General features: G+C 47.5%; 2 protein-coding genes and 1 pseudogene across 2 annotated transcripts in view; 2 read left to right on the top strand and 1 right to left on the bottom strand.

The window, feature by feature from the left end:
* The window catches only part of LOC117004143 (fer-1-like protein 4), a 40,063-nt gene extending 11,896 nt beyond the window's left edge, over nt 1–28,167 (top strand). Inside the window, exons 14-45 of the mRNA XM_033074652.1 lie at nt 237–423; nt 631–995; nt 1,303–1,411; nt 2,160–2,358; nt 3,055–3,175; nt 3,792–3,892; nt 4,450–4,537; nt 5,826–5,942; nt 7,000–7,152; nt 7,388–7,565; nt 9,551–9,675; nt 9,896–10,030; nt 11,139–11,312; nt 11,596–11,712; nt 12,007–12,168; nt 12,503–12,662; nt 13,423–13,526; nt 13,916–14,047; nt 14,648–14,696; nt 15,841–15,947; nt 17,078–17,209; nt 17,919–18,029; nt 18,470–18,597; nt 19,064–19,234; nt 20,004–20,158; nt 22,081–22,256; nt 23,228–23,313; nt 24,253–24,351; nt 24,618–24,859; nt 26,284–26,555; nt 27,353–27,453; nt 27,987–28,167. Coding sequence (XP_032930543.1) covers nt 237–423; nt 631–995; nt 1,303–1,411; nt 2,160–2,358; nt 3,055–3,175; nt 3,792–3,892; nt 4,450–4,537; nt 5,826–5,942; nt 7,000–7,152; nt 7,388–7,565; nt 9,551–9,675; nt 9,896–10,030; nt 11,139–11,312; nt 11,596–11,712; nt 12,007–12,168; nt 12,503–12,662; nt 13,423–13,526; nt 13,916–14,047; nt 14,648–14,696; nt 15,841–15,947; nt 17,078–17,209; nt 17,919–18,029; nt 18,470–18,597; nt 19,064–19,234; nt 20,004–20,158; nt 22,081–22,256; nt 23,228–23,313; nt 24,253–24,351; nt 24,618–24,859; nt 26,284–26,555; nt 27,353–27,453; nt 27,987–28,167 — 4,737 coding nt within the window. The remainder of the gene's footprint in view (nt 1–236; nt 424–630; nt 996–1,302; nt 1,412–2,159; nt 2,359–3,054; nt 3,176–3,791; nt 3,893–4,449; nt 4,538–5,825; nt 5,943–6,999; nt 7,153–7,387; nt 7,566–9,550; nt 9,676–9,895; nt 10,031–11,138; nt 11,313–11,595; nt 11,713–12,006; nt 12,169–12,502; nt 12,663–13,422; nt 13,527–13,915; nt 14,048–14,647; nt 14,697–15,840; nt 15,948–17,077; nt 17,210–17,918; nt 18,030–18,469; nt 18,598–19,063; nt 19,235–20,003; nt 20,159–22,080; nt 22,257–23,227; nt 23,314–24,252; nt 24,352–24,617; nt 24,860–26,283; nt 26,556–27,352; nt 27,454–27,986) is intronic.
* Nucleotides 28,168–32,020: 3,853 nt separating this feature from the next.
* LOC117004481 lies at nt 32,021–34,242 on the top strand (annotated as a pseudogene).
* A 274-nt stretch (nt 34,243–34,516) lies between these two features.
* On the bottom strand, nt 34,517–58,974 carry ERGIC3 (ERGIC and golgi 3). Its single transcript, XM_033074799.2, has 13 exons — nt 58,830–58,974; nt 58,660–58,730; nt 58,138–58,225; nt 57,900–58,019; nt 56,552–56,645; nt 55,250–55,415; nt 51,884–51,941; nt 44,526–44,557; nt 42,844–42,940; nt 41,108–41,172; nt 40,180–40,316; nt 39,269–39,324; nt 34,517–36,785 (listed from the first exon to the last, which is right to left on the bottom strand). The coding sequence occupies exons 1-13, from the start codon at nt 58,915–58,917 to the stop codon at nt 36,706–36,708; spliced, it is 1,152 nt and encodes a 383-aa protein (XP_032930690.1). The 5' UTR covers nt 58,918–58,974; the 3' UTR covers nt 34,517–36,705.
* Nucleotides 58,975–69,668: the final 10,694 nt, after the last annotated feature.

Below are 69,668 nucleotides of genomic sequence, written 5' to 3'. Positions count from 1 at the left end.
TTGCATTCTCTGGATTGTGCAGGTCATGCCAGGGCCTTAGGACAGCCCCCCACTAATGAAACAGAGAGGAATTGCAGGAACGGGGCTAGGAGTAGAGACACTGCTCCCCCCAGAGCCTGCCCAGCACTGTCTGCAGGTGGTACAAGAGTACATGCCGTCACCAGACAAGCTCCAAGGTATCCCTTTCTCTGGGCACCAGTTGGGACTGTGTGGCTTTCACACCTTCTCCTTCCCAGGGGGAAACATCAGTGGAGACCAACACCACTGAGCCTGAGTGGAATGAACAGATCAGCTTCATTGAGATGTTCCCCCCTCTGTCAAGGAAGATAAAAGTCCAGGTGCTGGATGATGCCAATGTTGGTGATGTGGCTATTGCTACACACTACATTGACCTGCAGGAGATCTCAGACCCTGACAGGAATGGTGAGACTTGGCATGGCTGCCTCGGGGCAGGATATCCTGGGCAGCCCTGTGCCATGCATGTTCTGCTTGGCATGCTGGTCTCCTGGGGGTGGGAGCAGGAGTGGCTGAAGTAGGCTGACTTTCTGGTGTCCTGGGGAGTCCTCTTGGTGGAAGTCTCTCTGCAGCAGCACCCTGGAGCATAATGAAACCCTATCCCTGTCTCTGCAGGCTTTAACCCCACATTTGGCCCAGCCTGGGTGAACCTGTATGGGTCCCCCCAGAACTCAGCTCTGCGGGATGTCCACAAAGACCTCAATGAAGGCATGGGTGAGGGCATCTTCTACCGTGGGCGCATCCTCATGGCCATCACAGTGGAGATCTTCAGCAACCCCAGTGCGGCAGAGAGGAAGCTTGGGGACAGGACGCGAGGTACCCTGAGAAAACTGAAGCTGAAGAAAAAAAGTAAAAAATCCAAGAAGAAAACTAAAGAACTGAGCCAGCTTCAGGGAGAGGAGGAGGCTGGTATCTCTCAGGAGACCGAGCAGCCCAGGGAGGTCACTGTAGAGGTGGAAGAGATTCATCCACTCCCTGAGGTGAGTTCTCCTGTGCTGACAAAGGTGCCAGTCTTTGGCATGCACGGTTGTGAAGGGAAAGAGGCAAGGCAGGAGGCAGCTGTGTTGGTGCAATAGCTATCCCTTAGCCTGCAACCTGCTCAGTGGCTTCACACAAGCATCAGCCAATCCATGGCTCTGCACTAGCACCTCTGGTAGCCCAGTGGTGATCTCACAGCATCCTGCTGAGGTCCTGTGGAAGGGCTGGCAGGCATCAGTTATGCCCTGGTGCTCAGGCAGTGTTTTGGCACACGAGGCTTTTAGGCTTATTTTCTGTCTCCTCGCTCAGAATGTGTTGGGGAGAAAGGATGAATTCCTTCTCTTTGCTGCCTTCTTTGAAGCCACTATGATGGACTCCTCTCTCAGCTCAAAACCTGTCAGCTTTGAAGTCTCTATAGGTGAGTATTCCCCAGGGCCCCACGTCCATAAACCATGGGAGCAGTGTGAATCTCCCTCTGACAGCCAAGTCAGTTCTTGACACTGCCTTGTCAAGTCAGGTCGGGAACTTGGGAAGGGATGAGGAATGAGTTGTGTGTGCTCAGTGCTTTACTTACCTGAAAAACCTGTATCTCTTCTATGGGATTGGAGATTTGCACCATTTGTGTGAATTGTTTTGGGAAAGTTTTGGGAAACTCTTCTAGTAAGTGGGGGGTACAAAGAAGTAGAAGGATTTGGTAACAAGAAAGGGAAACAAAGGAGGGAAAGCTGGGCTACTGGGGTTGGCCATGTGGCTCTGAGGGGTTGTGACAGTAAGTGATGGGTAAACAAGGGCCTGAGAGTGGGTCAGTCCTGCTAAACTAGGTGGGTGGAGATGCTTGATGCTGAGATACTACTTGAGGAGCTGATGCTGGCCCTAGTGTAGGGATGGTAAATGGTAGTCAGCAGGCACTTGGTGGAACTGGCAGAACTGGAGAAGGCATACACAAGGACCTCCTTGCAATTGCCCAGCTCCCTCTCAGACCTCCTGGCTGTCCATGTGATGTGCTGATGGTTGGACACAATTGCTCCCAAGGCAGTAAATGCCCCTGTGTTTCTCTTGGCAGGAAGACTGCCAAGACTCTGGTTTTGCCAGCTAGAAAACTTATTTTCTAAAAAAAACCCGAGTTATCACACTTACCTGTTTATAATTTAATGCTCACCTTCAAGGAAATTATGGCAAATCTGAAGAGGTTGTGACCAAAGCATGCCAAAAAGTGGAAAAAGGAGAAGTGAAAGAAGAAAGACAGCCTTTACTGGATGCTGGTTCAGGTGATGAGCTGGATACTGAAATCCTGACTCCAGCTTTAGCAACACTGAACAAATCACTGACAAAGAGCCAGAGACCAGAGCCCATGAAGTATGACAAGTAAGTCTTCTATATCTTTCTATCTCACCTTTCCTGGAGCTGTCACAGCTTCCCAGATTGGTTGTTCCAGATGTTATTAGAGGTCTACTCAGCAATGCATCACAGGTTTCTCTTCTCTGCAACCCTGCAGCTTGCCATGGCCTAGCTGGTTGGGATTTCCCACTAGCTCTACAAGCCCTATGGTGTCTGCTTGATGTGTTCAAATGGCCAAGGACAGGGCCCCAAGGAAACTGAGACCTATCAATAACAACCGTCCCTTTTCTGCTTCACAAGCAGCATCCTAAGGGCTTGTTTCCAGTGAGGAAGGAGAGGAATAGCTCTTCTAATGATGTTTTGCTCTGTGAATGCTGCCTAGTTTGTCCCACAGGCTTGGCAGTGTTGTGATCTTTGTGTTGTGAGGCCTGTGCCTGCTGCTACTTAGTCACATAGCAGTGAGAAATCTTGACAGCATCCTATGCTCCTGTCAGTCTCATTCATCTGAGCATGCATTACAGTCTCTACTAGAAACCCTGTGTGCTAACTTGGCATGGCAAAGCAGCTTGCACCTATGTCCATGGTGCAGAGCTCAAAGCAGCCAATTAATTCCCTATGAGGGAGAGCCTCTGCTCCCTTGCTGTGTGTGCAAGCACATGTGTTATGATATGGCATATGCTTTCTGTAGCAGTAGCCATAACCTCCTCTGCCTGCTGCCCTTAGGTCATACAGCTGCCTGCCCATGACACATGAAAAACCCTGCGTGTATGTATGGAGCTACTGGGAGGATCACGCCTGGAGACTCTGCATTTCCAACCGGATTGTCAAACTGGCAGAGCGCCTGGTAGCCTGTTCAGGGAGTTTGTCTGTGGCATGCTCCTTCTTCGTGTGCTTTCCTTGTTGCATCTGTGCAAGATGTTTACTGTCCTCACCACCCATGCAAGCCCATGTCTCTCACCTGGCTTAGTCTCACCTGCCCTTTAGGCAGGTTGGGTGGGTCACATGGATTCCTGCTGTGCAACTGCCTGGTGGTGGTTCCTGGAGGAGTGAGTGATGTGATGTGATATGATGTCTGTGACAAGTTCCTCTGCTGCCAGTCCTGAGCTGTGTGAGCCCCGGGCAGATGATTTGGCAAGCAGACTCTCAGCCTTAAGTTATCATGAAGGGGATGCAGTCTCTCCTCAGGACTTTGCTTTTCCTTTTTTTGGCTTGTCGCAAAGCTTGCGACAGTGTATGTTAGTGACTGCTCAAGGACTGAAACACAAGGTGTTGTAACAACAAATGTTAAGGTTATCCTCAGGCTCTGTAGAGTCCCTGGCAGCATAGTGCTGATCTGCAACACTCATGAATCGCAGGTCTGCAGAAAGGCATAAGCCATTTGTGGCAAATGCATCCTTGCAAGGTTTTACTCTGACGTCTCACCAGGTGCAAGCTTTGTGAATATTGTGATTTCGCTACAGGAGCAGGGGTTGGATGATGTGGAGAAGCTCTTGAGAAGACCAAAGGCTAAAGCAGAAGAGCGGCTCAGAGAGGTGCTGGAGGAATTTGTAGCTGGATGCAGGTTAGCATGACCCTGATTCCCTGAAGTTTCTCGTTTTCAGGTTAGGAGGTTGTAGTATGTTCTACCTGGGCTGTGCACAGCCTTCTCTTTTGTCCTTTTGAGGCGGATATGCAGAAGAAAATGAGGATGACTTGGGAAAAGGACCCTCCTTGTAGCTTTTCAAGTTTGGAGAGGAGTCCTGTTCTAAGAATCAGAGGGGTCACAGATGGCAGCCTCAATGATTCTGGGCCCCACGTATTTCCTAAATGTGAAGGACATTTCCTTCACTCTTTTGAATCATGCAGTCAAAAGACCAGTTTCAATCCCCGTGACAGTCCTGTGGGGACCAATATGCATTCAGTCCACAGTGCAACTATAAAAAGGGAGCCTCAGGTGCTGAGACTCCCCAGGGTACCTTCTGAACCAACAAGCTTGCAGAAGAGAGGGCTTTGCAGAAAGGGAGCCTCCTGATGCATCTGGATTGGTACCAGGGATTTGGAGCTTGTGTCCCTGCTGTGAACTGGCTGAATATGCTGAGTGCACAGGATACAGAGCCTGTGCTGCTTTTCTCATCGTAGGCAATATTCACTCAGTGCAGAGAGAAAAACAATGGCTCATCCAAATAACCTGGACAGATGTCGGACAAAATACCTGATGCGCAACATTGTAAGTTGTGGGGCTTGGTGGTAGAACTGGAACTGTAAGGGCTTCGTGGTGGTTGGTGGGAGCCTGTGCAATCCCTGCTCTGGGAAAACTTCTGGAGGACCAGCAGAAACTGATGCTAAGAAGGAAACCTGGAGCTAAGACTCATTGTAGCAGTCATAGGCTTTTGCTACAGCATCTCCCAATGCTCAGAGTAATACAATTTTGGGCACAGGGAACAGAGACAGGGTCTGGCCATGGCTGCCCCCAGTTTTGTGCAGATGCTGTGCCCTGGTGCCTTCCTTCATCTCCACTGGGGCATTATGTGGTTGAGTGCATACATGTTGCTGCCTGGTAGGTTGCTGGAGGCCTTTTGGTGCACCATGTTCCTGAGGCAGTTTTGTGGTGGCTCACTGAGATCCTGCTACTCCTGCAAAATGTACCTTGGCTGGGTACATATCCAGCAGGTCTTAAGGGCAACACTTGGGCACTTATTATCCTGCACACAAGACTAGCTAGCTGAATGAGAGCACAATGACATACTCTCCAGCACAGCAGAGCACAGTTGTAGAGTCACAGCCCCTGTCAGACTACAAAGCTTTGAAAGGCTGACCAAAATGCAATGACAGCAGCAGGAAATAAAATTTAGGCATATCTGGGTCCCAGTTCCCTTCCCTCTGCTTTCTCGCATGTCATCACCTGAGCTATGGTGAAGGTACTCTGCTAAGCCTGAGGCACTCTGGAAGAGAGAACCCACCCAAGAGATGAGTTTTCTGGCCTTGCCAGTCCGTATGGGTGTACTCCCTTAATTTCTTCTGGATTTCATTATTAGTTTTGATTTATCTCAAACTCTCCTCAGATGTGTATATATCTCTGATATGTACTAATGCTGGTGAAAGTCAAACCATGTGTTGCAGTTTCCTACATCTTCATATTCCCATACTACTGTGGGAAAGTCTCCCACAGGCACTATCTGAAGCCTTAGACCACCAGCTTCTGAAATGCTTGTTCTTTAGACATCTTTCTGCCCCAGATTTTAAAGCTCATAGACTTCTGTTACCAGATGATATTGGCTGGGCTGATGAGTTACTGGAGTCTCCAGTTCTTGGCACCCTTTGCTAAATGGCTTGTGACAGGTTCATGGAGGTTTGCTCTCAGCAGCTGAGCAGTGAGCCATGGTGGAGGTCGGGGTGTAATGGGGCAGGATGGATGTGGTCAGCACACAGTAGGCTCCCTGCAGATCCCCGATGTGGGATGACAGTGGGGTATGACTGTATGACACAGTTGTGTGACAGTTGTGCTTTCTGTTCAGATCCTGTGTGCAAAGCAGGGGCTCCGTGTGAGACGGCACCTGACTCGAGACAATGTCAAAGAGAAGGTGAAGGAGACAAGGAGGATCCTGGCAAAGATACGCTTCATGGCTAAAGAGGTACAGCGACTCTTAGGGACCCCCGTTCCGAGCTGGAGAGGGTAGGCAAGGAGAGGATACTGAGCTGGCTTCTGGGTCTCTCACCAGTCTGAGATGAAGCTTTTTCTCTGCTGTCTTTCCTCATTATGTAAAATTCCAAGTTCCAGCTACCGGCAGTTATCATGTTTCTGTAATAGCTCTAATGAGGGATGAGGCCAAGCAGCTTTGCTGTTGGTGGTAGAGCAGGGATCCAAGCAACTCTGTAGTGGGTAGGAGGCAGAGCTGGACCAGCCCCAGGCCAAGGCCTTGTCTGCAGCAGACAATTTTGCCTGGGAAAACAGCCTTACCAGTGCTGCCAGCACTTCCACCAGGCACTGACTCTAGATACTTTCTACAGATTTAAACTTGCATTGGCATAAGGTTCTTATCCATAGTGGAGACACTCCACATTCAGAGTTGCATTGTTCATATTTTAAGTGACTGAAAAAAATCACTATGTTGCTGTAGCGTCAATCAGAACGCTATGTTTGCTGACATAAGGTGGACAGATGCTGTTGAAGTTTCACTAAGTGAAATCAAATGACTTTTGCGTCTTTAGCTATGTGAGAGTAGAGTGATGTATAATTGTAGTGATGGCGTTTGTCCTCCCAAGTCACCGTTTCTGTGATGGAGTCCTTCTGTTCTGGGGATGATTGAAGACCTGCCTGCCTACAGGAAGAGGGGAATAAATTTTTTGGTTTACTTTGCTTGTGTGGTGGGGCAGCTTTTCTTTCCCTATTAAACTGTTTTTATCTCAATCCATGAGTTCTTTCACTTTTACAATCCTCTTTCCCATGACACCAAGAGACAGTGAGTAAGGGGCTGCATGGGGCTGAGTTGCCAGCTGAGGCTAAACCACAATAGCTCCAGAGCCATATTGCAGGGCTGACTTTCAGAAGCATGTGGCCAATGTTAGGTCCGTTATTTCTGGATCTCTAAATCACCATTGCTCAGCAGTACCTCCTGTGAGGAGATGAAGCTTCCTTCATGTCAATGGAAGGAGGATGATGCATGCTGTTCCTCCCTTCCCTCCCTCCAGCCCCAGTGCACTCTCCCTGATGTACTCATCTGGATGCTCAGCAACAACAGGCGTATGGCATATGCCAGAATTCCTGCACAAAACATCCTCTACTCAGTGGTTGAAGAGGAGAAAGGCAAAGACTGTGCAAAGATCCAGACTGTCTTTATGAAGGTAGGGTTTATACCAAAACAGTGTGCTCTAGCTTGTTTAATGCCGTTTTCCCCTCCTTGCTTTTAGCCCTCCTTCCTGAAATCCTGGAGTTCACAAGGAAAACACAGTTCTCGCTCCACCACTGCCTTTTGCCTCTGCTGATGTGGTGCTGTCCTGTGCTCTTTGGTCAGTCCTAGGCTGATAGTGATCATCTTGGTCTGTGATGTGAAACCTGCTAAACTTTCTGTGCTTTCAGGTCCCTGGCTTGCACACTGGTGAGATCTTTGCCAAACTGGAAATCTACATGTGGCTTGGGGTAACCAAATATGCAAAAAACTGTTTGGCAGAGCTACCTGAGGAGTTCCTTTCTGGGAGTGAGCAGGAGATAGCCCAGGTCTCAGCATACAGCCCTCCCAGCTGGCTCAGCAGGGATGGTGAGTGCAGATGCCAGTTCTTCACATAAGCAGGGAGTTGAGAGGTCCCATCCATGGATTAGTGTCTGGGGTGTTGCATTGTGCCCCCACAGCCCTTCACCTCCAGGCCACACTGTGATATGAGAATTAGGACATGATCTAATGTCATCTCCAAGGCATGAGTGGGACAGGCACATCCAGTTTGATCTCATGAGGTTGTATTTGCACATTCACAGCTAAAGCAGCAGACAGGATGGGTGCTTTGTAGGCATTGAATGTGCTGCCATATTGGCAATGGGCATGAGTTCTGCCCCTCTGATGAGGCTTGATGCTTATAGCAGAACACTGCACGTCACATGTCATGTACAGTAATTTCACGATTATTAGCCGCACAATTTTGACTAAAATTTTGGTCCAAACCCGGAGTGCGGCTTATAATCAGGTGTGGCTTATATACGGAGAAAGAACGAAAAGTTGCTGTTTTAGTTCGGAGGACAGGTGTCTGCTGAGAAAGGCAGGAGCTTCTCTTTGAAATGGAGAATGTAAACGCCCTCTCTCCAAATTATTATAATTTTGAAATCAAGGGGCTTTCAGGCAAAGATATGGGAATTAGGAATAACAGTTCTTTACTAGGGAAATTAAAATAGAAATACAGTACTACAAAGAAACAAACTCCAAGCCCTGACAAAGTCAGAGTACAACCTGACACCCTGTTAGGCAGGGTGTTGGTAGCAGTCCCATTAAATGGTGGCTGTAGTACTTTTGTAGTGACAGACGTGATTCATTTGGAACAGTGCTCCTGCAGAAGGTGCAGTTTCCCTCCGGAGGTCCAGTGGGGATGTGGAGAAATCCGGTTTTCCTCTGGAGTCCAGTGGAGAAAGGGACTCCCTTAGTGTCCCAAAACCTCTGTTTATATCTTGGTAAGAAATGTTGGGCTCTTCCCCCTGGCTGGAGCAACTTCAAATGAGATGAAGTACAGTAATTTTATGACTATAAGGCGCACCCTTCTGACTAAAATTTTCGCCCGAACCTGGAAGTGCGCCTTATAGTCCGGTGGCGCCTTATATATGGGCAAAAGTTTGGAAATTTGCCAACCTGGAAGTGTGAGCCGCAAGCCACAGGGGGAGCTGGCAGGGCCACGGCTGCCAGGTGGAGTTGGGGCCGTGGGGCCGCAGCTGCTGGGTGGAGATGGGACCACGGAGGCGTGGCAGCCGGGTGGAGGTGGGGCCATGGGGCTGGGGCTGCTGGGTGCAGGCAGGCCCGGGGGCCCGCGGCGTCCCGGCAGGCATACCCTGGCCCCGGAGACGCTGCATGGAGCAGCGGCAAGCATAGCCTGGTGGGCCTGGGAGCCAATGGCTGCTGTGTTGAGGCGGGGCCTCGGCCAGCAACTGTGCGGGGGGAGCTGGGGGCAGATCCTTGCTGCAAAAAAAAAAGTGCACCCTATAGTCTGGTGCACCTTATATGATCTACAAAGTTGCGAATTTTGCCGACTCCCAGGGAGTGCACCTTATAGTCCGGTGCACCTTATGGTTGTGAAATTACTGTAATTTTATCAGTCACACAGTGGGACTCAATGGGCCATTAGCAGAAAATGACTCGCTGGAGGAAGGATAGGTTGTGAAAAGATAAAGAGCAATGCCCCGCCTGGTTTCAATGGATGGCCCATTAGCAGAATATCTGCTGTTGAGATAAGGATCACTGCCCTCACCCTCAACAGGTGGTGATAGAATAGATACCTTTTATCACACTCTGTATTGTAACCCAAGACAGTTGCCGACACCCGGAAGTGCGGCTTATAATCAGGTGCGGCTTATAATTGTGCCAGAGCTTGTCTGGCTTGGCTAAACCTTTCAAGATGTACTGGCCTGAGAACCACAGTTCCTAGAAGTGGTAACTATTCCTCACAGGATGTGCCCACTCTTATCTGTCTGGCCTTCTTCTGCAGGCATTTTTTTTGGCCTCATACAGGACTTGGTTGGGGACTTCCTCTCTCCTTTTCTTACCAGATTTCAGCTATTTCCAGCTCCGAGCCCATCTGTATCAGGCTCGAGGTATCCTCCCTGCAGATGATAATGGCCTTTCAGATCCCTTTGCAAGAGTGGTGTTTTCAACTCATTGCCAGACCACCAGGGTGAGACCACTTAAACTCTTACCTCTGTCATCTTGGGAACTTGGGGAGAGAAAAATTACTGTGCCCTCACTGACATGTTTAAGGCCACATCCCCTCCTGCCAGCCACCAGCTGCATGTGGCTATGTGAGAGATAGAATCAGCCCAGAGTTCCTCACTTTCCTGCATGTGGTTTATTTCCACTGACTGTGGAACACTTGGGCTCTCTGTCTCCATCTGCAGATGCTGGAGGAGACACTGAGCCCTGTGTGGAATGAACTGCTTTTGTTTGACCAGCTCATTATTGATGGGAAGAAAGAGGAGTTGAAAACAGAGACCCCCATCATTATAATCAACCTTTTCAGCCACAATAAATTTGTAAGTATGGCCATGCTGCCCTTTTCCTGTTGTTTAGAGAAAAGGGAAGGCAGAGGAGCTCTGAATGCTGCCACTTCTCTGTTTGGTTTCCATAACTCAGCTTGGTCCTGGTCCACTGGTGACTGTGAGTCATGGGGGCTGTGGTTGAGGTTGAGACTTTCTTACTAGGAGACACTCTAAACTCATTAGGGGCTGATGAGTGCTCATTGGATCCAGGCTCTCTTATTTTTGAAGAAACTATGCCTGGTTCTTTGGCAGGCTCATATTGCAGAGGGCTCATAGCCTGAGGGAACTCATATTGCTTTTAGGGCTGTTCCTTCCCCTGTGTCCCCAGGAGTCATAGATTATCCCTCCTCAGTCCTCCCTTTTCTCTATTTATTAGTGCTTTAAAGTCACACTGTCCCTAGAGCCTCTTTGTTATCCTAAGGCTAATGATGTAACTTGTACTAGGTTTTGTGTAACTCAACAGCTTTCCAGTACAAGACAAACCCTGTCATACTGGGGTGAGTCCAGATGAAGCCACTAAGGTGGAGCACAGGACAGAGGAGGAGAGCTGAGTATATTCAGCCTGCAGAGGTCGAGATAGAGCCAGTGTCTTTTTGCTGTCTGCAACTACCTGGTGGAAAAGGATAGAAAAGCTCACTTCAGACTTGTCATGAAGGGTACGAAGGGGCCAAATGGCAAGCAATGGGCACAAACTGGCAAAGAAGAAAATCCATCTTGATATAAGGAAGCAGTTTTTACACAGAGGTAGATCACATGCTGGGCCTGTAGCTCAAAGAGCTTGTAGTGTATCCATCCTTGGAGATACTCAAACCCTGTCTGGAAGAGACTCTGAAAAACCTGATCTAGCTTTGATGTCCTCTGGTGCATGGTGCCAGGTCGTTTGCCAAGTTCTGCATGGAGATGAACTAGGAGTTAAGTGGAACTGCTGCAGACATGCCTTTATCTGTTCCTAGCTCTGGATGGAGCACAGAAAATCAAAGCAGAGGATGACATAGGTGGAATTATAGTCTTGTACTCTCCCAGATTGGCTGGAATTAGTGGTGTTCTTTGAGGGGGTGAGATACCACAGGGATGATTTGATTAATTCTCCTCTTTCCTGCAGGGCGCCCCTGAGTTCCTTGGGCAGGCCTTTGCTGTCCCACAGGTGAAGCTGGTTGATGAGCCGTACACCAAACCTGCCTTGCAGTTCTTTGATTTCTACAGAGGCACCAAAGCAGCGGGAGAGCTCATTGCCGCTTTTGAGCTGATTGAGCTTGATTACAGGGGTTATTTGGAGGTAATAAGCTTGTAGGAAGCTGCATATGGTTGCCAGGTCTCTGAGGAGAGCTATGTGGGTGAGGAGCTGGTTGCATGGGGCCCACCAGAGGATTCCAAGTTAGAGGCCATACTTGGCTTTCCAAAGAAAGGAGGCTGCAGGGACAGCCTGTGAGCACAGAACTAGAAGGAGGGAGAGAAGGGGGCGTGGCATGGCATGGCATGGCATGGCATGGCATGGCATGGCATGGCATGGAATAGAAGTGACTTTCATCACCTGCTGTGTCCTGGTTCCACCTGTTCAGCCATCAGTACCTGAGGACGTGGAGCCCAAGGAGCCTGACTACCTGGAAGACCCTCGTGCTGGACGGTTCATCATCCCTGAGGGCATCCGCCCAGTACTGAAGGAGTTTCGCATAGAGGTGTGCTGCCTTCTGCTGCACTGGCTTTCCCCTCAAGCTTCCCTGGGGCAGAGGGCAGGGCTTGGTGAGGGAGTCCAGTTTGGAGCTCAAATGTGCCTGTGAGGTCTGAGCAAGTGCCAGGAATGGAGGTGCTTGACATGAGGGGGAAACCATCTGAGTTGTTCAATAGGCAGATCTGCTGGGCAGAGCAATCCTGTGCCTCTTCTGGGGACTGTGTCCTGTGGGTGAGGGGTGGCAACATGGGCAGTGGCATGCCTGGCATGTCTCAGACAGCAGCTTCATGTTGTGCTTCAGATCCTGTTCTGGGGCCTGAGGGACCTGAAGAGAGTGAACTTGTTTGAGGTGGATGAGCCCCAGGTGATCATTGAATGTGCTGGCAAGAAGGTGGAGTCAGAGGTGATTGTGTCCTACAAGGACAACCCCAACTTCATTGAGGTGGTCAAATACATGGATGTGGTGAGTGGGAAGGTGGATTCTGTCATACCGGGGCACACTGTGGCTGCCCTGCACCCATGCACTGCCTCACTGCATGGGGCAAGATAGGAGGGGAACTGCCTCCAGGATTCTGCTCTCCCATGACCTCATGGTTCAGCTGCAGAACAAAATATTTGTGAAACTGCCCACCAAGAACCATCTTAGCCATGGCCTGTCACTGCAAGTCTTTGATTTTTGGGCATAGCTGGAAGGTGCCGGCAGACTTCTCCTTATGTCATTGGCCTGCCATAGTCTGATACTCAACACAGGTTGATCAGTCTTACTCCTGTGAACCCCATGTATAATTCTTTTGCAGGACCTCCCAGAGCAGGTATACCTGCACCCTCCCCTCAGCATCTTTGTGGTGGAAAAGCGTGCATTTGGGCGCACTGTGCTGGTGGGTAGCCATGTTGTATCTGATGTGATGAAATTCTCTCCCAGAGAGCTGGAAGAGGAACCAGAGGATGTGCCCAAAGGTGAGCTGATTGGAGAGGTTGTTATGGAGACAACAGGTGGGTTTTGCCAGTAGGAAAGATCCCTGGCTCTTCCACTCCCTCTTAGCCATGCAGCAAAATCATCTCCCTGGAATCACAACATCACAAAATCACAGAATGGTTTGGGTTGCTAGGGAGCTAAATATCATCTTGTTCCACTTTCTGCCATGAGTAAGGACACCTTCCACTAGACCAGGTTGCTCCAAGCCCTGTCCAACCTGGTTTTGAACATTTCCAGGGATGGGGCAGCCACAACTTCTCTGGCTACCTGTTCCAGGGCCTCACTACTCTCACAGGGAAGAATTTGCTCAGTGAGACTTCCATCTTTAGGGAGCTGGTCCACTAGGACCAAAGATTGAAAAGTTTTCAGTTCTCTCACATTGTCAGTTCATTGGCTAATAGTTTAGCTAAATAGCTCTATGATAGCGACAACCAACATTCCTGATACAGAAGCATGAAGAAGAAGCCAAAGATTGATCCATCTGTGGTTATTTCTGGGTAGGGAAGGTATATCTCATAATTCTGAATTCTTGGGAGTCAACAACAAGCATGTTGATGATGGTGGCCAATCTCAGTACTTAGCTGGATTTCCAGCAGGTTTTCTGCAGGGTCTGCTATGAAAAACTTTAAAATCAATCACACTACAGTGTTTTAACAGGGAGGATTTTCCTGTGGCCAAAGGTAAGAAGTAGTGGGTAGAAATAAATGCCTGGAAACATGAAGCTCTTTATTTTCATCTCAGCTTGCAATGCCTCATCTCACCGTCTTCCATCTCAGACTGTGGTAAACATTGGACTGGCAGCTGGTGAACCAGTTTCCCGCACTCACCCTCTTAGTTTTGTGAAGGTGAGTGATGTGTTGGGCCCAACAATTTTTTTTTTGTAAAACCAAACTGTAGATTACGAACAAACAGCAAGAAATGTCCAGAAGTTCAGTGTTAGGTTTCATCCACCAGGTTTTTCTCTGGACTGAAACATTCCTCTCTCCTATCTGCGCATTGGCAGTGCGTGTGCTGGGGCTCTGGCACAGGGACACTAAGGAGACCTGCCCTGTGCCTTGAGAATGGTTTCTTTTGTAGCAGAGAACAAACCTGGGGCCACAGGCAGCTTTGCACCTCCTGTGCTCTGTCTGAATGCCGAGCCTTTGCCAGAGGCTCCCAGGACACTGGAGGAGGGTACATGAGTGTCCTGGGTGGACATTTCTTCCCTCTGAACCCTTTTCTCTGTTCTCTTAAGGCTCCTTTGAAGAAAATTCCTATCAATAAGCTTGTAAAGAAGGAAGATGAATATGAAGAGGAAAAACCAGAACTGGAAGAACTGGATTGGTGGTCCAAGTATTATGCATCCCTGAAAGAGCTGTATAACCAGGTAATATTTTGTGACAGCTGCCAGCAGAAGGGAAAATAGGCTGCACTGGCCTGAGGAAGATGTGTTAGCCATACTGAGTGTCACAGGAGCTCTCCTGACATGGATCTGCAGGAAGATGTGGACTTTAGTGTATCAAGCATAATTAAGGTAGCCAGGTATCAAGCATCTACCAGGTGGGCTGATTTCAGCAGGAGGTGGGTATTGAAACATCTCTGAGGCTCAGTGCTCAAATGGTGTGAGAATGAGGCAGCCTCTGTTGAGGGACTCCATAAAATGTGATGTTACAGGTTTCAACAGGGACTTTCATGCTGCTAACTCTATCATAGTTATGTCCTAGTATGTGTAATGGGAGAAAATCTACTCCAAATTTCCTTCCTTCCACTGTCAACTTAAATTCCAATCAAAAGAAACTAGCAGGAGGATCTGGGGAGAAGAAAAAGTCATTAAGACACTCATTGGATACCATCCTGCAATGATGTTATTGCTGAATGATTTCATGCTATGTATTACTCCACTGGCAGGAAAATGTAAGTGTTCTGTGCTTGGAAGGAGAAGCCTTTTCTGTCAGGGATCTGAGGTGAATATTTATGTGTGTTTCAGGCATGCAGTGATGAGGAAGATGCTGAAAATGATGACTTGAATGATGCAGGTGAGTTCTCTACCAATACCCCACCCTTTAGTGAGGAGAACCAAGATTTTATACCATCCCAGAGGATACTGGGCTTGTGGGAATGGAGTCTGTGCAGACAACAACCTTACAACATTGAACAACAACATAAAAGTGACCAGAGAGGCTATTTCAAGTTGAAAACTAACAGGCTATTTCATATTGAAAACACCAAACTTTCCTAAAAAATAATTTGGAAAATAGTCAGAAAAGTCCTGGAAAATAGTGGGGTCTTGTAAAATGGTGTTAAAGCAAGTGCTTTCCTGTGTGAACAAAATGCAGAAAAATCATCTGCAGGGATCATGGGATTGTCTGGGTGAGAACAGGAAGAAGTGGTGGGATGGAGAGAGGATGGTGGATAGGAAAAACTGCCAGGAGCTAGGCATCACTCTGCTCTCATGGGATACTCACCTGGGTTACAGGTGAATCAGGTAACAGAAGGTAACAGATGTAACAGTAATAACAATCTTTTTATGATCTGAGAACAGTGTTACAGCTATAGGTTCAGGTTTGCAGAGGTGTAAGCAATGACTCATATAGCTCTGACCTGGGAAAGTGTGAAGTATAAAAATGATGTAACTACAATGTAAGGAGAGGCCATGAAGGTATCTGCATGCCAATAGTGCTCAAGGGATCTGGAACCCGGGGAAATGGGACAAGGACATACACACTCTGTCCTTGGTTTGGTGGTGTCCCTGGGAAAGGTCTAGACATGGTATTTCCAGGCTCAGCTGGCTGTGCCAAAAGTGGCAGTGATGCTTCAGTTAGCACTCATCCAAAGAGGAGGATGGGCTCTCCTCTGTGCCTTTCCTGACAGTACCTGTGAACTGGCCCAACCACCTTCCTTCATTTGGTTTCTGCCCAATTCCTGTCTGAATAGCAGCCATGCAGGCAAACAGGCAGGTAGGTCTGTGCAATTTTTGTCCTCCCACCCATCCAGCCATGCTGTGCTGGGAAACTTGAGATGCCAGAAGGACACCTGTTACAAACAGCAATAGCTCCAATTGCCATGACACAGTTTAAAGCCCTGGGTGAAAGCAGAAGGGGCTGGGGTAATTTCACATAGAGACACTTGACATGATGGGCAAAATCAGAGTGTTTCCTAATCTCTTACTGTCGTTTCCAGATGGAGGGAATTTAAACACATCTTCCATTGACATGGAAGCAGAAGATGAGGCAGTGATTGAAACTGAACCTGCTCAACCCAAGAGGAAGCTCATCACCACCCTTCAGGTGATAAATGGGGTGACCTATTCTCTTTCAGCCCTGGTGCTTTGCCCATGTCTTCCTCATTTTCCTACAGTGGAAGTTATGCTGGGAGGAGAACCTGCAGTGTGTGCTGTGGCCCCATCATTGCTGTACTTTGATACAGCTAGTAAGATCTTAGAGCCAAGCTGAGATGTGCATCCACATCCAAGGCTGGCCCCAGGGACATGCAGGAAAACAATTACAGTAATTTCACGATTACAGGCCCCAGGGACATGCAGGAAAACAGTTATAGTAATTTCACGAATACAAGCCGCACTGAGTATAAGCCGCATTGCTGGGTGTTGGCAAACATTTCGTTCTTTGTCCATAAATAAGCCGCACCCAAGTATAAGCCGCTCTGTCGCTCGCAGCAAGGACTCGCGTGCAACAAAGTTGCCAAATAGTAACAGAATCACGGCATGGCGGAGTTTATTGGCTCAGCTCGGGCCGGGAGGGCTCAGGGCTGGGCCAGGTGGCCCAGCTCGGCGCTGCCGCTTGATGGGGCCACTCGGGGCCAGCTGCCACCACCGCTGGGCTCGCTTGCCCCGGCCCGGCACTGTGCCGCGGTGGCAGGGGGGCATGGAGCCCGCTGGCACCTGCGGCGGTGGTGGGAGGCGGGGATGGAGCCTACTGGCACCCACGGTGGTGGCAGATGGGGACAGGAGCCCCCCACCTTCCCCTGAGCCACGGGGCCAGCAGGAGGGAGCTCCCTCGCCTCCTGCCGCCCCTGCCCCATGCTGCTGGCACTGAGCCAGCTCCACCTGCTGTGCAACAGAGTAACCAATTTGTAACAATCACATAAATGCCGGGTTTTACTGGCAGGTACTCAACTTGGCACCTCAGTTTGCACTTCTGGGGTTGGAAATGTCAGAAAATTATTCACATATTAGCCGCTCCTGAGTGTAAGCCGCATTTCCGGTGTGGGAGCAAAATTTTGGTCAAAACGGTGTGGCTTGTAATCATGAAATTACTGTAATACTCTGCACTGAGTAATAATACAGGAGTAAGGTAGGACTGGGTGAAATGGTTGAAACAGAGAAAAGGATGGTCTTTCTGATTCTCCTTCCCTTTAAGATGGCAAGAAAAGGCCCAAAATTACCTTCTACTTATTTCAGATCTATAACTCTGAGCTGGAAAATGAGTTCGGTAATTTTGAAGACTGGTTGTGTATTTTCCCCCTTCATCGTGGCAAAGCAAATGAAGATGAAGATGGAAATGAGGATGGACATTATGTGGGGAAGTACAAGGTGCTGTTTCATTTGGATGACATTTGTGCTGCTTGTGGAAGAAGATCCTTATGACCTGTATTTTAGAACAAGCCAACACCAGTAAAACCTTGCAGAGTGCATGGGTGTGCAGGTTGGGCTGCAGCATGGCTGGGTTACTGTTACTGCCTGTTGAAGCAATTGTACTGTGGTCCTACTACTGTTAGCTTATAAACCCATCCAACTCAGATTTTTTAGCTGCTACAAGGAGAAATCATGAAGCATAAAGGACTCATTCTGGTTGCAGCCTCTGGGTATAGTCGGTATGCTTATAAATATTATATAAGTAAGCTTCACTGATTTTAAAATTAGCAAAACTTCTTTAAAAGAAGCATCATCCTCCTATCCAGGAGCTCTTGAAGACTCTGAAATATCAACTACAGAAACTGTAGCTGTCCCTAGAAGACCTTTGGTGTCCTCTGTCTTTGGCTGTGCAAAGTGACTAGAGGTGCTCAGATCTGATATTGGCAGTGGTATGACAGTCTGCAGCCTAAATTGCAAGCAGGGATTGACAGGGCCATGTGGAAATGATTGAACCTTTGGGAAGGACTGTCCCCATAGGCACAGGGTGTCTGGTCTGCATGGGGAAATGGCTCTGATTTTCTAGTTGGCAGGTAAAGCTGGTGGCTCTAGTCCTTTCTGAGATATTCCCATTTATATCAAGCTGTTCCTTGAAAAGTGTTTTCTGCAGGGCTCCTTCTATGTCTACCCTGCTGAAGAAGCTGTTGCAGAACCCAAGGTCTCCCGAGGCATTCCAAGGAACAGACCCATCAAGGTTCTTGTAAGAGTTTACATTGTGAAGGTAAGTCTCTGGTGGAGGTGGCAGTAATGCCTGGCGATCACTTCCCTCCCTGAGGACCTTCTGCCATTCTCTTCTCAATAAATGGGAGCAGTGGCACTTGTGAAAAATCTGATGCTGGCTTGAAGCCTCTGCCAGTGGAAGACACCTATATCCTTTCCATGGAGTCTTCCATGCTTTGTAGCTTGAGGATGGGCAGATGCGCATTTCTTGGCTCCTCACATCTGCCTTGAGATCATGAACAAGTAGATGGGTCCACAACTGAAGAAATTACTGGCTTGTAGAATGAGGATTTGTGTGGAAACAAGTGGCTGTTTCACTGCTGGGATAGCTGCTTGAGGGACCTGACCAAATGGGCTTGGGGTGGTGTCAGGCCCGTGCAGTATTCTTTGAGCAGGTTGCTCTCCCCAACTGTGTACTGCAGTATCTTTTGTATATTCCAGGCTACAAATCTGTCTCCAGCAGACCCCAATGGCAAAGCAGACCCCTATGTGGTGGTGACTGTGGGGCAGCAGCAGAAGGACACAAAGGAGCGATACATCCCAAAGCAACTCAATCCTGTTTTTGGAGAGTATGTAGGAAGCTTTCATCTAGCAGGTTTAATAAGAACAGTGCAAACCTGGGGCTTGGAATGTGGCTCAGCATGTAAGGTCTTCTGTTCCTTTCTGATGGAGAACCTTGTGCTTTAACACAGAGGCCCTGGGCATGTCTTTTGCCTCCAGCTAACTCAGGAGTCATCATGCTTTGGGTTAGGAGGCGAGCACACCCAAGCACTTGATTTAAAATTGGAAGCCCAGCACTGGAGAGCTTTTTCCCTAACTCCAGACCCTCTATCTGAGCCATACATTCCTGGAAAAGTAATTCCTTTGTTTGAACATGCATACTGAAAATTGCACGTACTGAATTTAGAGAGAGCCGAAGTTTATCAGAGGCCTTCAAGTTGTCAAATACAGTTCTTGAAAATGTAGGATTATCAAAGCAGAACATGTGTTTACTTTCCATTTCCTTTGCTAATTGCACTTTCCCTGTTTGTCCAGAGTTGTGGAGCTGACAGTCTCCTTTCCCATGGAATCAGAACTCACTGTGGCAATATTTGACCATGATTTGGTTGGATCTGATGATCTGATTGGGGAGACCAAGATTGACTTGGAGAATCGATTCTACAGCAAGCACAGGGCCAACTGTGGAGTGGCTGCACAGTATGACTTGTAGGTACCAGTGTGACACATTAAGGCCATGGATATTCTTCTCACCTACCACATGTGGGTAACAGAGCTCCTCCTGTTCTGCAAGACAGAATATGCATTTGTAGGTGCTCCACAGATTCACTACAAGTCATGGATAACTCTATCTCTTTAGACACCTACCACCTTCCTGTGACAGCTCTAATTCCTACTGCAAACCAATATACCTTGCATAATATAGCAAAAAATGTCTTTATTGCTTATACACTGGTGTTCTGTGAGAAAAGTGCTTCCTTGACTCTGACCTCTTTCACAAAGTACAGCAGTTTCTCTGGCAGCATTTTGTAAGGAGCAACACTTGGGACATCTGATTTCCTTTGGCCTCTTTCCATATGGATTCTCCAGTGTCTTCACCACTTTTCTGCAAACTTCTCTTACTCTGCTATTGGAAAACTATCTGTGGGAATGCAGTTGAATACCCAGCACAGCTAAAACCTCTTTCTCACTCAGGAACTGTATCTAGAATTGCTACTGCTGCTAGCCTTGCTTCTGCTGCTCAGAAGCTCATAGTTCTGTGGGGTGAAAGTCCAGCTTGTTCTCTGTCAAGTCAGAGTTTGTTTAGCCTTTCATTCATTAAGATTTTTTGTAACCTTTTTAAGCCCAGTGTTTTCCCAGTGAAAATCTAAGCAGGCTTCTGGTGACATAGCCTGTGCTTTGGCAAGGAAGATTGTGTAACAGCCTAGAAAAGAAACTTAAGCTGAAGAAGTTCTTGATGTTTTCTTTTTCCATTCAGAAATGGCTACAACATGTGGCGAGATGCTTTTAAACCCACACAGATCTTGGACAGTTTATGCAAGAAAAACTCAATCCCTGCTCCAGAGTACAGATGGGAGGAGATCAAAGTGGGCAATAAAATATTCAAGGTCCCTCCAGAGGCTTTTCCTGAAGGTACAGAGGGTTTGTTTAACTGGTCCCTTAAAGAGCTGCCTGTGCTCAGCAGTGCACGTGCTGGTGTGTACTCTGGGAGCCACAAGCTTCTCTTCCCTGAGGTGTCCAGGCTGGTTTCTTCACTCTGTGCCCTGCATGGCCTAGTTTTTTGGGTCACTGTCAGGTGCATCCTTGGTTCAGTGCCCTCATTTCAGAGGACACTGTTGCATGGGGAGAAGATGGGATCCAGGCCATTAGGTACTGAAGTTGCTTCCCAGGCAATGGGTGGAACAAAGTAAAGCCACATGCATGGCAGTGTTGGTCATGGAGGTTTGTTGTATGCCAGCTTATTCTGGTGGCTGGCACTGTCACAAAGCTGTACCTTCACCTGCTTATGATCACTGTCAGCAAGATAACGAATTCCTGTGTGGGATTATGGGTATTTTGGAGGGTGGTTTTTTTGGCCTTTTTTGTTTGTTTGTTGTTTTTTGTTTGTTTTGTTTTTGTTTGTTTGTTGGTTGGTGTTTTTTTGTGATGAGTTTTTTGTTTAATAATTTTTGTTTGTTTGTTTGTTTTGTTTGTGGTTTTTTTTTTTTTTTTGGGGGGGGGTGGGGGCGGTATGTGGAGGGGAAGGGAGTGTTCTTTCAGTATTCTTTCCTGTTTTCAGCTGGCTTTGTCCAGGAATGCTCTGTGCTTCCAGTGGCTTCAGATGCCTTGGGTGATTCCACACTGCTCCTGTCTACTCTTGATCTCCACCTTGTGGGCAGCTTCGACTTCTCATTTGCTGTTTTCTTTCCTTCTAACTGGCTTTACAAACCCTGAGTCAGGGCCACAGATGTCCAAGAATACACCAACCTTTCACGGCCTCCACCAGCAGTGGAGGACTTCCCTCAGCAAAGGCCAGGCCCTGCTACAGCCAACACCTGATCAATTGAATTCAGCCTCAAGGAAAGATGAGAGCAGATGTGGCCCACTTGTGGATGGCTGAGTACTGCAAGACAATGCTATGTAGCCTGTAGGAAGGATAATCCCTGGCCTTACTGCTCAGAGTGAGGACACCTATGGGTATGGCCAACTTTATTTTCTCCTTGTTTCAGTTCAACTGTTCCTCAGTTTTCTGGTGGTTGCTATAGCTTATGCCAAGAAGGGAAAAGAAATGCTACTCAGGAGAGGGCAAGAAGCCTCCAGAAGCCCTTTTCTCCTTTTTTTCAGGTCACCGGATAGCTGGGTAGGGAGAAACAAGGTGATCTCCTGGTGTTCCCTGACAGCTGGCTCTGGTTCCAAGACAGCTTCAGCTGATGCCCTGTGAAACTCTGCTGTGCTTGAGCAATGCTTGGATTGATTTAGGTCTCAGACTGATATCCAAGGGGCAAAAGTACTCCATAAACCCAGGAGTGGATGGGTCATTATGCCCTCATCTGTTGGCTCTGGCTTTTCTCCCACTAGCAAGATTGGTTTTGAACTGCCATTTGGCTTCGTTGTGCCAAAGGAGCCAATAACTAATTGTGTTCATTAACAGAGAGCACAGCTGCATGTCTTGAGAGTGGCAAGTAATGCTTTCCAGTAGCACTTCTCTGGCAAAAATTAATTCATGGATCTGTTGGCACTACCACAGAGATGTGGCAACTTAAACTGCCCCAGAGGGTCATGTCCTCCTCAATGTCCCTTGAATTTTTTCCCAGGGCCAGAGTAAACTATTTTTTGCCCTTTCCACTGCATTTTTCATGGCTTGTTTCCTTCCTGCCTACCATTTCTCATCACTGCAATGCATTGAACTCACTCCCTTCATCTTTGCCCTCCTGCCTCTCCCCATTTGTTTTTCTGGAGAGGTGTTTGTTTGCCAGGTCCATCATCTCCTGTTACTTGTGCTAGTGACTGATGTCCTGACATGACTCTTGCTGGCCAGAAGCCTTCATCTTCTCCCTGGCTCTGTCCTCCTGCAGAGGCCTCTGTGAGGAACAAGAGAGATATGGCAGATGAGAACTTGGTGGATGATGAGCATAAGGCTTTGTATGTCCTACAGCACTGGGAAGAGATGCCAGGATATGGGTACAAACTAGTACCAGAGCATGTGGAAAGCCGGTCTCTGTACAACCCGGAGAACCCTGGGCTAGTGCAGGTGAGATGTGTTTCTGTGCTAAACTTCAACATTGTTTTGGGGAAGGACCTTCTGGACAGCTGGGTTCCAGCTCCTCCTCTGGTCTCCTGTCAATCTTATGCATTGTCCCCTTCCTGGGTGGGTGACTGGAGTTGTGTCTGTGGATGGCTGGCACGTTGACTGTGGTTGTTCTTTGCACACATCTACCCTCTGACCTCTCATGATGCTTCTGGACACCCTTTCCTCGAGGAACTTCTGTCTATTGATGCTGTGTTCACAGTGCTCAGAGTCCTTCCTGTCTCTGCAGGCCACTTAGCACTGCTCTGATGAGGATGCTGTGTGTGTGGCAACAGACCTGCTCTGCTTTTGAGCCCTGCCACCATGCACCCCCGTGGGTGACGATATCCTTGCCTACACCTGCCTCCTCTGCATTGTCCCTTAACACTGTTGTTTTGCAAGAACCTTGTTTTGCACCCTTGGCTTCTCCCTGGCTAGAGAAGAAACATCCATCCTTAGTTTTGTGCAATGCAGTCACCTCAACTCACCATTTTAATGTCCTGCACTGAAATCTCCTGTTCCCTTGGGTACTGGAGGTTTGAACGAAGCAGAGTTCTGCAGTCATGATGGCTTTGTTTGGCATTGGAAATGCTTGGGGGGAGAGCAGAGACAGACCCATCACTTCTTAGTTTTGTTGATTTTTCTTAAGCATTGCATCATCGTATGATCCTTATAAAGACAGAGGGATATGTTTGAAATGGATTCAATGTAGGCAAAATGGTTTTTCCTGGGAGCAGAAATAAGCAATCTTTCATAGCCCTAACTTTTTTCCCTGTGTAAAATCCAATTTCATGTCACTCTCAAGTGCTGGGAATGTAGAGAACCAAGCCGGGGCCTTCTGATAAGAGCTTGCCTTGCAGGAACAAGCCCTTGCTCCTTGAAGAGCTGGAGAGTGGTCTGTCTTCTGAAGTGTCTTTGCTGTCTTCTCTCATCAGGGCTCCTTGCACATGTGGATTGACATGTTTCCAAACGATGTCCCTGCACCACCACCCATCAACATCAAGCCACGACTGCCTGTCAGGTAGCACCTGTGGGGCTAGGCCTGGGGCTGCTGGGCTGCAGGGAGGATCAATGTCCCTTGCTGTGGCTGGTGAGATGTGCCACAGGGCACAGGCTGAGGGTCAGTGCTGGTGTGGCATGCAGCCCTCTTTGCTCCAGCTCTAACACCAGCATGTTCTCTTGAGTGTCTTATCCTGGACCATAAGAGCTTCAGCTGCACCAAGGTTTGGGAAAGGGCAGGTTAATTGTCTCTATGGCTGGACATAAAGGTAATAGAAACACTGGCCAGAGCTACTCATCAAACTCTATTCTGGCTAGTGGACAGATGTCCTTGGGAGCCTGGAGAAGTGCAGTTGAAGGAGGAAATCTGCTGTTTTCAAGGATCTAATGGTACTTTTGAGATGGCGGGTCCAGATTATTCTCAGACATGAACCTGAAAGGACAAGAGATAATGAACACAAATTGCAGCAAGAGAAACTCCAACTGAATATAGGGAAAACATTTTCCCGGTGAGAGTCAAGCTACCCTGGAATAGGGACAGATTGACTCAGACGTGCAGGGATGTCCATCCTTGTTGATATTAAAAACTAATGCAGACAAGGCCCTGATCAGTTGACCTACTGTGAAGCTAGAACAAGAGCTTGGAGCAGAGACTGTAGAGATCCCTTCCCGTCTAAGCTTTTCTGTGCTCCTATGGCTTAGTGGAGCTGGGTGGGTTTCCCATGCACCAGGGATTTGATTGGCTGTATTGACTGTGGGTGTCTGTCTTGTAGGGTTCTAGTGTCCAGAAAAGGTTTTATGCCTGGGAGTGAGACTGCTGGGCTGTGCTTGGCGGGAGGAGCAGGGGGAACCACACTGCTGGGAGGGTTCAAGTCCTGCTGCTCTGGCATTGTGCTCTGGGCTTGATCTCCCAAGCACAAGGGACAAGGGCATGTGTCTCACCTCTGTGTCCTTCCCACAGCTATGAGCTCCGTGTGATTATCTGGAACACGGACGATGTGATCCTTGATGATGTCAACCCAGTTACAGGAGAACCTTCCAGTGACATCTATGTGAAAAGGTCTGGTGGGAAGGCAGGGCCTGGCTGCCCTGCTCCCTGCCCTGGCCCACACACTCACTTGCTTCCTCTGAATGTTTGCTCCTCCTTGTCTTGGTGTGAGATGCCCACTTCCTTTCCATGGGCTTCTGTAACCTCAGAGATATTGTCTAGGTGTTGCTCTGGTTTGATCCTTTCATGCTACCCCATGGGGTTCAGTACTTCCATCCTTATGCTCTGCTTTTGAGGCTGGCTGACAAGGGTAGAGGGTAACTGAGTTTCTCCTGCAGCTGGATAAAAGGTCTTGACCATGACAAGCAGGAGACAGATGTACACTTTAACTCCTTGACTGGGGAAGGCAATTTCAACTGGAGGTTCATCTTCCGCTTCAATTATCTCCCAACTGAGAAGGAGATCACCTACAAGAAAAAGGACTCTGTCTTCTCCATGGAGGAATCGGAATTTCGGGAACCGGCTGTTCTGGTCCTCCAGGTCTGGGATTATGACAGGATTTCAGCAAATGACTTTCTAGGTATGGTGTTACCTGCTGGAAGTGAGGTGACCTGTCCTTTACCTTGCTAGAACGTTACATTTCCCTGGGGTTCAGCTCTCTGAGAAGGGACACTAGGGCCATCAGATCAAACTCTTCAGTTCAGCAGTCATCTGGGCTGGTTTTTCTCACCTGAGCTATAGATAGAGCCTGGAGATAAGCATCCTGCACAGACATGTAGTGCTTGCATGTTTGTTCCAGGGCCTTGGCGTATTTTTTCAGGGCCTCTCCCACAGGATTTCCAGGTTCTGCTTCCTCACAACCTTTCCAATAAAGCTGCTTGTTTCCATACTCTTAGATATGCAGATCTCAAAGTCTGGGCCTAAAAGCATTTTGCCCAGGACCTTATGTTTTGGGCACAGGTACAACCTGTGTGAGACTATTGACAACCTTCATGAGACTATTGCATTTGAGTTTCAGCATCCCATTGCTGGGGGCTCAGAGCTCCCTGGATGCTCTGGTGCTTTGTAATCAGACCTGCAGAGCTGGGCATGCAGCAAGGCCTGGTGCCAAAACAAAGCTAGTGGTGATTCCCCACACATTATGCTAGCGCAAGTACTGCTGATTGTCTCCCACTTCTGCTATCATCCCCAAGCTTATAGCACTCTGTTCAGTTGTTCTTCCCTTCTTTAAATGTTAACCTCACTAATAAAAAGCACTCTCTTTCCCCTGCTATCTCCTGGGCATGTTTAAACTCCCCTTATACTAAACCTTCCATAGCGTATTTCAGCAGCTTTACTGCATGAGGCACTTCCAGTGGTTCAGCCATGAGGAACTGAGGCACTGAAGAAAGCATTAACAATTCCAATGATTTCTGGCATGTATAATCTCAGGAACTTCTAGATACTAAGGAGCTTCTGCAGGGTTCATTGTAATCTGCTCCCCCAGGCAGTGCTGGATGCACTGTAGGTCAGATTGCCCAGGACATTTTCTGGGTGGGTTTTGATTATCTCCAAGAATGGATTCCCAGCACCCTTCTCTACAACCCTTTCCTGCCTGCACCTTTCTCACAATTCTTAGGTTTTTTAAATTGCAGCATTTTGTGTCTGTTGCCTTATATGTTTTCATAATCCATTTCTGAGAAGAGTGGACATGTGAGAAGCTTGGACATGTGAGGAGAGGAGAGTGGGACATGATAAAGGGGTAACAATAACTCACCATATGAACTCCCCAAACAGCCCATATAAAAAACAAGATGAGACCTGGGACTTCTGCCTCTTAGTCTCTAACTCCTGAGCTAGTCTTTTCTTACACAGAATTTCAGGTTCTACTGAAAGGTTCTACTAGATCATTACAGCAGGTGGAACCTACTCATGACACTTGGGAATGTGGAAGAGACAACAAAATGTCATGGGGGGCTGACCTCAGTGTTTTGCCATGTGGTCTCCTCTTCCCTGTGCCTGCAGGCTCCATCGAGCTGAAGCTGCATGACATGGTTCGGGCAGCCAAGAGCTCTGAACATTGCACCATCAAAATGGCCAAGGAGAATGCAACACCTCGATTCTCCATCTTCCGAAATAAGCGCATGAGGGGCTGGTGGCCCTTCATCAAACTCAGAGATCAAGAAGATGACAAGAGAGAGGAAAGGGAGTACAAGAAGAAAAAGAAGTGGAGCAGCTCAGTCAAACCAGAGGACATGGAATTCACAGACCCCAGTGGTAACAAGTACCTCCTCACGGTAAGGCGGGGTGCTGGCACTGGTGAGCACAGTGTTTTGCCTCTGCCTTGATATGGCAGCCTGTTTTACAGGCACACAACCTGCAAAGGCTGCAGGGATCCAGCTTTTGCAGGATCCTGAAGACTTTTTCCATCTAATGCCAATCCCACACTTTGTCTACCCCGTAGAACCAACTGCCATGGCATGCAGGGGTTTCTGACTTCATATATTCCTCTGAGCTTCCCATGGAGCAGTGCTCCATGAGGGGAGCTGTCTTTGTTTAGGAATGAACTTCCCATAGAGCAGTGCTCCATGAGGGGAGCTGTATTTGTTTGCGAATTTAGTGTTCCCACTGAAATACCCCAGATCATGTTCTCCTTGCTCACCCTACTCCAAAGCAAGAGGCATATGTCTCCCCATCAGCCAGTCAGGACAGCAGCAGTAGCCTGGGTCTCTGCCTGCCCAAAACAAGCAGATGACAACTGACCAGGGACAGACTCACTCCTGATACCCCTACTACTGGACCACTGTGTGTCCCCAAGGGTGAATTTTACTCAGTGCCACTGTGGGAGGGTGCAGACAAATCAGGCAGTTGGGGAGTTCATTAAAATACAGTTCCTTGTCTGCAAAACAGTTAGTTTCCTACCAGGCCACAGTTTCCACTGGCTGTGAAATAAGACTGTAGCCAATGGAGAAAAAAGCTCTGAGGCATCTGTAAGTGGAACTGGGAGAAAAATACCTAATTATGGCAGGATGTGGTGTCAGCGGGCCAGTCTGTGAAGCAACACATTCAACCATGGCTCACATTGTCCCTCCAGGGTAAGGTGGAAGCGGAGTTCCAGCTGCTGACTGTGGAGGAGGCTGACAAAAGTCCTGTTGGCTTGGGCCGAAAAGGGCCTGAACCCCTGGACAAACCCAAGTGAGTATCTGTATTATCACCTTTAGGATGCACAGACAGTGCTGCGTTCTCAGCAGCTGTTTGTGTGGAAACCAGGAGTATTGGCTTGTCAGGAAGCCAAGAGCAATCACTGAGGCCTTGGGCAGTGAGGTCTGCAGGACCAGGATTGCCAGGGCTTCCCAGAGCTCAAGTGGGTCCACAGGACTTGAGGCTGCAGCAGCTGGCCCAGGGTTGATCTCAGGAAGATACTCAAGGCAGCTGTGCCATAACATTGCTTGTACAATGGTCAGGTCTGTGTGAAGGGATCCTTCATGTATGAGGGTGAAGGACAGCTTCACTCTGGGGACACTGGGGCACTGTTCCAAAAATGCCGTCCTGTTGTCTCTAGCATTTCCACAGGCAGTGAGTTAACTGCAGCCCCTGGGCTGATCCTGCCTGGAAGCAGCAGGAAGAGTTGGTGATTCATGAGGGTAGCAGGACACCAAAGCAGAAGGGTCAATGTTGTGCTGTGTGGATTGAGCTTGTGCTTATCTATTCTTTTCTTCCTATTCTAGTCGGCCCAAAACAACTTTCAACTGGTTTGTGAATCCCATTAAGACCTTTGTGTTTTTTATCTGGAAGCGGTATAAGAGATACATAATTATGCTGATTGTTGTCACTGCTCTGACAATCTTCCTGGTTCTTTTGGTCTACACCATGCCTGGATACATCAGTGAGAAGATCATCAATGGATAAATGCTCTCCCACAGAGGACTACTCAAAGACAGGGGTGATTGTGGCAGGAATCAAAATAGGATCAGAAAGTTTAATGAAACCCTGAAGGTGCAGAGACAGCCCAGAGAAACAGAGACCTGCAGAAGTGAGCTTTGTTTACCTTATGAATAAAAACTCCTTGGCTACTCTCTCTGATACTCATGTTTTTACCTGCTTTCCGGAGCTGGGGGCAACCTGTTTCTTTGTGTGGTACAGGCTGATCCTGGTTCAGCAGTCCTCACTACTGCACCTTTGCCCTTCCTCCTGAGTAGTACAGCAACAAGGACAACACTGGGACAACATGGGGTCGTGAGTGTGCACCTGTATTTGGTGTTGGGCGGATGTGAACTAAATAATACTTGTTGTCAGCATGGTTTCTGGTGCATCAGGGTTCCTGTCATCTGCACAGACAACCCCTGCCATGATCTGATCCCAGTGGAGGTGTTTCAACCAGGGTTTTGAGAGGATGGATTCCTTTTGAGAAGTGCAGGGTGATGCTCAGTGGGACAACAGCTTTTCTAAAAAAATTAACTGACTGTGCAATTTTATAGCAAGGGCACCTGCCTCATGGCCTTTTGAGTGGGGCGGGAATAGAGTATCTTTTAGGGAAAAAACTGTCTGGGCAGAGCCAGGCAGGTAGATGTGAAACAGGTGAGGACTCTGGCTGGACATGAAGTCAGAAGTCACTGTGGGGCAGACAGGATGTTCCTTCAGTAAGTCTAGGGTTCAGAATGGCAAAGAGGGAGGTCTCTCTCCCTCTCGGGGATCTTTGGGCTGCAAGGTGGGGGTGAAATAGGCTGCAAAGGGCTCAGATCACGCAGCACCTGCTTGGGGCTACAGCAAAGCCCTGCACTGTGACAGTGCTGCATCACTCCCTGTTTTAATGCAGGCCTGTTGGGTGGGATGTTGCCTTCATAAATAGTGCCTGGTCCTCCCCAGCAGTGCCCAGTGCATCCCAGCAGCCACTGGTCCATTCAAACAAACTCAGTGCACTCCAGCACACCCAGTGCACCTCCAGAGAGCCCTCTTGGCTCTTTCAGCTGTACTCAACCACATTTCCCACCACACCAGCTGTTGAAACTCTGGCATTGGTCTCATTCTCATAGCAGATGAAGCTGGTAGGTTTTGGTGTTCTTCCTCTTGTTGGTTCAGCTTCTCCCGAGGCCTGGGCCAGCAGAGTGGTTCCCACGTCTCTCAGAGGTCGGATGGTCTGTTGATTGTCTGATCTTGGACTAAAATGAAGCCAAACAGTTCAAGGGAAAAAAAAACAAAACAAAAGCTGCTGAAGGATTCCTGCTGCAGTCTCTCCAGGCCAGGCAAAGGGGAAGAAAGAAACTTCTTGTTTAAGCTAACAGAAAAACCAAGCTAGCTAAGCAACAAGTCCCCCAGGCTCTGCCTAGTACACCAGAGGCCTCTGGCAGATCCCTCTGCTTGTGCCCTGGTGGGCAACACCAAGGTGAGCTGCAAATCCCAAGGGCACATTGCTCAGCATGTCATGTCTGTTTTGACAGTGAGACCCTGGGCATAAAACAGCTGCACAGTTCCATGGGCTGTGGCAGGGTCAAAGCAACCTGGGGCAGGGGACGATCAAGGAGCTTAGGTAAATCTTTAGTCTAGATCAACCTGAGAGTAAAAATAGCTGTCTTGTTGTAATTCCAAATGTTACTGTATTACTTATTTTTCTGCGCTCAAAAATTCTTACTGTCTCTTTAAGACCTTGCAGATGGGGCACTTGGAGAGGCAGGGTTCTATTGCTGGAACTTTTAAAACTGATGCTCTCAGGAAGCTTCTTCCCTTTGGCCATGTGGTATTTGTTCCACTGGCCATTTCACCTTAGCTTAAGCAGAGTGTTGGGGGTTGGGTTGTTTTCTCTTTTACTTATTGCCTGTGAAATTTTGACTTGCTCAGAAGCACTGATGACTGGGTACTTGAGACGGGAGATGGGGAATCCCTCTGGTTTTTATGAGTTTCTCTTGGAGGGAGGGAGGGGGACACCACGAGATTAGAAGCAGGTAAAAGGAGGGTGGGGGCAGCTATTCTCTCGCTCGCTCTTGGCTTCAGAGGAGGAGGAAGGTCGCTGCTACCGCCACCACCCCAACGCCACGAGCTGCCCCTTCTTCTGCTGTTGGACCCAGCTCCTCAGGCCTCCTAGGGCACCCTCCCACTCTCAGTTTGCTGTTCCCCACCGTCCTGCTGGAGCGCCGGGCCCGACCCTGCCCCAGGGTCGGTGAGCAAAGCCTCTCCTCCATCCCTTCCCGTCCTGCGGGAGCGCCGGGCCCGACCCTGCCCCAGGGTCGGTGAGCAAAGCCTCTCCTCCATCCCTTCCCGTCCTGCGGGAGCGCCGGGCCCGACCCTGCCCCAGGGTCGGTGAGCAAAGCCTCTCCTCCATCCCTTCCCGTCCGGGCCCAGCCGCCATCACCGCGCGCTCCCCGAGCCCGCGCCACAGCGCCCCCTGCAGCCGCTGGGGAGCATCGCACCCGCCCCGCCCGCCGGGAGCCGCCAGCGCCCCCTGCCGGCCGTGCCGGGAACTGCACCAAGGGGAAAGGGCCCGCGGCTGAGAGCTGGGACCGGGCTCCTGCTCTGGGTGCTGTCCGTGCCATTGCTGCTGCTGTTTGCTTTGCCTTCTTGTACATACTAGTAAAGAACTGCTATTCCTGTCCCCATACCTTTGCCTGAGAGCCCCTTAATTTCAAAATTGTACTAATTCAGAGGGAGAGGATTTACTTTCTCCATTGCAAGGGAGGGCCCTGCTTTCCCTAGCACACACCTGTCTTTCAAACCGAGACACAGAGGTTTCATCTTTTATTTTCTGTTTTCTTTGGGTTCTCTTTTCATTATTTTCCCTTGTCACGCAGACACTGCAGTTAGTGGTTTCCTTTCCACAGGTGCCTGCCTCTGACTCGATGTGAACAGCCCTGCTCCAGTGAGCCGCGCTTCAGGAGACTGAATTAGGGGACCAGTCTCTCTGTTCTGTGGCAGCTTTGGGTTTGCAACTGTAGCCACTTGCAAAGACATGCCAACTTGCTCAGGTCCTTTGCTCCCCTCAGCTGCTAGCAGCACCAGCAGAGCCAGTGAACAGCAGGAGAAGCAGCAACTTGCCACATCCGCTGGCGAGTTTTGATCTGCCCCTAGAACTGCTCTGTAGCTCCTGCCTTCTGGAGAGGGGCTGCTTCCATACTATCTCTGCTCCTGGGGACATGCAGTTGGATGGAGGGCGCCAGCTTGTAAGAAAAGGGTGTGATGCCATCTTCTCCTTGTCTTTTGGCCATATGACCACCTCTGGTGGGCACCATTTTGGAAACGAGAACTTCCAGTGTTTCAGATCTCTGGTCCTGTGGGGTTTGTGAGTTTTAACAGTTTGGCATCTAGCAGTTATTTACTTTTTTTTTTCCTTACCTGTCACCTTTCTCTTTGTTAGACAATTGTTATTGCTGCAGAACCCCAGGATCACTAGGATGGGAGCTGCATGGTGCCTACATGGGCTCAGCCAGGGCAGAGAGGCTGTGGGGCCTTCTCCTCATGCATGGGGAGGAGGGTTCAGTGCTAGCATTGAGCACTTGGTAGGTGTAATGTGCACCACCCTGGATGGGGAAGCTGGTGTTTCACCCATGGCTGGGTGATGATGCTTTGCTGCTTGTTCACAGGTCAGTTTGCAGACCCTAAAAGTGTTGCAGGCAGAGAGCAATTTCTTGTAGAGCACATGCTGCCAGCCAGCCCTGTCTGGCCTGAAGTAACTGTGGTAGTGGCAACAGCAGAACACAGAAATAATGTCATTGAACAGTTAGAAAAGGAAATAAATATTGGGCTGTTTCAGTTCCCTCACAGTGGGTGAGCATCTAAGGGGTGTCCCAGGAGGCTGGGCAGAGAGGGTAGGTGAGAAGGAATCCTGTAGTGTTGCTGCCACTGTTCTTGGTGCTGTATCACTGCAGGTGGCACATGGGATGCTGTTCCAGAGGTACACAAAGGTGGTGCTGGCCATGCGCCTGCTGCTGGTCCTGTGGCAATGTTTCTGAACCCTCACAGATGGCACCGTTCCTATCATTTGGGTTCCCTCCCTCCTCCACACCCCTCCTGCCTGCCTGTTGCCCCGGCCCTACCAACAGTTCTGCATTGTTCAACTGCAAGGCAGCCATAGGGCCTCTGCTGATGGGTGCAGACCACGAGCTCTCCTCGGATGTGCTTCAGTGGTGGCTGGTAAGTGACGCAATGAGCAGGAGCTTGTGGGTCTTCCCAGGCTCCCTGAATCTGTTTGCAGCGGGGCAGGGCCAAGAACAGATATGATGGGGATAGAAGGATGCAGAGATCCCAGCTTAGCCCTTCCTCCACCTTGTGCCCTTCCCCTTGGCGTGTTTTGCACCCTTTGCCTAATATCCCATCTGTTTTTTCTGTCCTTTCCCAGGTCTCTGCTAGGAGAAATGGGGCTCTGTCTCACTTTGGTTTAATGCTGCTTGACACTGTGATTGCTCCCCTAGACTCTACAGGATCCCTCAGGTAGTTTCCAGCTTCAGGCCATAATTGTGCAGCTCTTCAATGCCTGCTGGGCCCCGACAGCTGATATGTGGGACCCATCTCGCTGCAGGACTTGTGAGGTGGGAGGGAACTTGAGGCAGCTGAAAAGGTCCAGCCGTGGGCTGCTAATTGATGCTCATGACTAGGTGCTGAGGTGGGTGACCTAAAGGGACTTGGTCTCTCCCCGTCTTCCCAGAACCCTGGCATGCCTATGGTTGAAATCTGTCAACTCAAACCCTGTGATGGCTGATCCTTGTGTCACTCATGTCCAATCTTTGCTGCTGGCTAGGGTGACCTGCTGTCCCTGCCTGGTGGGACCAAGAGCCTGGGACCAGTGGACCAGCAGGCTATGCACCTTTGTTTTGGGACACACCATCCTCCTGTCCTTTAGGGTGAACAGAGCAAATGTCACTGGCTTTGAGCTGGATGTTGGCATGAGAACAACCCATCACTCCATGTACCCAGAGAGTGCAGTGAACCTTAGGCCCAATACACACCTGGTCCATGTCCCCTTCTAACCTCTGGACCTGCAGTGCCTTCTCCACCGGAGAACTCACATGGTATGTCAGCTTTGGGTGATAGCGTCTCTTGTGCTGGAAGCCCTGTGGATGGCATTCCTCGGCCCTGCACTTTGAGGGAGTTGGGCATTGACCTGTCCCCACAGCAGGGCGAGGGGCTTGATATGCTCCTTCCTACAGCCAGGCCAGTGGATGCTGCTGGGCCAGCCCAAGGCGTGAGGGATGCCACTGGGCTAGGTGCTGGCAGACAACAGATACCCTCTGCAAAGAAATGGGCCCCCTCAGCAGCAGGTGTACTACATAATCACTGATTGCCTCTGCTTTTGCAGCACATGTGAGAGTTAAACAGTTTCATCAAAGCTGACAGGAACAAGGTAATGGCTCTGTGGGCTCCAGCTCCTCAGCTGCAGGCAGGACTCTGCTGAGCAGAGAGCCAATGGCTGCACTGTATTGGGCTGGCTGTTCTGTTGCAGCATGGAGAGCACCTGATCACTCCACTCCTCACTCAGGTGTTCATCCTGAGCCCAGCTTTCCTCAAGTACATACATGACACCAGGACACAGCATCATGGGTGGTACCCCTCCACTGGCTACACAGCCCTGCTCTGCCTGCCAGCAGGTGAGCACAGCCAGTGGTACCAGAAGCTGCCACTGTACCTCCCCTGCACTGCTTGCCCATATGCTTGCAGGATGTCCCAGTGTCTGCACAGCATTGGCTCTTGCTGGCATGTGCACAGCCCTCCATGTTTGGCTTCAGAGCAGATAGTGAAGGGAACTGGCACCACTACTGGGAAAAAAACTGGTCCAGAGCCTTTCACAGGACAAGAGTCCCTGACCCTGATGTTGAATTCAGTCTCATCAAGAGACGGGCACACGAAAGCAGGATTGTATTCTACAAGTGATGCATTTCCAAGAAACTGGAGCCAGGTTGTTTGGCTAGGAAGGGGCCAAAGGACACTGCAATTTGCAGGGTTTCAATACTGCTTGTGCTGGTCCTACCAGCTGGGTACTGTGGGTGCCATTCTCCCATGGCAGCAGCGATGTCACATTTAGCTGGACATAGGGTGGGCACAGTTCTGCCCATGCTGGTTGGGAGGGACAAAGGGGAGATGCTGGGGCTGGAGGTGGGCATGGAGCCTGTGAGCTGCTGTGTGTGGCCCTGCAGGGCTGTGAAGCCAGTGGTGAACAGCAGCTGCTCAAATGTGGCTGTCTGCATGACAAAGCTGGTACTTCCACCCACAGATGGCTTTTGGGGGAGGTTTGTAGTTGTTCTTAGGGAAGAAAGATGCCCCCCTCACTGGCACAGTCTTTTAGTGTGACTTTTATTCTTACAGCCTTTAACTAAGGGAATCTTTTTTAAAATGCACCAATGACGAGTAAGAAGGGAAAAATCAAACATGGTGATGGACGACAACAGAATCAAATAAATCTGAAAAGATCTTACGTTAAATAAACTTTGAAAACACATGTGAACCACCATTGCCTTTGCTTTCTGACCCCTTAAAACTTTGAAAAGGGCACCCCTGCAGAACACGACTCCCCTGCAGAACAAGACTGCAGACCATGGGGACTGAGCTCTCCAAAGCAGGTTTTTCTCCTCCAGAGCAGGGCTAGTGGGATGTCTTTTATCACTTTCAATCACTAACACCCTTGATTCAGACTCAGCTTTATCATGGTTCTTAGTCACTTGGGCTTTCTGTCTATTAAAATCACCAGAACTCTCATACTCATATCCTTCCTACTGATAGCAGAAGCCTGTATTACTTAACTATTAGCTTCATTAACTTTCTGCCTCTCCAGGTAGAATCTCCATTTCTGTCTGAGTTCTTTCCACTATTTCCAGTTTCCCATGATGAGTACAAGTATTGCACCTTCACTTTGCCTTCACCTTTCTTCAGGTGCTCAGTTGTGCTCTGGGCAGTATCTCCAATGCTTTTCCAGTTTACAAGCAACTGGCTTTCCTATGAAGGACAAGCCAGTCCTTGATAGGTCACAGTGGTAACTGTTTTACTGTGGGTTAAACTCTTGCTGCATTACTTCCATTCATCTTCTCTCTCCTGCTCAGTGCACTGATGAACAATTGAAGCTGTTCAGGTCACTTTTTGTTCTGATGAAACATACAGATACTATGTTCCCTTCCTCATGCTGTAGTAGTACTATGTGATCCTGACCCACTGGATTAATTAAATATACTTGCAAAAAATACATTTAAAACAAACCTGCTTTTCAACATTCTTGCTTGAAGATAATAATTGTCCTTACCCACACCACAAATTGCTTCTCTCCCCAGCTGAAAAAACAGAAAACACTGAAGCAGTTTTTAGACTCCCTGGTAAGTTCAACTCATTAAAAGAACCAACCACCTAGCAAAACCTGCTTTAAAATGAATTATAGAACAGCTTTCTCTCTGCAGTATCTGATTGTGTGCCTGTCCAATTGCTTGAATCAAGATCAGTCATATCAAAGCAAATCCAGATCTGAGATTTAAGAGTAATCAATCTGTTTTATATCAAATATGGTAAGATTTCACATCTTTTTCCTCGTTATTTTCAAATTTCTCCTGATATAGTTTCACATAACAAGCACTTTACCCACTTGTGTAGATGATTTAACAGAAAAAAGCCCCATCATCACCACCACAATCTTTACATACTTTGCCACGATGCAATGTGCCTTTTAATTCTAATTTCCAATTCAGCATCAGGATTAGTTAAAATAATTTAATTATTTCTCCATATGCCTTACCAGAACAACAGAGGATGGACTTTATTTGAAAATACTCACCAAAGGGAAATGAAAAAAAAAAGTCCAATTAAAAAACCAATTAAAATTCCAGACACTTTTTTTTCCCTGAAACATCAACCTGCATCTTTCATAAGAACAATTGGAAGCTCCCCCAGTACAGAAAGCACATCCCAAATGCTTAGGCTCCCCATGCAGCCCAGGATGGCTGGATGGCAACAGATGGGATTCATCATTTTTTCACAGAGGTCTGACATACAGCATCAGCACACCCAGAAACATTTTAAAGAAAAGTTAAAAATCCCTGATGGTGTTGCTAGAAAGTTGATGGTAACTTCAATCCATTACAGGTCTCTTGACAATAAAGTATACCATTTCTAGAGACAAACAGATCCAGCACCTCTGCTGGGAAGGGGAACAGAACTGGAGGAACATGGACTGACACAAAAGGAGTTTGACAGTAGGGTCTGCAGAGCCAGATATGATAGCTAATCTGTATAGCAGCAAGGTTCAAGTTGTTCCATCCACAAACTAAGGCCAAAAAATGAGGGCACAGTAACATATGAGTGGTTAGGGCCATGTGGAAATTCCAAACCTGTTCTTCTGTGCACTCTCAGAAGATCACTTGTGTTTCAAAGAGCCTGTTTAGTTCTCCTTAGAGGCTTGGGGGTTTTTTGTTGCTTTTTTTTGTTTGTTTAAGTTTTGGTTTTGTTTGTTTGCTTGTCTTTAAATGGGTTGATGCCATTGCTTATTTATGTTGTCTTCCCAAGTTCAATTTTCTTCTGGATGGCACGTGCTGAGTGATAGATCAAGGAGTCAATGAAACCTGCAACTAAAAGGAAAAAAAACAAAAGGATGAAGTCAGACATGCCTCAAACAGAGAACTCCCAAGGAAAGAAAACACAAACCCTGCTGTCAGAGGAAAGGAATCCTCTGGAAGGGAATCCCAGGTCCACCAGACAGAAAAAGATTCTGCTGCTGCTGCTGCTCAGAATAGGAAAGTCCTCATCTCCTCAGGACAGACAAGACCCAGCCTGCAGGACAGAAGTCATCATGCTTCTCCAGAAAAGATCCTTTTTTCAGAAGTAAGAGACAGGCTGAGCCATGTGTGTTTACAGATGACTGAGAAGAATCTAGAGAGGAAACTGATGTGGAGAGCTTTATGCCACACAGTTGCCTTGACTCAGCCTGCAAAGGGCATGTTTCCCATTTCTTGCTCATTTCACAGCAGCCTTAAAAGTACCATATGCTGCCCTTGATGGATGGCCTTCATTGGAGATGGCAATGTACACCCACCAGACACAAAGCAATACAAACCACTGCCTTTAATTCTTTCTGCATTTTCCCCAAATCTCTCCAGCCCTAAAGAAGCCCATTAATTCCATGCTTGTTTGTGACCACAGAAAAACTCAGAATGGGTCTACTGTAACACAGACCCCAGACAACCAAGGTTTTCATAGGACAGGAACCTTGAGCTCCTGCAAGGGAGGAAACACAAAAGCTGCTAGGGAGCCTTTTTCAATGATTCAATTTTATAAAGCTTCACATTCTTTCTTCTAGTCAAAACCTCAATCAAAGTAATAAGTAAATGATCACTTGGCTATATACAAAGACATACATTTCAATATGATACAAAGCATTGCAGCTAAAATGGGAATTGAATCTTATGTTTATTACTATATAATACAGAATTATTTGACTTAATATTTGGTCTTTGAGTAATGCTTCAGATGACTCTTGTGTGGTTGTTTTGCCTTGAAATTATCTCTACTTGTGGAATCAATTTGATACTGTTACACGAACACTGTTACAGAGGTGACTTTAGAATAGCATAGAATCATCTAGGCTGGGAAAGACCTCTAAGGTCATAGCATCCAATTGTCCCCAGCACTGCCAAGCCCACTGTAAATCACATCCTTAAGTGTCATGTCTACATGTCTTTTAGATTCCTTCAGGGAGGGTGACTCTACCACTACCCTGGGCAGCCTGAGCCATGGCTGGACAACCCTTTCCATGACAATTATTTCCCCCCCGCCTTATATCCAATCTAAACCTCCCCTGGTGCAACTTGAGGCCATTTGCTTTCATCCTGGCCCTGTCTGAAGAAAAGACTGACCCTCACCTGGCTCAAACCTCCTTTCATGTAGTTGTAGAGAGCAAGAAGGTCCCTCTTGAGCTTCTTTTTCTCCAGGCTGAGCACTCTCACCTGCTCCGCATCAGACCTACGTTCCAGCTCCTTCCCTACTCCATTTCCTTCTCTGGACTTGCTGCAGCACCTCAATGTCTTGCTCATCATGAAGGGTTCAGAACTGAGCCCAGGATTCAAGGTGCATCACCAGTGTGCAGTCAGGGACAGTCACTGCCCTGGTCCTGGTTGGCCAAACTACTGCTGGTATAAGTAATTTGCCTTATTGGTCACCAGTTGATTTGATCTCTAGAATACAGAGAGTCTGAGTGTGGTGTATGGTAGTAAACATGAACTGGCTGCTAAAGGGCACTTGAATTTGTCATGAAAGTAATTTTTAAATTACTTTTCAAATCAGAGAGATGAATAGGATAAAATTTATTGCAGACAGAAATTCTGCTTAACAGTATCCGGCACTGTGGCACCTCAGATGATGGGAAAGCCTTACAGATAAAGGTATGATGTTACAGGTGTGTGATACAGATGCTATGTGACACAGAAACTGGCTTCTCAAGTCCCTGGCCTGGAGTGCATGGCTGGACCAAGGCTGCTCCCATGCACAGAGCTGAGCAGATACTGATTAGCTATTCCAGGTGCCAGCACTGAGAGTGAAGTACAGACACTCACTCGGATCTGCAGGAACAGCCTCTCCTCACAAGACTCCATCTAGTCCCTGCAGAGCACTAGCTGGAGCTCCTACATCTGGGAGCACAGTTTGATATCTCTAAGATATATATAATGTCCATGGCAACCTGGGTTCACAGATTTTACTGGCTCTAGTTCCACGTGAAAACAACTACCTGCTTACAGACCCAAGCTGGCCAAGAACAGACAGTATGGTACGTGAAAAACAGCTTTGTTTGAAAACAAAATGTCCCGTAGAGCATCAAAATGAGATATTATGACAAGTCTACAGGTCTAATGAAATGAAATGCTGAAATAGATCTACATCATCTACAGGATCTTGTAAGCCTCCAGTGCTAACTAGTCTGATGCTCTGAAGAATATGCTGTATGGCTTCCTGAAGGCTGAAATCATCTCCCTTCATCCAACAGGGATCACATGCAGACTTTAGAAAGCATAGTAAATGTTTACACTTCAGAAAGCAAAATGATTGAAAGGTGCAATACCTGTAAATATGCCTCCAACAATGGCACAAACTCCAGTGAGAAAGTGAGTAAAGGACCTAGAATTTGAACAACCAGCATGAGCTCAGATACCATGTCAGGTACATAACAATTAACTAATAATTATAATAATGTTCATCATACCATATAAGTATGCATTACCTAAATATTCACAGCTGACAATTCTCAGATTAAAGAATTAATTAACTCCTATTGGCTACAGAAAAGAGTTTCTCACTGCAACTTTTAGTCACCAGCACTAAGAGGAAGTACTGAATTGATAAACAGGATGGGCTTTTAATCCCTAAGACATTATTCATTCCTACCCAGTGAGAATGCACAGCAGAGTCATGTAACACAATCACTAAATCCCTAAGCACACGTTACTACATTTTAAGATAGAGACATTTTCTGTCCCCCATTATGAACCCCAAAGATTGGACAGCTACAACCCCTTCCCCTCCCCTGCAGTTGCATGCCAGCCATTAACCCAAAGAGGTTCCACACCGGCTCCAAGATGTAGAAAAGCCATAGCAAATGCATAGTAAGGAACCATTTGGACTGTGTGGGTGCTGCTGGTAAAATGGGTAAGATCTGTAAATCTAGTCTTCCCATCAGAAGTCTGAAACAAGAACCATTATATCACACTTCTGCTCCTTGTATCACTTTCCTTTTCCATCTTGACACTGGATTACAATGCTTCACATAGTAACAGAATAAACCCAATCCCTAACCAGGGTTCACACAGAGAGAAATGGCACTGGTGAGCACCTCTTCCTTTCCACTGACTGGGAAGGGGCTTGGATGAATTTCAAGCATTTGCACTGTCATGTTTAAGTGAGAATAAAGTTTCAAGCTGTGCAAAACGACAAAATCAATGAAAGATGAGCAAAATAGAATGAAATGTCTCTTACCTGTGTTTCTCTGTCAGCTTCACCATCATGGGTGACAGCTCATACAGCACAAAGACACCAGGCAGACCCTGGTCTCCCAGCAGCCCGTTTGCTATTTTCTCATGTCGTGTAACTGAGAACTGGTTAGTTCTTACCACCTACCAGGAAACAAAAACAGCAAAGGCTGTTTTGCCAATAGAGAATAGGAAAGGCTAAAACATGAATTCAGTGAATCACATCAGTGTAGCCCTGCCCATGTGGGCAGCCTGACAGTGGTTAGAAAGAGTCATGAAGACCTCTATCAGGATCAGGTATTTGCTATCAGGTCTATTTTTACTACAGTTAAAGCTGCATCTAGCCCATAGTATGAGGGATGCATCACACCCAGGCTGGACTATTTCATCTCTGCTGGCACACAAAGGCACAAGCTGTCCCTCTCAACCCTGAGTCCATCTCATTCTTTACCAAAATGGAGTCCTGCTAAGCATGCTTCAGGAGACAGTACTGATGGCAGAAAGCCATAAATAATCAAGACTGAGAAAAAGGAAAACAATACATAGAGGCAGGAGAGTGGAAAATGACAGAGATAACCTATCTTCACATAAATGAAGATCATCCTCCAGCATTCTTCTGTGCCCTGCCATTCTTCTACATATTATTCATACCAGTCCTATTCTTAGAGCAATTAAACTGGGTTTCTATAAAATGAAATTATATTCTATCATCCCTACTAAGTTATCTGACACAAATTACAATCCAAGCTGAGAAAGATACTATCCCAGTTTCTTTACCAAATTCCACACTTGGGGGTCCCAAGTACTCAATGTACATTACAGCCCCTAGTATACATCTGGCAACACATCTGGATCCACAGTTACTGTCAGCATCAAGAATATGAGAAGAAAGTGAAGGCCTTCGCTTGTCAAAGTAACAGAAAAAAGGTACTTACTTCACCATCTACTTTCCTGTACACAGTGGGGACCACTTTGACAAAATATTGAAACATCATGGAAGCTATAAGCAAAGACAAGGAGAGACATAATTAATATCCAACAATAAGCTGGAAGCTTTTCACTGACAGGTCAGGTAGACACAGACTGGTTTTGTTCAACTTGTCAGGGAACATCTTTCTGCACAACAGCTGCTGGAGGTTTTCAAGGACAGTAAAATTAGTGTCTGAAATGTGTCTTCCTTTTGCCAAAGTGAATCTCATTTCTGCTCCAACCAAAACCAAAACTCATGGCATTTTGGCCTTGACTAAATGGAAAACCATCTACAGACTTGCTATAGCTTTACCAATAAAACTTCTTGCAAATTCAATTCTAGTCCGGGAAAATGTCTTATTTTTAACAACATAGCCTTAAGATAATATACTCAGGTCTAAATGAGTATCTCATATCAATTTCAATTAACATTGCAGTTTATTCCTGTAGAACCGTAGCATTTATTGCATCAGAAGATTAAAAGGAAGATCTGAACAAATGAAGAAAAAAATAGAACCCCTTCTGTTGCCTCAGACCAGCCTGTTCCTTCAGTTCTCTTAAAGATAACACAATGCAAGAAAAAAACTATTTTCTATGAAACTCCCTAGGGAAGATTATTAATCCGTTTCAACAGCAGAAGTAATTCTTGCATATGGTATCTTTAGCCGCAATAAACATAAATTTGACCTGCAATCTACTGCTTCTACTTCTTTACTGGAATATGTCTTCAGAAAAAATTCTTCAAGAATTAACCGACTGGTTCCCTGAGGCTCAAGATGAAAAATTTGAGCTTATGCAGAAATTTACCAGTCAGCTACAGGTCCTGCCTCTCAGATGGTTTGTTACTCCACAGAATAAGTACAGTATCATAATTGCATTGAACATTAGGACGCCTTTTAATTTTTCTGTACTTTTTTTAAAAAAGCCATCCTCTGATTTGTGTACAAGGATCCAAATCAATGGTAGAAAACTTGTAAGAACAGATTCAGGTAGGACTAACAATTTTATCACCACTTCAGAGCAAACGACTACTTTCCCCAAGCTTTATTACATCCAGCTCCAATTACCTTCAAAGACAAACTTTTCAGACTTCAGTGGATATAAAAAAGTACAACTCTGCAGTGGCATGTAAGGACCTTTCATAGAAAAGCAGGCTTGTGGAAATAAACTCATGCACAGCAGCAGCATGAGGAAAAATCAGCCTTTCATTCTCAAGCCAAAAAATCTGGAGCTATCTAGAAAAGAGCAGCAATATTTCAACTCCACTGCAGTTTTTCAAGCTCTTATTGTTTGGTATGTCAAGGTCAGGCAGACACCACAGCTCTCTAGCAACTACCAATTAGGCCTTTTTTCTCTACCCTACATCTTCTGGCTCTCTCTCACTGCACGTAGCAGTTAGACATGACTCTCCTTGAACTATATCTGAGGTAGACCTTTAATAATGACATGCTGTACTGCTGCAGTGCATCCACGAACAATGAACAAAGATATCTTTCAGAAAGGTCACAGAATCCAAACATGTTGGCAGATTTCTTCCAGGTGAATGGAGACAGCTGCTCCAGAAAGAGCACAAGGTGGAGGAGTCACATTTCACATAACACAGTCAGGGTTTTTGTTAAAACTGGGAACTTTGCTCCTGTTCTCTTCTAACACTTATTAATACAGACACTTAATACAGAGACTTCTTTCAGCTGGCTTTTACCTTGCTGTGCAGTGATGGCTGTCCCATCCAGGGGGTTCACAATGCCTGGATAATCCCTTCCAAATGAGAGATGTTTGATATAGTGCGTCATATTGATCTGAAATGGAAATGCTAATAACTCAAACAGCTGCACAGCACATGAGGGTCAAGGCAAGGGGCCTTAAGTTAATTACAGTAATTTCACGATTATAAGCCGCACCATTTTGACTAAAATTTTGGTCCTAACCCAAAGTGCGGCTTATAATCGGGTGCGGCTTATATATGGACAAAGAACGAAAAGTTGGCTGTTTTAGTTTGGAGGACAGGTATCTGCTGAGAAAGACAGGAACTTCTCTTTGAAATGGAGAATGTAAACCTCCTCCCTCCAAATTATTATAATTTTGAAATCAAGGGGCTTTCAGGCAAAAATATGGGAATTAGGAATAATGGCTCTTTTCTAGGGAAATTAAAATAGAAATACAGTACTAGAAATAAAGAAACAAACTCCAAGCCCTGACAAAGTCAGAGTACAACCTGACACCCCTGTTAGGCAGGGTGTTGGTAGCAGTCCCATTAAATGGTGGCTGCATCCTCCTGCAGTGACAGATGTGATTCAGTTGAAGCAGTGCTCCTGTACAAGGTGCAGCTTCCCTCCAGAGGTCCAGTGGTGATGTGGAGAAATCCGGTTTTCCTCTGGAGTCCAACGGAGAAAGGGGCTACCTTAGTGTCCCAAAACCTCTGTTTTTATCTTGGTAAGAAATGTTGGGCTCTTCCCCCTGGCTGGAGCAATTTCCAATGGGATGAAGTAATTTTATCAGTCCCACAGTGGGACTCAATGGCCATTAGCAGAAAATGACTCGCTGGAGGAAGGATGGGTTGTGAAAAGATAAAGAACAATGCCCTGCCTGGTTTCAATGGATGGCCCATTAGCAGAATATCTGCCATTGAGATAAGGATCACTGCCCCCACCCTCAACAGATGGTGATAGAACAGATACCTTTTATCACACTCTGTATTGTAACATGAGGCTTATAATCAGGTGTGGCTTATGTATGGACAAAGAACGAAAAGTTGCTGGCACCCGGAAATGCGGCTTATACTCAGTGCAGCTTATAATCGTGAAATTACTGTATTTGTATCTTTTTCTGAGCATGGCTCTAGAATAGAGACAGGTGCTCCCTTTCTCTGTGCATCCTAACAGTAAATGCCAAAACAGTTGCTCCTCCTTTTTATTCACTGGAGACTTCAAGACGAGGAACTTCTTCTCCTGCTGAAAATCCTCAGATCTCGGTGCCCTTTCTTCCCATCTACAGAGCAGGCTCTCCCACCCACTCCTCTCCTGCCACTGAAGCACATGCTATCAGTTGCCTGGAGAAATATGTATGAGCATCATCTGCTTTCCTCCCAGCACAAGGTAAACTCCAACACATCCAGAAGCAATTGTGACAATAACAACCTTAAGAAACTGTGAAGCACAGATTAAGGAGAAAAGCAGGCTCAGGAAGAGAGGCACAGGCTTGCCAAGCAGCATGCAAATGTCACAGAATGCATTTCAGTACCCTCTGTGAAAGCAGGACCCAAGGTTCTGCTCAGACTCATAAAGCCAAATCTGCAGCAATCTAGGATCTCAATGTGGCAATAGGAGGGAAATCCAGAACGAAAACAGACTAAGAGAACTAGAAAACTGCCTTTGGAACACTTACATTATCAAGTCCGAAGCTCTGCAGATCATGAACTGTAACAGAAAAATAGTTAATATAGCTCACATTGTCATAACAATAATATCTGTCTACCATATTCTAGCACTAAGGGACAGATAACACTGCTGTAATACCCCTCCTGACACAGAGCCACTGCTAGAATGAAGGAAAGTAAATTTAATTTGGGGTTACTTCAGATTAGGTATTCAGTCCTCACCAGCATGTATTGTTAATCTAGGGCAAAAACAAGATCCCAGAGGCCAGAAAGGAAAGCTTTGTTGTTGGCCACACATAACTTCTCTCACTGCTGTAAAACACAGGGCCCATGATAGATCTAAACTAATAACTGAGCAGAGCACGTGCCTTAATACAACATGCAAGTGCCCTTAAAAATCATCATTATCCTAGTAACTCTCAGCACTCTGCCTATCAGCCTTGCTACTGCTGCCCAGAGAACACACTAGGAAAGGAAAAGTCCTTGCAGGGATGCCTGAGCAGGGTATTTACAAACCACTGGTAGGGCCGCAGTGACTGTCACCAGTGGTGGGATACAAGAAATTTGGCCTGCCCCATCTCTGCCCTTCCCACATACAGCAGCATGACAATGCCCCTGGAAGGGACCTGGCAGACATATGAGCAGTGGGAGGAAATGGCTGTCTTTTAGCTTGCTACTTAAATGATATTATGCAATACCAGAAGCATCAGTCTCAGGATGAAAATATAAATTGCAACACATTTCAGTATCAATCCTAAGAGGTTTATCCAAAGTCACACAGACATCTCAAAGAAGACAGAGGTTGTGGCCATTTTAACCGGTAAATTCATATGCTCAGGAAGGCAGACCTCACCTTTCACTTTAGCAAAGTAAAACACAGTTCAATAATCATGGGTTATTACTTTAGGAGCTAGTGGAGTCAGATCACCAAATGTGGCTACATTATTAACAAAGATTAGAAATGCTACTCCCTTAAGAACCTAGCACAAGACAAGCTACTGTGTTGATTTGGCATAGACTGTTTTTTGGTAGCAGGGGAGAGCCACAGGGGTAGCTTCTGTGAGAAGCTGCTAGAAGCTTCCACCATGTCCAATAGAGGCAATCTCTGATGGCTCTGAAAATGGACATACTGTTGGCCCAATGAGAGAGGTTGGTAACACCTCTGGATGACATATTTAAAAAGAAAAATCAAAGCAGCTCATGCACAGATTTTTCCAGGGGTGGCAGGGTGTAGAAATACAGTTGGAGAGCAGGGCTCAGAGCACTGCTCAACTCATGACTGAAGTGGATGTACTACGTTTGGTAGGCCACAAGCCCTGGCAAGCTAAGTCAGAACCCTGAATGGAGAAGCAAAAAAGTGTGCTTGGTGTGCTTTGTTTAAGATAAATCACTCAAGACCCTGTGTCCCTATGCTGGTCTGTGCAGAGGGTCTGTGCAGAGCTCTGATTAAGTAAAGTTACTTAGAAACTCTAATCATGTGGTTGTGCTATTTTTAGCTATAGTTGAAAAGGTATATATATTGATGTGTGAAATCAATAAATTGATTTCATGCTTGCATCAAATGGAGGTCTTGTCTTTTCATTATGTGAGTGGGGGTTCTGTCTCTTTGTTGGTCGCTGTTAGCAGGGCACCATAGCTGCTGCCATCCCGGTGAGCCTTGCCTGCCTGACCACCCCCAGCTGTGCCGTGAGAAGAAGGGCAGGGCAGTGGCAACAGCTTCTCCTTCCCAGTGCCCCATGACGAGAGGCGTTAAACAGCGCCGGCGCCTGGCGGCTGCCACTGCCCGCTCGGTGGTGGCAGGCCCGCGTGGCCAGCAGCAGAAATATGGTGAGAGACTCTCCAGCACAGAACCTGGATGAGATCGACCTCTCAGAGCTGTGGAATCCTGTAGAAATCTTTGAATTAGCAGAACTTGTTACCTGGAGTACCTATGAGCAGCAGTTTTTCTTCTAGTCAGAGAAGAGGAGGAAGTGAGGACATGTGAGGGAAACAACATGGAGACACCGAGGTCAGTGGAGAAAGAGGGAGAGGAGGTGCTCCAAGCATCAAAGCCAAGATTCCTCTGCAGGCCTTGTTGAGGACCATGGTGAAGCAGCTGTGACCCTGCAGCCCTTGAGGTCATGGGGGATGCTGAGATCCACTCACAGCTCATGGGAGAAGTGCTCACGCCAGAGTGGGTCGATGCCAAAGAAAGCTGTGATCCAGTGGGAGACCCAAATGGAGAGAGAGCCCATGCTTCCAGAGGTGGAGAGAGGGCCCTTGCTTCCAAACTACAGCAGCCTTCCTTAAAAGACTGAACCCTGTGGACGAGTGACATGCCACAATAGTTTTGGGAAGACTGTTTGTCTGTGGGAGGGACTCACATCATAGCAGAGGAAAGACTCCCCACCCTGAGCAAACAAAAAAAGGTCTTGGGTGATGAACTGACCAAAACCCCCACATCCTGTCTTCCTGTACTGTCAGTGGATAAGAGGGAGCAGCTGGGCAGTAAAAATGTTTTTTAAAGGCTTATTTTACTTCTCATTATCTTCCTCTGAGTCTATTAATAACAAATTTACTTTATAGCTTTAAATTTGAACCTGTTTTGCCCTTAAAAGTGTTTTCTCTCAGTCATCATCTCACCTCATGAGCCCCCTGTTAATTTTTTTTTCCTTCTCTGCTCAGCTGAGAACAAGAGAGGGTGAGCAAACAACTTTTGTGGGTGCTTGGCGTTTGGCCAGTAGCCCATGACAGCTGCAAAGCTAAAGATATGATTTGAACTAGCCTCTCCTTTAAAACATTTACTTGAGTGTGCTGTGAACTCTTTCTTTTCAATTAACATTTTCCAGTAAACCACCAGAAGCTCTACTTGCATTTTTATAAAACCTTTACTAAACCCAAAGACATATGCATGGAAAACAGAGAATGGACAGTTAGAAAAGGAAATGCTTAACCCTAAAGTACACTCCTCCTAGGGCTCTGATGTAGGGAGAGGTCCTTGCACATTCACACCTACATGCCCAGAGACTAAGGTTGCAGTACTTGGAATTAAGGCAATGGTTCTACATTTCAAAGAGCTCAGAGCTGCACTGGCTTCAGACATTTCTTCTGCTGTCTGCTGGAGTGCAGACTTGTCACTGCCACAAGCACAGTGATAGCACACAGGTTTGTATGCCTCTGCTGACAACTGTATCAATGAGCTTTAAAAAAGAAATTCCTAGTAAAAATTTGGAAGTATATGTAATAGCAGGCAGGGGAAGGAAAGAAAGGAGAAGTAGTCTTGGCATTTGCTATGCTCTTTTTCTTCACAGTTACCAGCAACACCAGGCTGTTTCATGCTGCACTATTATTTACACTTAAGTCAAGAGTTCTGTGGTTTAGCTGCCAGTTAAGTGTCAAGTCTTGCTGCCTTTTGGATAGATACTAGCAGGCTAACCTTCAGTTATAACAAAGTTCCACAGAGATTGTGGCTCTGTTGGGACTGCATTTAAATTAGACCTCCGTGTTATCCTTGTGGGTCCCTTCTAACTCGGGATATTCTATGATTTCATAGCACCAAAGGAATAAACTTTCTTTGTCCTGCCAGCTTTCATTCCCATCACTCATTCTTATCCCACCTTTCAGTCATGAGCCATCTCAGACTCTGTAAAAGGCTGAAATGCAAGTCCTGCTTTATGTGAGACTATTCTTCCAGTCAGAACAGCTCCAAAGTAAGGTTAGTCCCACAGCTGCACTGGCACATTGATGCAGAGAGAGGCAGAGGGATGATCCTCCTGGTAGTTGTGATCCTAAACCCTTTGCATGATTATTTATCAGCTTTATCACCTAGGTAGTCACATGTGTTGGTACATGTGAAGTTGTACTGAGGACTATTGAGCACGACAAAACTTGCAGAAGTAGCACAGTACTGGAGAAACCCCAGGGCACCACTTGAGAAGGACCAGACATTAACTAACATGTCAACCTAGATTCACACTGTGACCCCTATTAACAGTTACAGCTATGGAAAACAAAATGTCCCCAGAGTGCTCTGCTATGCTTTCCACAACTAAGTAGTTTTTATAAAACTCCAATAAGTGATTTACAATTCTGCAATAGAGTAGTTCAGTTTCTAATATAGTCTTCCACTAGCACACAGGTTTATTTCTCCTTGATCAATGATGATTATGCTAAGCACATATGTACATACTCTATGTTGCAGATACATGTTTAACTTAACACAAACCAGCAGGTTATTTAACCTGCTAAGATAAGCAACAAGGCAAGGAAAGAGAACAGGAGATCTTTACAAGACTGTCTGCTAGGACCAAAGACTCTTATTTCCGAAGAAACATATTTCTTCGTTTCCTTAACCTTACCTAACAGGCAAAACAAAGACACCTGTTAAACAACTTTGTCAAGAACTCTGTCAGCTTTATAGAACCAAGATTTCTTCAGATTTCTTAATAATACAGTTTTAACAACCACTGTCTATCTGATGAATTCTCCCCATCCTGCATTTCTGACCTGAGCAATCACAAGGCCTCCTTGGACTTCAAAATTCAGTCCTTAACCCCTAAAAGAGGATTAACAGCACTTACAGCTATTCAGGACTCTGTCAATAAACATGTGAAGGTTCCAAGAAACCAAAGACTGCCACCCAAACACATCCCCCAAGGTGAGATAGGACACCACTTTTCAAACTGAGGATGAATTTTATGGAGGAAAATATCTTACAGGAGCACAGTGGCAGGAAGATGGAAGTGGCATAAAGATGTATTGTGAAGAGGGGAACGAGGCAGGGAGTAACACAGAAAATGTTGCAGCTAAGAGAAGGAGTGAGCAAAGCTGAGAGTCTAAGCCCCCTCCCAGTGACTCAAAACATCACATCTCAACCTGCAACTGCCATGATTACCCTTAGAAAAATCCAATGGTTTACTAACCCTTGTAAAAGTTCCTACAAACTATTCACAGATCAGCTATGGTACATGAATTCTCAGGAGGTATTCTCTAACGTATTGTACACATGAGATTACAGTGATTTCACGAATACAAGCCGCACCATTTTGACTAAAATTTTTCTCCCACACCGGAAATGCGGCTTATACTCAGGAGCGGCTGATATGTGAATAATTTTCTGACATTTCCAACCCCAGAAGTGCCAGCCAGGGTGCCGAGCTGAGCAGCTGCCTGTAAAAGCAGCTGCCAGTAAAAGCCGGCATTTTGCAATTGTTACAAATTGTTACTCTGTTGCACCGCGGGTGGAACCTGGCTCCCTGCAGGCAGCACGGGGGGCGGGGAGAGAGGGGGGAGAGCTCTCTCCTTCCCTCCTCCGCCGCAGCCCGGGGGAGAGACGGGGGAGCCCCGTGCCGCCATCGCCGCGGCTCGGGGAGGCGGCGGGGGCCCTGTGCCGCCATCGCCGCGGCCCAGGGGGAAGGCAGGGGCCCCGTGCCGCCATCGCCACGGCCTGGGGAGGAGGGGGGGGCCCTGTGCCGCCATCCCCGCGGCTTGGGGAGGCGGCAGGGGCCCCGTGCCGCCATCGCCGCGGCTGGGGGAGGAGGCGGGGGCCCCGTGCCGCCATCCCCGCGGCCTGCGGGGTAAGCGGGGGGCTCCTGTCCCTGCCTGTCACGGCAGGAGCAGGCAGGCTCTGTTCCCCCCTCCACCGCGGGAGCCGGGGGGGCTCCGTCCCTGCCTGCCACCATGGGGCAGCGCTGGGCCAGGGCGAGCGAGCCCAGAGGAGGTGGCCGGCCCCCAGTGGCCCCACCGAGTGGCCCCACTTAACTGGGCCACCTGGCCCCGTCAGCAGCCCCGAGCGGGCCGAGCCTGCACAGCCTGAGCCAAGCCAGTAAACCTCGCCCTGCTGCAGTTCTGTTACTAATTGGCAACTTTGTTGCACGCGGGTCCTCGCTGCAAACGACAGAGCGGCTTATACTCAGGTGCGGCTTATTTATGGACAAAGAACGAAATGTTTGCCAACACCCAGAGATGTGGCTTATAGTCCGTGCGGCTTGTATTAGTGAAATTACTGTAAGTGGGATAATTCTCTAATGTGACTTGAAAAGGCAGAAGTTGCTCTAATAGTTCCCCTCAAGCACATTAGCTGCACATAGTGCAGTTATTATACATTTGCTAAAACATTATCTCCAACATGGACATATTAAAATAATTTAAGACAAAGATTCTCAACCTTTACACCTCGATTACCACAGAAGAATGACTTGGCATAGCTATCCTTTCAGCTTCCTGGAACTCAAATCCCAGCCTAGATCAACAGATCCTTCCATAGGAGATTTATGGGCTCAGAAAATAAGAAAAATTGTTAGTTCTGTAATTTTGAGTAAAAAAAAGGATACAGGAACACCTAATCTTGACAGCATGGATTGAGAAAACAAGCAGAGTAGGAGAGAAAAGAGAAATGTTCATATCCTTACAAAGAAAAGATAAAGAGATCCAGGTAGAGTAGCATTTAAAGATCATACCAAAAAGGGGAAGAGTTACATCTGAACTAGTGTGCTTTCTAGGCCATATAAAATTACCCCCTGGATAGCTAAAGGACTGGTATATGGTCAAGCAATCATTTAAAGTGTAACAGAAAACTTCTGCTATGGAGAGAGGTTGGGAGAGACTGGAAAAGAGAGGGCTCTGGGAAGACCTGAGAGCCCCTTCCAATACCTAAAGGGAACATTAAGAAAGATGGGAATAGACATTTTAATAAAGCCTGCTGCAACAGGACATGGGGCAATGTTTTTAAACTAAAAGAGTGCAGATTCATACTAGATAAAAGAAATTGTATGTGTTAAAGGTGATGAGGCATATGCACAGGTTGCCCAGAGAGCTGGGATGCCCAGTCCCTGGGAACACTCAGGCGAAGCTGGACATGGCTTTTAGCAACTTGCTCTAGTAGAGGCTTGTCCTTGCTCATTGCAGGGTGGTTGGACTACATGGCCTTTAAAGGTCCCTTCCAACTCAAACCATTCCGTGATTTTGTAAACTACCACTATTATTCTGGCCACGCTATATTTATATATATACTCAAGGAAGTCCTTCACAACTTAAATTTTACTCTGAAACTCATGAATAGAGGAAAATATCCCTTCCAGAGGTACTGGTAGTCATATCCTGGACTGAAAACTTTACTTGAGGTTTGTTTGACTGCAGAGCAGCAAAGTTTTGCAGAACTGAGAGACTGCCCACAAACATTCTCTGCCAACTTCTTCCACACTCATTTGGCAGCACCCCTAAAACCACTTTTCTGTTTGTCCATTATAGTTCTAAACCACTGTAACAAAACTTCAACAATGCCCTCCCCACTGAAGCAGTGATGTTGTGATGCAAAGATACTAAAGGAAAAATGTCAGACACACTTGAAACCAAAAGGTTCAACAAGCAGGAAAAGAAAATACTTTACCGTGTACATGAGACTGTTGAAAACTTTTTCCTGGTGCAAAGTGGAAATTTCCAGCTACCTGCAAGAAAGAGTAACCTTTCATTAAATGGTCTGAATCTATGTACGTAAAGCAGTTGTCCTGGTGTTGTACTGGTGTTTGGATTTTTAAGATTTTGTTTACACAAGACAGACACCAATCAACTCATTTTCACAGGTGACAGTAGCAGCAGACATTATCCTAAGAGAATTATGAATTTCCCATGTTCATTGCAGGTAGTGATGCTGAAAGCCATAATTAAATACTGATGTAGATAACAGCTGTTCTATGCAGATTATTTAGTGGACATAAAAATGAGAAGAAGGAGAAATTAACTCAAAGTAGGGAACGGACTGCTCCTTCAGAAAATATAAAACAGTATCAAAGAAAAGGAGAGGAGAAAGTGAGAGTGAACAGAATAAGAAAACACTTATAACAACAATCAGCAGTGATCCAATGTATATACCCATGAAAAAAACGAGTATGCAAAAAATAAAGCACTTAACCTACTAAACCTCCTCCCAAAACCAAATCCTAAAAAATCTGCAAAAGACAAACTGGCAAAATTTCATCCTGAACTCTGAAAGGGATATGGATATTAGGTGCCAATCCTCCCTGACACTTACAGTAATTTCAAGAATACAAGCCGCACTGAGTATAAGCCCCATCTCTGGGTGTTGGCAAATATTTCGTTCTTTGTCCATAAATAAGCCGCACCTCAGTATAAGCCATTCCGTCGTTCGCAGCGAGGACCCGCGTGCAACAAAGTTGCCAATTAGTAACAGAACCGTGGCAGGGCGGGGTTTACTGGCTCGGTTCAGGCTGTGCAGGCTCGGCCTGCTCGGGGCTGCCGACGGGGCCAGGTGGTCCAGTTCGGTGGGGCCGCTCGGGGCCAGCTGCTGCCTGTGAGCTCGCTCACCCTGGCCCAGCGCTGCCCCGTGGTGGCAGGCAGGGACAGAGCCCTCCACACTCCCGCGGCGGAGGTGGGCGGGGATGGAGCCCCCCGCCGCCTCCCCGAGCCGCGGCGATGGCGGCATGGGGCCCCCGCCTCCTCCCCGAGCCGCGGCGATGGCGGCACGGGGCCCCCGCCATCTCCCCGAGCCGCAGCGATGGTAGCACGGGGTCCCCGCCTCTCTCCCCCGGGCTGCGGCAGAGGAGGGAAGGAGAGAGCTCTCCTGCCTCTCTCCCCGCCCCCCGTGCTGCCTGCAGGGAGCCAGGCTCCACCCGCGGTGCAACAGAGTAACAATTTGTAACAATTGTGAAATGCCGGCTTTTACTGGCAGCTGCTTTTACAGGCAGCTGCTCAGCTCGGCACCCTGGCTGGCACTTCTGAGGTTGTAAATGTCAGAAAATTATTCACGTATTAGCTACTCCTAAGTATAAGCCGCATTTCCGGTTTGAGAGCAAAATCTTAGTCAAAATGGCGCGGCTTGTATTCCTGAAATTACTGTACTAGCACTCATATACACTCTACCCTTGAAGATGTGAATGTTTCAAGCTGACGTACTATGTAACACCTTTGATACATCAAACCTTTATTTTGTGTTAACTGTGGACCTGTTGAGAATGAAGATGGGCGGGATTTCGAGTGCCTAAAAAAAGGTTCCAGAAACTTCACCAGTGACACTCACTTGGACCATTCCTACATCCAGTTTGCCCCTTGGAATCTTCCTGCTCATCATATATTGTGAGAGAGGGTCAGTACCTATGATGATGCTCAAATTACAAGGTCTGGATTTGTAAGTACAGTAATTTCACGATTCTAAGCCGCATCATTGTGACTAAAATTTTGGTCCAAACCTGAAGTGCGGCTTATAATCAGGTGCAGCTTATATATGGACAAAGAACAAAAAGCTGCTGTTTTAGTTTGGAGGACAGGTGTCTGCTGAGAAAGGCAGGAACTTATCTTTGAAATGGAGAATGCAAACCCCCTCCCTCCAAATTACTATAATTTTGAAATCAAGGAGTTTTCAGGTAAAGATATGGGATATAGGAATAACAGTTCTTTTCTAGGGAAATTAAAATAGAAATACACTACTAAAGAAACAAACTCCAAGCCCTGACAAAGTCAGAGTACAACCTGACATCCCGTCAGGCAGGGTGTTGGTAGCAGTCCCATTAAATGGTGGCTGCATCCTCCTGCAGTGACAGATGTGGCTCAGTTGGAGCAGTGCTCCTGTACAAGGTGCAGTTTCCCTCCGGAGGTCCAGTGGGGATGTGGAGAAATCCGGTTTTCCTCTGGAGTCCAGTGGAGAAAGGGACTCCCTTAGTGTCCCAAAACCTCTGTTTTTATCTTGGTAAGAAATGTTGGGCTCTTCCCCCTGGCTGGAGCAACTTCCAATGGGATGAAGTAATTTTACCAGTCCCACAGTGGGACTCAATGGCCATTAGCAGAAAATGACTGGCTGGAGGAAGGATGGGTTGTGAAAAGATAAAAGAACAATGCCCTGCCTGGTTTCAATGGATGGCCCATTAGCAGAATATCTGCTGTTGAGATAAGGATCACTGCCCTCACCCTCAACAGATGGTGATATAATAGATACCTTTTATCACACTCTGTATTGTAACATGAGGCTTATAATCAGGTGCGGCTTATACCCATGAAATTACTGTACTTTCTAGAAATAAAGACTGTGGTCTCCAATAAGAAAACACAAGAATTAAAAAAAAAAAAAAAGAAAAAAACCCAGAGATTGAAGTTTCAAAAAAAAAAAAAAAGCCTGGGTCTGATCTTCTAGAAGGTACTTCGGTATTTAACCTGTGTTTGTGGGGGTAATGCGCAAAATGACAGGTCACACAGTGACCTGGTGCATCTTGTGTATTTTCATACATCCCTTGTAAAAAACATCTCTCTGAGCATTTTCAGCCTTGACAACCAACTCCAATAGCCTTGATTCCACAATTTTTCTAAAGAAGCTAACATTCTACTCTCTCCAACACCTCTGCAGGCAAGCTGTTGGTTACTGCTATCTCCAGCATCCACTTGCGGCCACTGATTTAAGACCAAAAGGGCAGGTGGAACAATTCAAGCTCAAACAAGCTGCCTCTCCTCTTTCAGAAATCTCAGCAAAAAGATTTTCCTCCAGGTGGGAGGAAAAAGTGAACTTCTCCAGCCGCCATGATTTCCTATTAGCCCACAGAACTAAAACCAGAAATAGCTTCTTTTCCACTGCTCTTCTTAACTGTCCCCCTGAACCCCCTGATGAGCACAAAGATGTTGCTGATCCCAGAGGTTGTTCTAGACAGTCTTGTAAGGACCTAAAGCTGGAAAAGAGAAGGAATGCCCCAACCCTGCCTTTTCACAGTCCTCACCACCACACAGTAGGTTCACAGTAAAAGCTCTCTCTCACCTTGTTGACCTCTAGGAAACCATACACTTGACAGCCCTCATTCTTCTGCTCTTGCATCTTCTGGCTAAACCCTTCCCTCTTGCACTGCTCTATGCTATCTGGGTTCTTGAAGGCCCAGCCTCGCCGCCTGTATGCTTCTCTGACATCATCACAAGTATTACAACACCTGCAAAAAGCACAAGCACCATCTTACCATCCTTACCATTAAGAAGAAATGCTCCAGCTCAGGACTTGAATCCTTGATGGGTTCCTCTTCAACAAAGCAACAACACAAACATTGGGGACTGGACCTTTGCCTAATGCTCCTGAATGAGCATGACCTTCTTGATGTTTGTTTTGAGGTTTGGAGTTGAGGATGTACACTGTTTGAAAGCAGGACTGGAGTCTGAAGAGGGCTCTGCCTGGCTATTTATACAGCCAAGGCAGTCCTTGGCAAAGAAATTTGCCACAAAAACAACATCAGTGCCCCACAGTTATGAGCAGTTTGGAATTTCCTCATGTTAGCAAAGCATCTGCTCCTTTCCTCTGTTTTTAGGCCAAGACATTGGGCTAAATGGGGGCTTAACTGCAAACTTTGTACTTTTCTACCTGTGGATAATACCTTGGTTATCAGAAAAAAACCCAGGTTTCTTCCTTGGTTTCATGTTTTGCTGGACATGTTGAAGGAGTTCCTGCTGTTGAAGGTGGCAATTATGAATCCCTCAAGATGAAAACATCTCTGGGAAAGGACATGACTTGACAGATGGGACAAACCAAGTTATCACCGAGTCAAAAATAGGTAAGATTAGTCCAGAACCTATATGGACTGTCTTATATCCATTCTTAAAGTAATTTCTTGTCAGGAGGAATGAGAAATACAAAGAGACATCTGTTGTTTTGGTAAGCCATAGATGTCTGGTCTTTGCTTCTGTAAGGACGCAATGCCAGCAGCCGAAATGAGAAGGTAAGGCCAGGGCATAACCAGGTTTTACATCAAGATAGCTCATGTAACAGTGAAATCATTTAAACACCTCTGCTCTGGACACCAAACAACCCCAGAAAATCTCTTGTCTGCTGAGATATAATTTTTGTACTGCTTAAATAGGCATGTAGACAATCCAAACAACCTACAGATGCACCTTCTCAACAATCTTGAGTGCAGTTTCCAAAGGCACAGCCAAACCACAATAGCTCTTATCACGGAACACGTACCTAAGAGCAGGATTTCATTGCACAGACCTTCACATACATTTGGAAAAAAATATGCATACAACATACCTGGATTCAAGCACTAAGAAGATAGGAAAAAGGTGTAAAGGTTACCGAATGTCGTCTGACTCTGCCCCATAACAGCTCTCGCAGCGATCAGCATCCAAAGAATTTGGATCAAACACTTTTTCTTCTTCTTTTCCCAGCTCTAAGACAAAAGAGGATTCAAAGTGATGAGACACATCTAGAAACTCTGTCTTGTACTCTTGATCTACTTATGCATAATGACTGTTCCACACACAACGTGCCACTGCACATCCTGCACCCAATGCCCTGAAACGCTGTGTATGTAGCCAGTTGAGGTGTGAAATAAGACGAAGAAGGAACATAGTATTTGTCCTCTCAAGAATAGTCTCCATGGACAGAATTGGCTATCTGTAAGCCTTGCTGGAGCATCAGACATTACTTGCATAAAGGCTTTGCTAAAACATGTCTTAAGTAGACCCAACCAGTACATTATGAGTGATGCAGGACCTGCTTCACAACATGTAGAATAGTTTTTGTCCCCAGACAATCATTTGTAAAGTCACAACCTGTGGTCGCTGCTAAGTGACACAGCAGTAAGAACACCATCACCACATTCCCATGACAACTGGAGAAACCCTTGTGCCTGCCCATTGTTCAGGTCTTGGTTTAGTTTAGCCTTTCAATGTCAACAACAGAAATGTGAACTCCAAAGTGATACAAAGCTAAAAATTTGGTCATTTTGATACACAGAACTACACTACACTCCCAAAAAATGGAATAAGTAACTCATGTTTTGGAAAGAAAAAGTCAGTACAGTATTACTATGCGATTGAAATGCTTTATCAGAATCCTTTCTGGTTTGTATCAAAGAACAAGGATGAGTTATAACATGTAAAAAATGTAGAGGAGAGGTTATGTAGCCAAGGATTGCTTATTACTGCTTGAAAACAACAGATCAACTTACATATGTTTATCAGGTGTGCATTAGCACACACAAAGTTGATGGAGTAAAGTGCAAGTTTAGGCTTAAACCACTGGAGCCTTCCCTAGAGAAAGGCTCTTTCCTTGAACCACATAGTCCCACTTATCCATCCACTCTGATTTAAAGATACAACCACAGCCAAGTTTTTCAAGAACAGCAGCTTGATTTCTAATACCAAAAGACCGCCAACTGTGCAACTTTGTTCCTCAAATGCATCATAGGTCTTTGTCTTAATTTCAGAGGGACTGGGGTTCCTTTCTTCAAGGAAATCTTCAAAGATTTCCTTGCAAGAGTACTGAGTATAAGAGTAGTTTAACTACTTGCATGCTACAAGGTCTTCAAAACTTTGTGGCATTTAAACATTCTACAGTTTGTCCCCACGAGTCTCAAAACAGGCATACAGTGGAAAGACTAACAGAACATCCACCCAGGACAGGCAGAACAGCATCTTACCATGTCTCTCAGCCTCTGGAGTTACACGATTGCCAGCTTTATCCAAACGTTGTTTAAACAGATTGTGCTCTACATCCAGCTGCTGCTCTCCTGCTACATCCATTGCATCAATGCTCAAATCTGAAACCAGTGTGCAAGGAAAGTGATCTATAAACATACATTTGTTATGGGCACACTGAGCCTCTTGAGTCCCTGCCAAGGCTGAAAACTATCATCAGCATTCAGAAGTCTTACTCACAAGCACAAGGCATATGTGGAAAAATAACATCTAGATTGATCTTCAGTTTATCTCCCCTTGATTTGTCAACGTACAACTCTGGATGAACCTGGGAACAAAGGAAAAAAAGAGTCCCATTTTACTTAAAAGTAAATCAAAAGGCCCCTTTCCCTTGTTGCTGTGGTGCAGGAGGTGGTTTTTAAGACAGAAAAAATTTGCCAGACAGCTGAGCCACTGCCATGCACAGCCCTGCGCATGCCATTTGCAATACGATTAAATAACTGGGGATCTCTGGACGTGGAGAGGGAACAGGGGTTCAACGCTTGCTTTCCTGGCATGGCACGGCACGGCACCCGCTCCCACGGCCGCGGCCACCCGCCAGGGCACAGAAAAATACCGCGAACAGCGGGTCTGTGGGGGCGAAGCTGCTGCCTGGGCAGAGCAGGGAGGGCAGAGGCGAGGAGACAGCGGCCGCCCTGCAGGGGCGAGTCAGAGGCAGCACCGGCGGGCTGGGCCCGCTGCCGCCCCGTCGGCGGTACTTACCTCCTTGGTGAGGTAGTACTGCAGCTCCGAGAAGAAAAGCAGCACCATGATGAGCCCGCTAACAGCCGTCACTGCCAGGAGACGAGAACCACCGTCAGCCCCGCTGCAACCCGCCCGCCGCCGCCCCGAGCTGCTGATGAGGGCCGGCCCGCTAAGGTCCCCCCGCTCACCCAGGGCTCCTCCACACGTCTTGACCCGAAAATCTTCCAGGGTCTTAGGAAAAGCGTCGAAACGCTTCAGCCGCCACAGGGACTCCATGACGCCGCGCGGCCCGGAACCGAACACCCCCTTCCGGCATCGGCCTCGGCCCTGCCCCGGGCCCGCCCCCGGCGGAGAGCGGCGTTCCGGGCCACGGTCAGCTCCTGCCGAGCGCGGCCTCCGCTTGCTGAGGGGCTGCAGCTGGCACTGGCTGCCTTTGGGGAGCAGTCGAGCTGTGCCCTGGGCCGGCTGCAGCTGGTACTGGCTGCCTTTGCAGCGCGGCCGAGCCGCTCTGGGCCGGCTGTGGCGGCGACAGCGCGGAAAGCAAAGCGTCTCGGCAGAGTAGCAGTGCTTTGGAAGTAAAAGGGGAGGAAAGGGGAACGTGAAGAAAAGAAAGAATCTAATTGTATGGAAAGTATGATGGACTTTTATGGTGTAAATAAGTTGACTGTCGTATGTTTCCATGTCAGTTTAGCAGCTTATCTGTCAAGTCTTACTTCGAAGAGACAGATGTGTTTTTGAAGATGGTAAGGCAAGTCTGCCTTTTTATATATCTAACACCAAAAAAATATCACTGACACCACCGGTAGCTCATCACAGAAAAGCCACAGAAAATAACACTGAATATTTATTTGTTTTACAAGCAGTTTTAAGGAAGATGCACAAATCCAAAAAGTCACAGAAAGTACTAAAACACCTGGAAGAAGCAGAATGTATGAGATTAAGTGTAGCTGTCAAATTCTTCCCCAAATTTCAGCACAGAAAATTTTTTCTTGGAAACTCAAGAGAACTATGCTAAATCATAGTTTTCTTCTGACCAAAAACCCAGGGTGTTCTGTTTAAGATAAAAACAAGAAAATTATTGTATCTGAAACAGGGCTGCACTGCATACTAATATGATATCATTTGTCTGTAAAAGAAATATGTTAAATCACCTCTTCTATCATGAGAGATATCACCATTCTTTTTCCCTATTTTATGTACACTACCTTATATGTCATATATTTAAATATGCTGTTTTTTTCCATACCCAAATCACTTATAATGACAAGAAGAGAAAGATGTTTTTAGAATAAATTATATTATCAATAAGTGAATGGATTTGTTTTCCAATCTTACTCTTCGTTTTATACGAACAACTTTCAGACAAGCAACTCAGTAGTTGAGATATAAATATTCAAATTATACTGAAATACACTATAAACACTTATTTCCAGAGCGATGGAAATTCACAGATCTTCCCTGGAACGTGTTCAGAAGTGAGGCTGTGTGACATAACTGCAGGACACAGATTTGCTCAAGCTGTGCCTCAGCCACTTGAGCACCTGTAGAACAGAAGCAGATGTGGAAAGCTGTTAAAGTAATTCCTATGTCAGCAGTTCTAAGGTAGGAATTCAAATTTATTTGAAGTATAATACTTAAGTTTCTTTTATGAACAAATCACTCTTTTTCAGTTGTGCAATGTCTAACTTCAGAAGAAAGTGCAACTATGATCATCTTGGCTTTGAAAAAGATAATGGAGCTGAGAGTCAAGCAATTTATATATTAATTCCAGATTGCAATGTTTTACAGACTTTTGGGGCCGTTGACCAGCATCTAGATTCAAGTTTGGGGTAAACATAACTTTAATTAAGAGTAATTACTTCAATTACAAAGTGGAGGCTGTCCCCAGCAATTCACTTCCACAGTAGCATAAATCTCTTTAAATTCTTGATTCATTTGGCCTTGACACACCTAAAAAACCATGGTAAGAGCTCATCCTTTGCACATGGCATTACATCACTGCATGCCACAGTAACTCACAGGAAAAGAAAAACATCCACCCCTTCAACTTTCATGTAACTTTTAATTGAAATAACATTTATAATTGGTAAAAGTTGGCAGATGTTCTGTTCTTTTCCTAAAAGAGTGGTAATAGAAGAATCCTCATTAGAGGAACAAATGTGGATGCCTTTGAGGGCAGACTTGCAATCCTTTTGGGAAGTCCTGAGTCAGAGGATTTCCTGAGGAAAATTGCCTCAATCCAATTCCTGTGTCCAGTGGATATTCCCCCAAAACTGATGAACCTGCACCCTCTTTTTGCAGACTGCACTAAGGCCGTGGCTCTGAAAAGCAGCATTTCCTACCACAAAAATGTGGCTGAGCTCCTGTGGACATCAGCCAACATTGTGACAAAATCCCCTGAACTTGAGAACGGGTCCCTGAAGGCCATGAGAGTCCTTGTAGAGACGCCCACTGCCCTGGTGGTGGCCAACCTGGAGCATGTGTGCAGGGCAGCCTGCTTGACACAACTGCAGGTACGCACATGGGCTAGGGTGCTCCATAGGATGTCCAGCTTCCTGCAGACCCATCTGAAGGAGGTGGATGCAGAGCACCTTGCTGAGCTGCCCATGGTCCTGGCCAAGTCATGGGACATGGTCAGGCCACGCCAGGGGGTGACATCACTCCTGGATGAGGCTGACTTTTACCCCTACCTCCTCACTCCTCACCCCCACGTGTCTGCCTTTGGAGATCTTCTGCAACACCTTGGTGTGCTCCTGGTCCCCACACTGACTCACTACAGCCATGTCCTGGCCCAATCTCCCAGAAGAGCCATGGCAGAGGGACCCTCACCAGTATCCAGAAGAAGACAGTCCTGCTGGCCACATGACATTTCTTCCAGCTGCTGTGGGAGGAACCAGAGCCCCCTGATTGCTCTGCTGTGGCTGAGTTGGACCTGCTGAGCACTCCTGGCTGCCTGGAGCTGTCCCACAGACTGTGCTTCAATGACTGTGTCCCCTCAGAGGCTGCTCAGGCCCTGGAGAAGACCTTTGTGTTCATGGCTGCACTGTCGATGTCTGGGTGTAATGGCAGGAGGCTGCTGCAAAGGCTGCTACCACACCAAAGGCTGCCATGGATGGTCTCAGAGGTGACAGAGAAGCAGCTGGAGGAGGGTGGTGCACAGCCATGTCACTACAGCTCTCAGTGCACTGTGCAGAGGCGTCTGCTGACCCTGCTGGTATTCCCATGGTTTAGGCTGGGGCTGGAGTCCCTGCTGCAGTGGCAGAGCCACAAGGCTGTGACGGAAATGGAGGGGGATGGTGATTTTGCAGTGCAGTAGCTGAAAGTGCAGTGCTGCAAGGACATCTGCACCATGCTGGTGCACAGTGGGGCAGAGGTGGAGGGCAGATCCCAGTCACAGGTTACCCAGGTGTGCCCATCCGGTGGTGCCCAGCAGCTCCTCTACATCCAGCATGCAGAGATAGTGCAGAACTGGCACCAGCTGAGGGTTCTGCAGATGCTGGCACAGGAGATCAATAACATCCTGGGTGGGCAGCTGGAGGCACCCACTTTGTCCGTGCTGCGTGAAATACTGGTCTGCCAAGAGCCACGGGACGTGGCCTTAGTTCTGGAGGAGAACAACGTGGCACTGGTGGATGCTGCACTAGGGCCAGAGAAGAGGCTGCAGGAGGAGGCTGTGACGGAAGAGAAGCCATGGAAGGATCCCAGCCTGGTAACCTTGAGGCCTCTGTGTGGTGTCAGGCATCCAAAGGTGTGGCCACAGCTCTGGGTCCAATACAAACCTGCGAGCAATGCCTGACACTGTGGACAGGGATGTCATGGCTCCTGGCTGAGCAGTGAGGAGCTCATGGCCCTGACTCCGTCCGTCCCCAAGGCCCTGCGCTGGCTGCACACAGCAGCCCACAATGACAGCCAGCCCTGCTGCCCCAGCTGGGTACTCTTCAAAGTGCACCAGGCCCTGCAGAAGGCGCTGATGGCAGCTGTGCTTTGCCATGGCAAAGCCTTTGCGGGCCACAGGGGCTGATGGGTATGGCCCAAAGGCTGGAGGCAGAGGAGCTGAAGCTGAGGGGCTTTGTCCTGGATGTGCAGTGGTTCTGTGACTGTGGCATGGATGGCAAGGCCACACAGTAACAAAGCTACCATCCCTTCCCCATGGCCCCCAGAGAGGCCTTCCCTGGCATGGATGAGGAGGAGGTCCTGAAGCAGGCACAAAAAGTGCTGGTGACACTGAAGGACCATGTGGGCACAGAGTGATCGGGTCCCTACCAAGGAGCACAGCACCTGGGCCAAGGGACCACCAAGCACCCATCAGAGACCCACCATGCACCTGGTGTGGCTGGCCACAGACCTGCCACAGGCAATTCCAGACTGTCCAGCCCTGGTTGAGAAGTTTTGGTGGCAGATGAGGGCCCAAACCACTGCAATCACAGGCTAGCCTGTTTCTCTTCTCCATGGGAGACATTCCTGCACCAACTTTTCCAATGTGGGTCCTTCCTGTGGGCCGCAGTTCTCTAAGAACTGCTCTAGCAAGGTCCCTTTCCACGGGGTGCAGTCCTTCAGGAACAGACTACTCCCGTGTCCTGCCAGCTCCTGCATGGACTCCTCTCCACAGAGCATAGCCCCTGCCAGGAGCCCACTCGAGTGTAGGCTCCTCCCAGGCTGCTGCTCCCTCCAGGGCATCCCCACCTGGTGTGCTCTGGGTTCCTTACATGGGGTGAAGTGGGGATCTGCTCCTCTACTCACCTCCATGGGCTACGGGTCAAAATTCTCCTCCCTATGGGCTGCACCATGGACTGCAGGGGAATCTGCTCCAGCACCTTCTCCTTCCCTGGCCTTGGTGCCTGCAGGGCTGTTGCTCTCACATCTTCTCCCTCCCAGCTGCTGTTGCACAGTAGTGTTTACCCTGTTTTTATACAGAGGCCCTCCCAGCATTGCTGGTTGGCTCAGCCTTAGCCAGTGGTGGGTCTGTCCTGCAGCCCTCTGGGGCCAGCTCTGCCCAACTTGGGGGCAGCTCCTAGTGTCTCCTCATAGACAGTCCCCCTGCAGGCCCCTGCTACCCACACCTGGCCATGCAAATCTGCAACAAGAATGATGAGATGGTACCAAGGGGAGCATGGGGGTCTCAAGGAAAGCATGAGGTAGGGGAAGTAGTAAGATTCAACGAGCTGGAGTCATTGCCATAGGCCTAGAGACCATCACCCAAGTCCCAGTGTGACTCTGCTGACATGAGGCCAAACGCATGGCCTGCTCCTGGCTCAGGGCAGTCCCAAGGGCAGGCTCAGGCTGGGCAGAGAGGGGATTGAGAGCAGTTCTGAAGAGAAGGACTTGGGCATGTTGGTGGACAACAAACTCAGCATGCCCCAGTGTGGTGGCTGAACAGCAGACCTGTAAAGCTTCACAGACTGAACTTTGACTCAATCAGACAGGGCTGTGAGAAAGCTACCAGTCTTTCCTAAGAATAGAATCCTATAATGGTGGAAAACAGCTTGTTTCCCTGAGAAAGAATTCTAAGATTGGGACTTGGTTTCTTGCACCTGTACAAACTATTCTCAACCATCAAAGAGAAAAAATGCGAACGATACCTAAAAACAGATGTTTGTCTGCATGTAGACACCTCTGGTGAACTGACCAATGGTTACAGGTGTCTCGGTTTGAAAGACAGGTGTCTGCTAGGGAAGGCAGGACCCTCCCTTGGACTGGAGAATGTAAACCCTCTCCCTCCCAATTATTATAATTTTGAAATAAAGGGCCTCTCAGTCAGATATGAGAATAGGAATAACAGCTCTTTACTAGTATGTATAGCAAGGCGAAACAAAACAACAACTATGGAATTAATAACTGTTATAAATTACTCACCAAAATCAGGTGGGTCAATCAATAAGGCAATTTATTAGCTCGTCCATAAGGAACAGGTGAGCAGCAGTGGGGACATAGGGAGTCTGCGCTCCGCCAACACGTCTGTCCTACCCCTGGTCACTGCCCCTTTTATAGGCAGTCTCTGGTGGGCTGGGGTACAAGTCCAAGCAAGCCCGAACATGTTAGCCAGCACTCAAGCAGCAGTGGGTACAAGGCCCCACCAGGTCTGGACAAGGCTCGAGCATGTTCTCAGGTTACCCTCCTAGCAAGCTGGTAAGAGCAGGGACAAGCCTGCTTATGTCCAAACAAACTCACATTTTCCTTATACATAAAAGTGGATACAATTAATGAGGATAATAAAACCAAAAATTTCACACTTTACAACAAAGGGATTTAAACAAATATAGTGAAATCATTAGATTTTCCTGTGTCTTATGTCCATGCTTTACTTTGGATTCAATATTCTTGTTTGTATTGATCCCATTATGTGTTTTCATAATGACATGAATCACTATGTAACATCTCACAATAACAAACAGAACCAGGGACCCCATGACAGCCTTCTGGGCCGAGATGGGAAAGGTGGGAGAAGAGGCTTTGCTTCACAAACCCTTGGGGCAGTCGATCCCAGTGCCCCTGCAGGACTCTGAGGAGCACTAAGCTGTAATGAGCAAAATGAACAAAAGATCCCGGGCTGGTGGACAAACTGTAGCATGCGGGCAGGGCTGAGGTAGCAGCGGGCCAGCTCCGAGCAGGGCAGGGACAGGGGCCTCAGTATTCCCGGGAGCACGAGCAGATAGGGATAAGTCCCTCTTTTAGTGAGGTAGGTGTTAAAAGGTCCTGGGTCAGTGGCTGCTCTCACGAGCAGGTTCACCCCACGGAAGAAAACGAAGCAGCTGCAGTAGCTGCAGCAGCAACTCCCGGCTGGGTTATGGTGAATACCTTTCCCCAAGCAACAGCAGCCTCTGAGCATCCCCTGAAGCCGCAGAGTGGGAGAACTAACAGCTGTCCCCTGCCCTCCTTTTACCTGAGCCCAGCCAAACCTTTGTTTTCTCAAGTACCAATATGTACCAGCAGTCAGTGCTGCCCAGCAACTCATGGGAAAAATTCTATAGGTAAGAAGGAACAAAATAAAAGAAATCTAACCCCCAACAATTGCAGATTGACACTGTGTGTTTGTAAAAGTATATAAAAAGATATGTGAATCAACCGGGATCTCTTTTTCGCTCCATGAAAGAGTGTGTCTTGTCTCTCTATCACGAGGTCACAGTGACACCTCAGCCCTTGCACCTTTGTCACCCAAAACCCCCCTGTCCTGGGCTGGCCCCACAGTGTGAGCAGCAGGGGACAGGGGGGATTCTGCCCCTCTGCCCCATTCAGATGAGATCTCACCTGTAGAGCTGCCTCCAGCTCTCAGCTCCAATATCAGAAGGATGTGGAGCTGCTGGAGTGAGTCAAGATGTGAAAAACGAGGTTCACTTTTGTTATAAATGAGGAACAAAAAGTCTCGATATTCAGCAAAATTTAGATTGCTTTATTTTATATAGACAGAGCAAAGCAGCGCTGGGGAGATATGAGGGGTCATCGCCCACTCCACACTCTGTTGAACCTTGATTTGCAGCCTCTTCCTATAGTATGGTCTCTCATTGTGATCAATAATTTTTGATTTTTTTGCTGTCATAATTTTGACAAGCAAGCAGTGGTGGCTGAATAAACATCCGTAAAGTCCCTGGGTGACAGTCAGTCTCATAGATAACCATCTGGTCTTGGTAGATAAAACTGGCAAAAATTGGGAAGTTCTGGTCTTTGCAGATAGGCAGTCATTGATGAAACAAAGGCAGGAAGTCTGATTTTGCAAAATCTATCGGACTATTGGAAAGTCTGATTTTACAAACTGGTAGTAGAAACAACTTATTTAGAAAACATAATATTCATAACAGGGGGATTTAAAACAGGATGATTTAATAATATATTTTCCTCTAGCTAGTGTCTATGCTTCACTTCAGATCTTAGTACTCTGGTTTATACAAACCCCAATACTTTTATGATTAACACGCATCATTTATCAATTATCACACTTTCCTGGAAAAATGTTAGAAATTTAATAAAAGACAATAAGAGACAAACAATAAAGCAAAAGGTAATACGGCTGGGTGCTTGGCATTCATCAGCCAAGAGCACCCCTGCTGTTTTGGAGACACCCCTTAAATTCATCAGTCCATTGCATATTCATAGACCACTCATGCATATTCAAACTCTTCTAAAAGCTATTTTCCATATTCCAGGAATTGTTTTGCATGGCCACTCCTTTAGTCCACCTTTTTAAAGAATGCGTGTTTCTTGGCTGTGTTTTTAATTTATTTTTCTTATCAGTCTTAATTTTGGTATCGTCTTCATTTTCTACAGACAGTCTGTGCTGGTGGCTGGTACACCAGTAGCAGGTGTCTTCACTGGGTGTTATCCAACCAAGCAGGCAGTTCACTCTCTACGAAGACACTTTATCAGCTTATGTTACTCCTAAAGAAAACTTTATCTTAAAAACCATTTCAACACCACACATATAGTATCCACCCTAACATTTGTGAAAAGCCAATACCATAATATGTATTTGTAACAAAAAGAGGCCAAAGAGGTGCTCCAAAGGCTGGAGGCCCTCTGCCCAGAGCCAGGCTGGGAGAGCTGGGGGAGTTCAGCCTGGAGAAGAGAAGGCTCCAGGGAGAGCTCAGAGCCACTTCCAGTTCCTAAAGGGGCTCCCAAGAGAGATGAGGGGTGTGAAAAATGAGGCTCACTTTCCTGGTAAAATTTTAGAAGTTTAATAAAAGACAATAAGAGATAAACACGAAAGCAAAAGATAATACGGCTGGATGTTTGGCATTCAACCAAGGGGACACACTAACTGAGAAAACACTTTCCTAAATGCATCAACATGTTGCATATACATAGATCTTCATGCACTATTCAAAATCATCCCCCCAACCTGTAAACCAGCATTTTTTTTATTTGTCCTTGTGGCTCCATCCTCTTGTTGTTCCCTGATAACAGAAGATCAATAAATTCCTTCAATGGGGTTCTGGTGTCACTGATAATCCAAGAATGTGAAGAATTTCCTGGTTTTTTTTCTACCATTCTCTGAGTTAGTTATATGAACAAAAGCATTTTACATCACCATATTATAGTCCAAAGAAATATACAGTAATTTCACGAATACAAGCCGCACCAATTTGACCAAAAGTTTGGTGGAAACCCGGAAGTGCGGCTAATATTCAAGGGCGGCTAATACATGAACAATATTCTAAAAGCTGCCAATACGGAAGTGAGAGCCTGCGGCAGCCCCAAGCCAAGCTGGAGCCCGGCCGGCCCCGGCTGAGGTGGGAAAGCCTGGCAGAGGCGGGGCCAGCAGTGTGGGGGAGCAGGGGGGCAGGGGGGGCAGCAGAGCCCGGGCCAGCAGGGCGGGGGAGCCCGGGAGAACTGGGGCTAGCAGTGCAGGGGAGCATGGCAGAAGCAGGAAGCCCGGCGGGTGGGGCTGCCTGGCAGCGGGGGAAGCCCAGCAGAATCGGGGCCAGCAGCGTGGGGGAGCCCGGCGGTGCGGGGACCTGCAGTGCCGGCCAGGGCGAGGAAACGCGGCGGCGGTGCAGACGGGAGGGGGCGGCCGGCGAGCTTGGAGGCGGCTGCCCCGCCGGCAGAGCCTGGCAGCGGCGGCAGCCCTGCCGGCCGGGCGAGCAAACATGGCGCGGGGTGGCTGGCGTGCCTCTCAGCGGCGGCTGGCCCGCCGGCAGGGCGAGTAAACGCAGCAGCGGGGCGGCTGGCGTGCCTCGCAGGGACGGCGGCTGGCCCGCCGGCAGGGCGAGTAAACGCAGCAGCGGGGCGGCCGGCGTGCCTGCCAGCGGCGGCGGCGGCTGGCCCGCCGGCAGGGCGAGTAAACGCAGCAGCAGGGTGGCCGGCGTGCCTCGCAGCGGCGGCGGCGGCTGGCCCGCCAGCAGGGCGAGTAAACGCAGCAGCGGGGCGGCCGGCGTGCCTCGCAGCGGCGGCGGCGGCTGGCCCGCCGGCAGGACGAGCAAACGCGGCAGCGAGGCAGTGCTGACGGGAGAGGGGGGCCAGTGAGCGCGGCGGCGGCTGCAGCACCACCCGGCCGGCCCCGTCGGCAACCATGAGCGGGCCGAGCCTTCCTGGCCCCGCCCCGAGCCAGTAAACCCTGCTATGCCGCGATCCTGTTACTAATTGGCCAATTTGTGAAAGCTGCGCACGGATTCTCGCTACGAACGAAAGTGCGGCTAATATTCGGGGTGCGGCTTATCTATTGACAAAGACAGCAGCATTGTCGAGGCACCGGAAGTGCGGCTTATACTCCGTGCGGCTTGTATTTGTGAAAATACTGTATTTGTCACACTACTATTTCTAAGTTTTGCTAATAGCAGAACTAAAAGAAACTATATTCATATGTACTTAAAACAGGGAGGACCTTGGAAAAGGGCCTGGAATGCCAGGACAAGAGGAATGGCTTTCCGCTGGCAGAGGACAGGCTTAGAAGAAATTCTTTCCTGTGGGGATGGTGAGGCCCTGGCACAGATCCCCCAGAGCAGGTGTGGCTGCCCCATCCCTGGAAGTGTCCAAGGCCAGGTTGGAGGGAGCTTGGAGCAACCTGGTCTGGTGGCACGGGGTGGAATAGGATGAGCTTTGAGGTCCCTCCAGCCCAAAGCAGTCTGGGATTCTATGCTGAGGTGAAACATCACCATAGGGATGACCAATCCAGAGGTTGCCAAGCTGCCATCTTGTCCATTGGGTGGTCCCTGACAAGGCCAAAGTGCAACTCCTGAGGAGATCGGGTCAGCACATTGGGCCAAGACTGCATGGAAATGGGAGTGGCTCCAGCCAGGAAGATGCATTGCTGCTACTCACTGTGACAGACAACATGGAAAATAGAAATTTTCAGTTGCAAAATAGAGCTTAAAGACTAACCAGCAAATTAGAGAGAAGAAAGTAAAAGTAGACACACAGGTGGCTAACCAGAGCTGGAAGCAGTGGATAAACAGATAAGAAGGAACCTAGGTGGGTTTTCTGACAAAGTTATGTAACAAGAAACAGCAGTGCATGCCTTAAGAGAAGTTCAAGGCAAGGGCCTTGATCTTACAATTTTGGGGGCTCTCAGCAAATATGACCACCAGAGATCCCTTTAG

Source organism: Catharus ustulatus, chromosome 17, assembly GCF_009819885.2.
Source record: "Catharus ustulatus isolate bCatUst1 chromosome 17, bCatUst1.pri.v2, whole genome shotgun sequence".
NCBI classification, from domain to species: Eukaryota; Metazoa; Chordata; class Aves; order Passeriformes; family Turdidae; genus Catharus; species Catharus ustulatus.
This window is presented reverse-complemented; position numbering and strand designations above follow the sequence as displayed.

Excerpts from the sequence above, each read along its gene's own strand:
- ERGIC3 (XM_033074799.2), bottom strand. The coding sequence starts at position 58,917 with ATGGAGTCCCTGTGGCGGCTGAAGCGTTTCGACGCTTTTCCTAAGACC. Across the intron at positions 56,646-57,899 it reads TCCAGAGGCTGAGAGACATG|AGCTGGGAAAAGAAGAAGAA; the intron begins GTAAGATGCTGT and ends CTTTTGTCTTAG. Across the intron at positions 44,558-51,883 it reads TCAACAGTCTCATGTACACG|TTCATGATCTGCAGAGCTTC; the intron begins GTAAAGTATTTT and ends TTTCTGTTACAG.